Raw genomic sequence first — 72,089 nt, forward strand, 5'->3', positions numbered from 1 at the left:
ACTGTGTTATGATATGATTGATCACAATTACCCCTGGTCCATTTTGAGGGGTGTGACATGTGGTCTATTAAAATGATAAAAATGATTGTTTATGATAAACGAATGAACTCACCAACCTTTTGGTTGACACTTTAAAGCATGTTTATTCTCAGGTATGAAAGAAATCTTTCGCTGTGCATTTGCTCATATTAGAGATATTACTTGGAGTTATTCATGACATATTTCAAAAGATGTTGCATTCGAGTCGTTGAGTTCATCAAGATTATTACTAAGTCAATTATAGTTGGATGTGTTATGGAATGGTATGCATGCTGTCAACTTTCGATGTAAAGAAAGTTTGTCTTTTAAAAAGAATGCAATGTTTGTAAAATGTATCATATAGAGGTCAAATACCTCGCGATGAAATCATATGTTATTGTATTTATTCCTATGGATTAGGACGGGTCATCTCATTCTCAGCCCAAAGATATTTAAAGTATTTAAAAAGGGAGACTATAAACTAACGGTTCAATATTGAGATTCAATATTGTAGGCAAATTGCGTAGAAGTAATGATGGTGGACGATTGTATGGTTGGCCTTGGATTCAAGAACAATACCCCGAATAATACCCAATATTTCCTTAGTTTAAAACGGTTAGAAACCCGAATTAAAACACCCTCGTATATACTTTATTATTATTACTTAAATTAAAATTAAAATTAAAATTATAAATATAAATATATTAAGACAGATTGAGAATGGATTTAGAAAAAGATGTGTTGAATTCGGCAGCAGGCTCGTGCCTTTTATATGTGATGACCCGGAAATTTCCGACCAAATTTAAACTTTAATCTTTATATAATTCCGACACGATAAGCAAGATCTGTAATGTTGAGTCTTGAAAGTTTTGAAATCTATATTCATGTAATCAATTACCCTTTGACTGTGCTCGACAATTCACGAACAATTAATTATAAATAGATAAGTATATAAAAATAAGTAAATATAAATAATTATATATGTAAAAATTATATTAATTATATTAATGAACTATTAAGTAATTTAGTTATTATGAAAAAAAAATAGCTTTAAATAACTAAAGCTTGTTATTTTTAGTACATTGTATATAAATGATTCAAACTTGGTTTGCCAACGTTATCAAAATATTAAATATATAATGATGTACGTTGAGGTTAATTGTTTAATATATATAATTAAGTATATACTAAACATTTAAAACATAATTGAGTATATATATATATATATAGTGTGTGTGTATATATATATATATATATATATATATATATATATATATATATATATATATATATATATATATATATATATATATATGTATAAATATAAATCTCTGTATGAATTTCTAAATCAAGATTATGTTGTAAGCACAACTTAAAAATTTTAATTGTTATAATTATTATTACTTTCATTAATAATATTATTAATATTAAAATTTATAATTGTAACCTTAATATTATGTATATATATATATATATATATATATATATATATATATAAGTTTGATAAGTTTAAGTTGATATAATATTATTGTTAATATTCATAATAATATTTGTGTTAACTATACTATTAGTTCCAATATATAATTTATAGATATATGAAAATTTATATATATATCACTAATATTATTGTTATCATAATTAGTAGTAAAATTACAATTTTAGTTATATCATTGATAGGAAATACATTTAAGTTGTTTATATTATCAAGGGTCATGAATAATATTAATAGCATTATTATTGGTATTGTTATCATTGATATTATTGTTATTATTAACAATATTTTAACATTTTTATAATTAGTATTATTGTTATTAATAATATTATTGATATATATTTTATAGTAAATATTATAATCATCATTAGCAAAAATATTATTATTACCATTAGTAAAAACTTATATTATTATAAATAAGTGTATTATTATTATACTTATATTTATATATATTAATAAGGTTATTTAAAAATAATAATAATAATAATAATAATAATAATAATAATAATAATAATAATAATAATAATAATAATAATAATAATAATAATAATAATAATAATAATAATAATAATAATAATAAATACAGATATATATAAATACAGATATATTGAAGGAAGTTGTATTATTCTATTAATATTAAAAATTATTAATTTAGATTAAATATTACGGATTTAAATAATCACAGGATCAAAAATAGTTGCAAGTTAAAATCATATTGTGTTTAATCTTGTTTTCTATCTCAGAAATCGTACGAATCAATCCCATTAAGATCAAAGTTGTTAACAATCACTTTCACTTTTTATTTTTTATTTAAATTGTGTACTGGGTGAGCTAAAGTTGTCGATAATATCTGTTAATAAGCCATCGATCCTTTTGTACTTATGGAACCAGTTTTCAAACATCAATTATCAAGTATTAATTGTAACTTCATTTTTTTTTACAGAAAAAGAACCGAAACCCAGTTCATATATCTCTGTTCTTGACCATAATTACTCAAATCGCGATTTCGAATTTAATTTCAAAACTAGTAATGCAATGTTGTTAGGAATCCATCACTCAGATTACCTGCAAAATCCCAACTTCCAACTCCTCATAACCACTTCGAATTTTAAGGTCAAAGTTTTGAAAATAAAAGTGAACGAAATTGTTCTTGCAAAAATTTGAGATTGTTGTTGAGAATTACTGCAATTAACGATCCCAATAGTTTCAAAAGATGAATTAAAACTCATTTTGTTTTATAACTTTTGTCTAAAAAGTTGTTAATCTCAAAATCCAATTTTTTCTTCTTCTATTTAAAAACGATGAGCAGCAGCAGTACAAGATTGATATGATTTTTTTTTCTCGTATTCCATAATAAAAATGTCCATTATCTGATTAGTAAGATTTGTTTGAAATTTTAAAATCCACTTCGTTGTTTAGAAGAATGGAGGAATACGATTCCTGTTGGATTGAAGAAGAAGAAGTAGGACAGATTGATATCAGGGTTAAAAGCATTTAAGTGTAAGGATAATCAGAAAAACAAGAGCAGCATGATGGTTGGGTCTTTGATGAGGGAACGAGAGGTGGCGGGTTCAAACCCGGTTCAGGACAGTTTTTTTTTTAAAAGCCTTTGGAAGGTAGTTTTTCCATACCAATATTATTATTATTATTATTATTATTATTATTATTATTATTATTATTATTATTATTATTATTATTATTATTATTATTATTATTATTGTTATTGTTATCATTAATTATTGTTATTAATATTTTCACACAAGTACTATGATTAATATTATTATCATTTTTGTTATTATGAAATATCATTAAGTACTATTATTAGTGTTATTATTGTATTATTATGATCGTCATCATTAATATGATTATGAGCATGTTAAACAATATTCGTGTTACAAAATTATAATAAAAATTATATGATAAAAATTATGAAAAATGGTTATAATTAAATGAATACATGTACAATTATGAATACGACTATGAGCTTAGGTTATAGAATCTGTAGTCATAAGTAAGTATTAGTTATTATTATTCGTAGTATTATTATCATTGTAGTTATTAAGATAAGAATTATTATTATTATTATTATTATTATTATTATTATTATTATTATTATTATTATTAAGATTTTAGTTATTATTACTATTATTAGGAGTATTATCATTATTAGGGTTATAATTATTAATATTATTATTTATCACTTAGTATTATTATTATGATTATAACTACAAATTTGAATATTATTATTATCACTATTATCAATATTGTAGATATTATTATTATTAATATTAGTATCAATTTATTAAAAATGTTATTACTAGTGACATAAGCATTATTATAAATATTATCACTATTATCACTTTTATTAAAAATATTATTATCCTTTTATCATTAAAATTATCAATATTATTATTATTAATATTATCTATATCAACATTTTAAAATAGTTATGATTACTAAAATAAAAGTTTTAATAACGTACTTAAAGTTATGAGTATGAAAATGAAGATTATATATATATAAATGTACTTAATACACATAACTTAACTATATTAACAATTAATAATGAAATTTATAAATTATTAAATATATAAATTACATCACTAATAATGATATATACATTTATTCGATTACGATCATATGTGTTAATGAATATACAAATGATATAGGTTCGTGAATCCGAAGCCAACCCTGCATTGTTCAATGTCGTCATATGTATTTTTACTACAAAATACAGTACAGTGAGTTTCATTAATCCCTTTTTAAATGCTTTTGCAATATATTTATTTTTGGGACTGAGAATACATGCGCTGCTTTTATAACTATTTTACGAAATAGACACAAGTAATCAAAACTGCATTATATGGTTGAATTATCGAAATCGAATATGCCCCTTTTTATTAAGTCTGGTAATCTAAGAATTAGGGAACAGACACCCTAATTGACGCGAACCCTAAAGATAGATCTATCGGGCCCAACAAGCCCCATCCAAAGTACCGGATGCTTTAGTACTTCGAAATTTATATCAGGTCCGAAGGAGGATCCCGGAATGATGGGGATATTCTTATATGCATATTGTGAATGTTGGTTACCAGGTGTTCAATCCATATGAATGATATTTTTGTCTCTATGCATGGGACGTATGTTTATGAGAAATGGAAATACGAAATCTTGTGGTCTATTAAAATTATGAAATGATTATTTATGTTAAACTAATGAACTCACCAACCTTTTAGTTGACACTTGAAAGCATGTTTATCCTCAGGTACGAAAGAAATCTTCCGCTGTGCATTTGCTCATTTTCAAGATATTACTTGGAGTCATTCATGACATATTTCAAAAGACGTTGCATTCGAGTCATTGAGTTCATCAAGATTATTATTTAGTCAATTATAGTTAGATATATTATGAAATGGTATGCATGTCGTTAACGTTCGATGAAATGAAAGATTGTCTTTTCCAAAAACGAATGCAATGTTTGTAAAATGTATCATATAGAGGTCAAGTACCTCGCGATGTAATCAACTGTTGTGAATCGTTTATAATCGATATGGACTTCATCCGGATAGATTAGGACGGGTCTTCACAGTTGGTATCAGAGCGATGGTCTTAGCGAACCATGTCTGCATTAGTGTGTCTAACTGATAAGTCGTTAGGATGCATTAGTGAGTCTGGACTTCGACCGTGTCTGCATGTCAAAAGTTTTGCTTATCATTTTGTGTCAAAAATTACCTGCTTATCATTCTTAGAGAATCACTTGCTTATCATTCTTAGTCTAGACACGTTTTACTGCATTGACTGCATGAATAGTGTATAGACAAAATTCATATCTTAGCGTATCTGTTACTGTAACTTTGCCTGACAACTTCCGTAGATTCTTCCGTAACTTATGGGATTTTAGTATTATATATGCATATGTAAATTATGTATTGCAGGGTACTAATCTACATCCTATAATCTATTTCTTATCGAAAATCCTTCATCTGATCGTACGAGATGAATCCTGCAACCAGTTCGAGTCCCTCAGATTCCGATAGCTATTCCGATAGTTATTCCGACAGCTACTCCGACATAGATGTTCACCTAAGCTCCGAAAACAGCGTCATTGGCATGATTCAACCAATCAGCCATTATCAATTCATCTGATGGGTTCGTAGTCGACTTAATTAATGGAAACGCGCAGAAGGCAATCCCTTCCACCAACCGAATTCACCTCTTGACAATGAACCTGAAGAGTTTACCGGCGAACCTGTTCGAGACACCATTTTCAGTCTCATTTCCAGGGTAACTCGACAAGATTATATTTTATCCACAATTCTGAACCTTATTCATCCGTTCGTTCCGACCGACAATCATCATGAAGTAATAAGTCATCGAACTTCGCGCTCGAATAATCAATTCGGAGAATATGGTGCAAAATGTACCAGCTTCAGCAACATTACCGGCACCAACAGTACCATCAATAACAGCACCAGTACCATCAACAATCCATGCTTCAATATCATCATATGTACTTTGAGTATGATCTTCGTTCTACGTATCGTTCTACCTCATTTATCTTCGTTCGACATGGCGAATATGTAATCTCTAAAGTTTTAGAGATTATTTATTCTAGTTCCAACCAAAAAGCAAATGAGTTTAATATCATATTAACTCATTAAATCCATGATTACATCTGAAGAGAATATATATGTAAGTATATTTTCATAAAGATTGTAATTAAAAATTCTTTCAAACAAACTGTTAATGGTGAAAATATTAGGTAATACCCGAGGAATATTTAGATTTCACATTAATAAGTTAAACTGTACATTCTTCAAATCTGATTCAACAGTTATTTACTATCCTACTTACAACCACCGTTATACGTATCCGTTCATCACAGAATAACCATTTTCATTCAATTTCATATTTGGATTTTGATCTATCAGAATCCGACAAGTGGCATAATGAAGAAAACATTGGACAAAATAAAATTTGTTAGAAACAAACAAATTAACTATGAGAAATTTTGTTAAGAATCCACGCTAACAAAATCCTAGCAAACTGTTCCTAACTAACTGATTACATTTTATTTATCACAATTTATTTTATCGCAATTTACATTCTCGTAATTTTATTTATCGTCATTAAATTTCTGTTATTTACTTTACGCAATTTATTTATCGTTATTTAATTTTCTGTTATTTACTTTACGCACTTTAAATATCGGGACACGTATACAAGGTTTTGACATATCATATCGACGCATCTATATATATTATTTGGAATCACCGTAGACACTCTATATGCAGTAATGCAGGAGTTAGCTATACAGGGTTGAGGTTATTCTACAATAATATATAGTTTGAGTTGTGATCGAGTCTGAGACATGTACACGGGTCACGATATATATTAATTAATTCGAATATTATATATTAAACTATATATGAATTGTTGTACTGCAAATTGTGGACTATGAACTGTGGACTAATGACATTGGACAATTAAAATGAATTAAAATATTGATTATAACATATGAAACTAAACATCTCTTCAAGTTTGCCACTTGATTTCAACTTAAACCTCATTTGTATTTTGACGATTCCAATCTGCGTTCAAACTTTCATGATTCTTGAAAACACCTCAATCGATAGGATGAATCAACCGCACTTCATCTACGGAAGGAAAGATTTATGCATATAGTTATGCACCTGAAAAACACTCGGAACTTGAGTAAACGTTTAAAACGTATCTGTGCTAGCTTCTTTGGCATTGTTATTACCCAAAATAACTTGGTAATCCCTTTCAAAGTAGCAAATTTTGTCACAGCTCCAGCAAGTCAACTTCGACTTTTCATTCGAAGTAGCCTTACTATAATCCTGATATATAAAAATTACCCTTTGATACCGGGGGATTCTTTTATATTCCACCACATTACCAGCAAATGTACCAGCAACCTTGTCTCTCCTTAGTTTAAATCCCTCCGACAAATCACTATGTTTATCTATTGAAGTCTCGTCATGTACTCATCCGCATCTTGTAACGAGAACTGCCATAACAATTACCAGGAATTAGCAATCAGTACTTTGGAAACTCACAGCATATCTACATCAACAGTTATATGCATGACATTTATCTCTTAGAATTATGATCTCTCATTCTGAAATTCTGAAAAGCAATCAGTCACAAATCAATATTCTGAATGTTGAAAAAGTTGAATGAAGCAACAGAAACCATAGAAAAACCGTAAAAGACCTTATTCATCGAAATTTTGATGATAAAGAATAGTATGTTGGAAAAGCTCAGAAAAGTTGGAACTGGAAAACGGATTGAGCTAACCACGAAGGAGACCAAGGACAAATACAAGGACCATACTATATATTCAAAGAATCCAGGTAATTCTGGATCCGATGAAACCTTCAACGAATATCTTGCTCCGTACTCATGTTAAAATCTTGCGGAAAATCTTTTTCATTAACCATCGAACTTAGAAATTCCAAAATATCATCATCAATATCTTCGATATTTCTGAGGATATTTTCATAAATATTCTCGTCCGAGATTATATACCTCTTCGTGCTTCTTGTGTATCATTATATTGGAAACATTCAATAGAAAATTTAGTACCGAAAAGCAGATTATGCGAAACTATGAAGAAAGCCGTGGACAAATCACAAAGAATAAGTTTGACTTCAAAGAATCTAAATGAGTCAATGCCTGCTAAAGTCTTTAGTGAATATCTTGCTCCTTACTCTAAACCCTTGCAGACAATAGTTTCTATCATCCTCTGATCTTAGATATTCAAAGATATTATCTTATCTTTCATTATAAATATCCTTCATATTTTTGAAGATATTTTCATAACTATTCTTATCTGAAATCATTAATCTCTTCATGCTATCAGTGTTACATCATATAGAAACTGTTAGTTTCTATATTCTGTAAACTTTTGAGCTTAAAATATGAATGTTATTGAAGTAATGTTGGGAACTGATGCATGAGTTAGTATAATATAATGACACTTAATCAACGTGATTATATTACAGTAAGTCATGCTGAGTTTCTAATGGGACGTGATGATTCACAGATTATAACGTCATCATGTGCCATGTTACATAACTCTTTCATTCTGCTTAACTTCTGAACATATCAAGAAAATATATTCTTGATAGTTCTATTCTCATTGATTCAGGTAATTTGACTAAACAAATCGTGCTACTACCTTTCCTTCCTACCTTGTATATTATGATAATTCGAAACTCCATACCTATGAATTCTGGACCGTTACTTGCGAAAAGTAAACAAAAGCATGAAGCTCCGAAATAGAAAGGGGGTATAAATCGCAGCAAATAAGAGAGCGCATTAACTGTGGATGACAATAATTATAGGAGACAAAAGTAGGGACATTAAAATATAAGGGAAGATATAAAATCCAACAACAACGCAGAAATTACAAACCATGGATATTAATACGAATATCAATATAAAGACAAGGTATAATTAAGAATAGTATCACCCCAAAGTAATAGTAGAAGTAAACAGATTCTTCTGATGGAAGATTGAAAAGAAGGATGACAGAAATAATAATTAGGAAAATATTAGGGATTAGAACGGGATTAAGCATTTTCACGATCTTTTGGATGTATGAACTAAGAAAGAAGATATAGGAATGGTGATAATGGAACGGAAGAGTTTAATTTATAGTGGAAATATCAGACAGAGTAATCGAGGCAGATCATCGTATTTAATTATAGAAATCTTAATTTTCTTACTCGCCGAAGAATCAAATCTTTTAGATTTCGAAGATTTTCTTTAAATCCCTTGAATTCTGGAATTCAACCAAGATAACGTCAAAAGCTAAAGACGCACCTTATTTTTCTAAATTCAATCTGACTACGTCAAAAGCTAAGACAAGTCTTTACTTCTTTATTTCACTCTTTTGTAATAACTTCACTCGTGCTCTTCAAATAATCGAATTGTTTTATCCAAATTATTCAATGGTGATAAAATTCTATTTATCAACTCATATTCGTCATGAAAACATTTTTATTGTTAGCAATGACGACCTCACTCAAATTTCGGGACGAAATTTCTTTAACGGGTAGGTACTGTGATGACCCGGAAATTTTCGACCAAATTTAAACTTTAATCTTTATATAATTCCGACACGATAAGCAAGATCTGTAATGTTGAGTCTTGAAAGTTTTGAAATCTATATTCATGTAATCAATTAGCCTTTGACTGTGCTCGACGATTCACGAACAATTAATTATAAATAGATAAGTATATAAAAATAAGTAAATATAAATAATTATATATGTAAAAATTATATTAATTATATTAATGAACTATTAAGTAATTTAGTTATTATGAAAAAAAATAAAAAAAATAGCTTTAAATAACTAAAGCTTGTTATTTTTAGCACATTGTATATAAATGATTCAAACTTAGTTTGCCAACGTTATCAAAATATTAAATATATAATGATGTACGTTGAGGTTAATTGTTTAATATATATAATTAAGTATATACTAAACATTTAAAACATAATTGAGTATATATATATATATATAGTGTGTGTATATATATATATATATATATATATATATATATATATATATATATATATATATATATATATATATATATATATATATATATATATATATATATATATATATATATATATATATATCTGTATGAATTTCTAAATCAAGATTATGTTGTAAGCACAAGTTAAAAATTTTAATTGTTATAATTATTATTACTTTCATTAATATTATTATTAATATTAAAATTTATAATTGTAACCTTAATATTATGTATATATATATAAGTTTGATAAGTTTAAGTTGATATAATATTATTGTTAATATTCATATTAATATTTGTGTTAACTATACTATTAGTTCCAATATATAATTTATAGATATATGAAAATTTATATATATATCACTAATATTATTGTTATCATAATTAGTAGTAAAATTACAATTTTAGTTATATCATTGATAGGAAATACATTTAAGTTGTTTATATTATCAAGGGTCATGAATAATATTAATAGCATTATTATTGGTATTGTTATCATTGATATTATTGTTATTATTAACAATATTTTAACATTTTTATAATTAGTATTATTGTTATTAATAATATTATTGATATATATTTTATAGTAAATATTATAATCATCATTAGCAAAAATATTATTATTACCATTAGTAAAAACTTATATTATTATTAATAAGTGTATTATTATTATACTTATATTTATATCCATTAATAAGGTTATTTAATAATAATAATAATAATAATAATAATAATAATAATAATAATAAATAAAGATATATATAAATACAGATATATATAAATACAGATATATTGAAGGAAGTTGTATTATTCTATTAATATTAAAAGTTATTAATTTAGATTAAATATTACGGATTTAAATAATCACAGGATCAAAAATAGTTGCAAGTTAAAATCATACTGTGTTTAATCTTGTTTTCTATCTCAGAAATCGTACGAATCAATCCCATTAAGATCAAAGTTGTTAACAATCACTTTCACTTTTTATTTTTTATTTAAATTGTGTACTGGGTGAGCTAAAGTTGTCGATAATATCTGTTAGTAAGCCATCGATCCTTTTGTACTTATGGAACCAGTTTTCAAACATCAATTATCAAGTATTAATTGTAACTTCATTTTTTTTTACAGAAAAAGAACCGAAACCCAGTTCATATATCTCTGTTCTTGACCATAATTACTCAAATCCCGATTTCGAATTTAATTTCAAAACTAGTAATGCAATATTGTTAGGAATCCATCACTCAGACTACCTGCAAAATCCCAACTTCCAACTCCTCATAACCACTTCAAATTTTAAGGTCAAAGTTTTGAAAATAAAAGTCAACGAAATTGTTCTTGCAAAAATTTGAGATTGTTGTTGAGAATTACCTGCAATTAACGATCCCAATAGTTTCAAAAGATGAATTAAAACTCATTTTGTTTTATAACTTTTGTCTAAAAAGTTGTTAATCTCAAAATCCAATTTTTTCTTCTTCTATTTAAAAACGACGAGCAGCAGCAGTACAAGATTGATATGATTTTTTTTTCTCGTGTTCCATAATAAAAATGTCCATTATCTGATTAGTAAGATTCGTTTGAAATTTTAAAATCCACTTCGTTGTTTAGAAGAATGGAGGAATACGATTCCTGTTGGATTGAAGAAAAAGAAGTAGGACAGATTGATATCAGGGTTAAAAGCATTTAAGTGTAAGGATAATCAGAAAAACAAGAGCAGCGTGATGGTTGGGTCTTTGATGAGGGAACGAGAGGTGGCGGGTTCAAACCCGGTTCAGGACAGTTTTTTTTTAAAAGCCTTTGGAAGGTAGTTTTTCCATACCAATATTATTATTATTATTACCAATATTATTATTATTATTATTATTATTATTATTATTATTATTATTATTATTATTATTGTTATCATTAATTATTGTTATTAATATTTTGACACAAGTACTATGATTAATATTATTATCATTTTTGTTATTATGAAATATCATTAAGTATTATTATTAGTGTTATTATTGTATTATTATGATCATCATCATTAATATGATTATGAGCATGTTAAACAATATTCGTGTTACGAAATTATAATAAAAATGATATGATAAAAATTATGAAAAATGGTTATAATTAAATGAATACATGTACAATTATGAATACGACTATGAGCTTAGGTTATAGAATCTGTAGTCATAAGTAAGTATTAGTTATTATTATTCGTAGTATTATTATCATTGTAGTTATTAAGATAAGAATTATTATTATTATTATTATTATTATTATTATTATTATTATTATTATTATTATTATTATTAAGATTTTAGTTATTATTACTATTATTAGGAGTATTATCATTATTAGGGTTATAATTATTAATATTATTATTTATCACTTAGTATTATTATTATGATTATAACTACAAGTTTGAATATTATTATTATCACTATTATCAATATTGTAGATATTATTATTATTAATATTAGTATCAATTTATTAAAAATGTTATTACTAGTGACATAAGCATTATTATAAATATTATCACTATTATCACTTTTATTAAAAATATTATTATCCTTCTATCATTAAAATTATCAATATTATTATTATTAATATTATCTATATCAACATTTTAAAATAGTTATGATTACTAAAATAAAAGTTTTAATAACGTACTTAAAGTTATGAGTATGAAAATGAAGATTATATATATATAAATGTACTTAATACACATAACTTAACTATATTAACAATTAATGATGAAATTTATAAATTATTAAATATATAAATTACATCACTAATAATGATATATACATTTATTCGATTACGATCATATGTGTTAATGAATATACAAATGATATAGGTTCGTGAATCCGAAGCCAACCCTGCATTGTTCAATGTCGTCATATGTATTTTTACTACAAAATACAGTACAGTGAGTTTCATTAATCCCTTTTAAATGCTTTTGCAATATATATATTTTTGGGACTGAGAATACATGCCCTGCTTTTATAACTATTTTACGAAATAGACACAAGTAATCAAAACTGCATTATATGATTGAATTATCGAAATCGAATATGCCCCTTTTTATTAAGTCTGGTAATCTAAGAATTAGGGAACAGACACCCTAATTGACGCGAACCCTAAAGATAGATCTATCGGGCCCAACAAGCCCCATCCAAAGTACCGGATGCTTTAGTACTTCGAAATTTATATCATGTCCGAAGGAGGATCCCGGAATGATGGGGATATTCTTATATGCATATTGTGAATGTCGGTTACCAGGTGTTCAATCCATATGAATGATATTTTTGTCTCTATGCATGGGACGTATGTTTATGAGAAATGGAAATACGAAATCTTGTGGTCTATTAAAATTATGAAATGATTATTTATGTTAAACTAATGAACTCACCAACCTTTTGGTTGACACTTGAAAGCATGTTTATTCTCAGGTACGAAAGAAATCTTCCGCTGTGCATTTGCTCATTTTCAAGATATTACTTGGAGTCATTCATGACATATTTCAAAAGACGTTGCATTCGAGTTATTGAGTTCATCAAGATTATTATTTAGTCAATTATAGTTAGATATATTATGAAATGGTATGCATGTCGTTAACGTTCGATGAAATGAAAGATTGTCTTTTTCAAAAACGAATGCAATGTTTGTAAAATGTATCATATAGAGGTCAAGTACATCGCGATGTAATCAACTGTTATGAATCGTTTATAATCGATATGGACTTCGTCCGGATGGATTAGGACGGGTCTTCACATTATAGGCATTTTCTGATTTTGGTCCCCATGCGATCGCATGGGCTTTTGGTGTATCTGCCATGCGATCGCATGGCTAGTCTGGCCAGCTCACTTTTTTTTGTTTGCTAGTTCGTCGACATAATATTTACTGTAGCAAATAGTGTTTTACTGTAACAAATAGTGTTTAACGTAGTAAAATAATTTTTACTGTAGCAAATAGTGTTTTACTGTAACAAATAGTGTTCACTGTAGCAAAATGATTTTTACTGTAGCAAATATTGTTTTAATGTAACAAATAGTGTTTACTGTAGCAAAATGCTTTTTACTGTAGTAAATAGTGTTTTATTTGTACATCTTTGATTTATTTGCGTTTCTTCTTATAAATTAAAAAAAAACTTACATTATAAAAATAAAACGATTATATAATTATCACAGGTTATGACGTTCGTGAATCGTCGAAAAAAGTCGAGAGGTACATGAATGTGTAAACTAGTTCAAAAAGTTTTAAGATTCAGCATAATAGGTTCGCTTATCGTGTCGGAAACATTTTATCCTGTAATTAATTTATTAATATGAAATTTTCTGGGTCTTTACATTAAGTCTCGCTCGAACATTCATCATCATTTCATATTCGTCGGGAGGCAAGTCACGTGACACCGGTTTGGAACGTAGCTTTAAATTTTCAACATTGTTCTCGTCTTGCTTTCTTCACAAAGCTTTTCAATGGTTCGATTCGCCGCTAGTTGAGAAGCTTCGGTCGATTGAGCTATCTTTAAACGTACTTCATCGGAAGACATACGGCTCGCGGCATCGGATGAGTACGAATCCCTTTGACTTTTAGCTCTACTTGGAGGACGTCGGATTGGGTCGTGATCCTTAAGTAAATTTTCAAATTGGGTTGGGTCGGGGTTCGAGCTTGTGTTCGGGTGGGAACTTGCCTCGGTTTGAAAATTTATTTGGAGTTTTTTGGAATTCATTTTTTGAGTTTAAGAAGTGTAGAAATGTATATGTGTTTGAGATGTATGTGTTTAAAATGTATATGTGTTTATATATAGAGTTGAGAAAAAAAAAGTAATTTTCAACGGTCAAAAATTTGACCGTTAGACCCCACAACGATTGCTTAGGCGGACCCCTGGGTGGCCTACTGTCATCGGCGTCCAGGTAAGTGGTGGCTTGGGCGGGCTTGTGAACGGGATGGATGGGAGCACTCTAACACTTGAGAGAATTCTGATTATTTAATGAGTACGTCTTATCCTTTTCCCTAAAAAATACTACTACTTAAATATTTGTATTATAATTTATTCATACTTTATTTTTTAAATCTTTTATAGGTCTACCGTCTATGGCTGCCAAACCAGAACACATCACAAACACAACAAACCTACTTCCTCGTAGCTGTCCCTCATTGTTAAACCTCTTCCCTGGCCCCACCACTCCCTTCCTTCCATTGGTTTCTTCTTCTACAGTATTAAACACCGTAGTAAAAAACAAAATTGCAAATAATATATAAATAAAATAAATATTAAATATTGCTCCGTATTTTATAATTTTATAAATAATATAATAATAATAATAAAAATAAATATTATTATTATAATTATAATTATAATAAATAATAATAATATGTACTCCGTATAAAAATATAAAGTATAATTATTGTATTATAAATTATAAATATAAATTATATTATAATTATAAATATAAATATAAATATAAATATTACTCGTTTCATAATATTGCAGTATTTTATCCTGTATATATCATATAATATCACGTTGACACCCACATAGCAATTGTAGTTGTTATCCATCATTTTCAGCTCTCAAAAACTCTATCGGAAAACAAAAAAGATGCCGGCATGGTGGTCGAGAAAATCACCTAAAAACAAAGATCAAAGTCTCAAAGGTAAGCCAGTAATTACTAGTAAAAATGATAAGCAACAAAATAATAAAAATAGAAGCTTTGAAGACGTCGTTTCAGCATCATCAGCACGCTCTTCATCTTCTGTTTTAGTTGGAGGTGGAAATTCGGGTCCTACATCTGGGTTTTCGGGTTTTGATTCGGATCGTATTGGGCATCCGTTACCTCAACCCTCCTCTACTACTTCACCTACAACCACGTCGTTTGCTAATAGTGATATTATTGGGTTTGTTCCCGGATCCGGGTCGGTTTCTTCAAGTGGTGGTGATTCTTCTGTTTCTTCTTGTGGTGGTGATCAGAATCTTGATAATGGCCAATTGAGTTTTTTAAGGTTTGTTCAATTTCCATATATATATATATATATATATTTTTTTTTTTTTTTTAATTTGGGTATTTTGAGAATATTGTTGAGCTCTTTATCTCTGGGTGTATTTAATTGATAGTTAAGATTTACCACTTTATGTATAAGTAATTATGATTTATATAATCTGAATATGAAAATTAAGAAACTTTGTTACATGGGTATATTGTATTGTTTTTAGTGATTAGTGAAGATATTTCAATTTCATTTCTCGAAATTTGTATTATGAGTTGATTATATGTAGGTTGAAGGGAATGAAAGAATTAGTTTATCTTGAGTTGAGTTGAAGAATCAGAGTAAATTTGAAAGTGTATTTTTCGATTCCAAGTAAATTTGTTATCATCAATTATCAATCACATTGATATTAAAATATTTATACTCAGTATATCAGAAGATAATCAAAGGATGCATCTCTCTATAGTAATACTATAATTGAGTAGGGATACGATTAGTCGAATACACATGAGATTGGTTATGCTTGTTTTGTTACAGATTCTAGGCTACAATCGAGTGTCTTTTGGAGTGATGGATGCGTGTTGAAACCGGACTAACTATATATATTTATTCTTCTGTTTGTTTCTAGTAAAATATCTTTTGTGGTAAGGCAAGATATGATTTTTTAAAGTTTGATTTTTAATTTTTACTTGTTGGTTATGACAGAGGAGGATATGGGGAGCCGAAGTTTAGTCCTCAACCTAGAAGCCCGGGACCAGGGTCAAGGGTGCCAACCACAACAACGTCACCTCTTCATCAACGGTTTGTGGGTTCGAGTCTTGATTCACCAAATAAAAGGTCAGATGAAGCTCATCCTTTGCCACTTCCACCCGGTTCACCCACTAGTCCTTCTACTCCGAAGCCTGGCACCATAATTTACGGTTCTCCCACTAGATCTTCGGTTGTGTCGAATGCGAAAAATGTTGGTGTTGGCGAAAACTCTAATTGCCAATTGTCAAAGTGGAAGAAGGGAAGACTATTGGGTAGAGGCACTTTTGGGCATGTTTACCTCGGGTTTAACAGGTGTGAACTAAATTTCTAGATTTGCAATGGTAGTTTCTGTTAATTTTTTTAATTTAGTAGTGACTTGAGTTTAAAAATAGGGATTGATGGTTCTAGTAATGATTATTAACATTCATTGACCAAATTAGAAATAAAGGGACACTACGTTTGTTTTTGTTGCAATGTGCCTATTTGCATTTGCAGAGAGTTTAATTTGTTAATATTCATGTTATTTTTAGTGAATTTGGATATGGATTAGGGAATTTATATCCAGTGTTTGTATTTTTTTCATTTGATAATAGTGAGAGTGGGCAGATGTGCGCGATTAAAGAAGTCAAGGTAGTTTCAGATGATCAATCGTCGAAAGAAAGTTTAAAGCAATTGAACCAGGTATCCATCTTCATCTCTTAGTTGGCAATAAGTGATTTTGAGATTATTGACTTTTGATTTCTATTTCCAACCGTTATTATATTGACTTTTGTTTATCTAAACAGGAGATTACTTTGCTTAGTCAACTTTTACATCCAAACATCGTTCAATATTATGGCAGTGAACTGGTATGCTTTTTTTTAAAGCTAACCTTCATTTTTTATTTTTATTATTATTTTTTTTTATTTTGTCAGAACACAATATGGTCCTACTATAGTCAAACATTGCTCTAAGCACCATGTCGAGTCAAAAGTTTTAAATTAGACTTTCATGTTTTACAGGGTGAAGAAACGCTATCAGTTTACTTGGAATATGTTTCTGGTGGCTCTATTCACAAGTTACTTCAAGAATATGGACCGTTTCGGGAGCCTGTTATTCAAAATTATACTAGACAAGTCTTAAGTGGGCTCGCCTTTTTACACGGAAGAAATACAGTGCACAGGTAAATTACTCTTGGCATGTTTTATTAACTGATTTTCTCTTGGTTATTATACTAGTATACTAACTAGTACTAATACTAATTTATACGGAGTACTTACTAATAAAAATTATTTATTCTTTTACAGGGATATCAAAGGTGCAAACATTTTAGTAGACCCAAATGGTGAAATAAAGCTTGCCGACTTCGGCATGGCGAAACATGTATGTCTCTAGCCATAGTGCTGTAATGAAACTCTTATAATAAGAACTTACAAATCTATATTGAAAGTTTGCAAAATCAAAGTTTTACTGGAAAAGATAAATGTTGCTATTTACTTCAGACTTTTGAATAAGGCTAGGGTTTCATTACTCTCCTGATAGAGGAAATATTTCAGTTTTCTAAAGTTAATTAGTCGTCGTGCGTGTAATTCCGTGTTTTTTCCCCTGTAGATACTAATATATATATACATATATATTGTTACCAGATAACGAATGTTACTTCGATGCTCTCTTTCAAAGGAAGTCCATACTGGATGGCACCAGAGGTAACCAATTATTTCATGTCCAAGTACTACGCACAATAATTTCACGTGCATACACACAATTAACTTACGCTCGTACTTACTTTTTTTTTTTTTTTCTTTCTTTTTATTATCTCAGGTAGTTATGAATACAAGTGGATACAACCTTGCAGTTGATATCTGGAGCTTAGGATGCACAGTTCTTGAAATGGCAACATCAAAACCTCCTTGGGGTCAGTATGAGGGGGTATGTTTATCTTATTTGCTTCTTATCTTATAAATTAATATATATAATATATTAATATTAATATTAATATTAATTAATACTATACTAATAATAATAATAATATAACATATATTGGTCTTTTTTGCTTGAGGAAATTACTTACATGTAGTTTTATAGGTGGCTGCAATATTCAAAATCGGGAACAGCAAAGATATGCCTGATATTCCTGATCATCTTTCAAATGATGCTAAATCTTTCATTAAACAATGCCTGCAACGGGACCCGTGTTTGCGGCCCTCAGCCGCCAAACTATTGGAGCATCCATTTGTACGCGACCAAACTACAACACGAACCGCCAATGTCAACCTAACCAAAGAAGCATTTCCTAGTGCCTTCGATGGAAGTCGCACACCAGTACGTACAAACCCTTCTACGTTACTTGCTTAAGTTGACATTTTATTTTATTTTATACAATACAATTTAAAACAAAAGTTTATGAAATCAACATTTTTGAGAAATTGGTTCTTGTTACTTAATTCTCATTATCTTTTGTAACGTTAAAACAGACGCCTTCTGAAATGCAATCCAACAGAAACACTCGCTCGTTTGAAGTGATGGCATCTAAAGGCATGATTTCAAGTCCAAGGTATCTTTCTAACTTCAATACCGAACTTTTATCATACGTACTCTTTGTCATGAATTTACACAAATACCCTTGCTATACGCAGGCAAAATACAAAAACGATCACTTCTTTGCCTGTTTCTCCGACCTCGAGCCCTTTGCGGCAATACAGATCTGCATACAGAAGTTGCTATCTCTCTCCACCTCACCCATCCTATACCCTAATTGGTCAAACTGGTCGAACTAGTCAAACTTTGACCGACGTTTTGGCAGCTCCAGCGAGACCTAATTCAAAACCCGCACTCGATCCGTGGTACGAAATTCCTCAGTATAGAACGCAAACACCGAACAGATCTCCAAAATCGCAACTCATTTGACCATGAAGTATTCCAAAATGGAAGTTTGCGGTGGCCCGGGGTTATGTGATTGTAGCTCGTGTTCGTTAATTTATGGGCAATGTTGCTGTCGATATCGAATGGTTACTTTTGTTATATGATGTAAATACAAACTGTTACTGTATCTTTTTGGGTGACATATACAAACACATGAAACTCGAGGGTTGAAATTCTTATATACGTAGTTTTGTAATGCGATTAATGTAAGTTCGTGTTGAGAAGCTTTTAATGGGAGTTTTGCAACAAAATCTGAAGATTCATTGATTTGAAATAACTAAAGAAAACACATTTTTTTGGATGTTTTAAACTCATGATCACTCAAGTAAAAAGACATTAGTCATGTTTCAGTGGAATGTCTCAGTTGACTGGTTTTTAGAAGTCAAGATTTGGCAATGTATTGCTTGATCCATACTTTGACTAGATATACTGATGAATTAATTTTTTTTTCCTCTTTTTTCAAAAAGTTATATTCCAACACATTGTAAGCTTATAACCACCTATCACTAAGATATACACATTAACCTCAAAGTGGTGGGTGTATTGATGATGACTGGACTTTCATTAGAGAAATTAGGGTTCGACTCTTATTAACTGCAAAATATTTCCCTTGAGGTTAATCACTCATTTCATGGGCCGGGATATTGCTAACGTTCTGCGTTCGAGCCTCACCCGAGAGGGTTCTATCACACGCGATGCCCGTAAGGATTCGCCGTGGGGCGGTAGGACTGTAATGTTCGTCCATGAAATGATCGGGTGGGTGGGTTCCGACGTCGCGTTCGGACCCCATTAGTGACTAACCGCCGTTAAAAAAAACCCGATGATATACAGATTTGTTCATGTGGCGACTTAAACTCTGAACATCATAGTTGAAAAGACATCAGGATACGATATTGGTAGACTAACGACCTTCTATTACCGATAAGTTGTGGTTGACTAATCTGTTTCAGTTAGGTTTTATCTACAATTTCAATAGTTTTATAATTGTTACTGATAAAAGTGGTTAAAAACCCATGGGTACGTCGCTTTCACATAAAGTTTTTAAAAAGTTGAATTTAGGTGGATGATAATTAGTTAGATTTGTTTGTGTTTATTTAAATGCATGCTTATGTAGGTTCCCTTTCATGGACGCATGTATCATCATAAATGACATAAGATACATCTCCTTTGGACTGCAACCTCAAGGGCGGCTTCTTCATTTTTGTACGCCACACAACTCCATGTCTCCATCCATGGAGATATAATAATATTAATATTAATAATTAATATTAATAATTAATATAATAATATAACATTCCAAGTATAACCTTAAATTTGATAAATATAAATATCACATATCACATCACATCACATAATACAATATATAAGTATATATTGTTATAAAATATCTAGATTGTGTTATAAAATATCTAGATTGGATGTTAATTTTATTATTATTATATTTCTTGCATAGTAATATTTTATACTATAAATAGATATGTATGGTAACCATTTAAGGTGCACCATTTCTCTTGAAATATCAATATCAATATTTCTTCTCTCCTTCTTCTCTCTTTTTCTCTCTTTGTTCTTATAACCATTAAAGGTAGTTATAAGCCTACTGAATTATAATACGTTATCAGCACGAAAAGCTTAGTGTAATTAAAAGATATCTCAAACGATCACGAATCACTAATCAAGGTATGAAATTATTAATAATTTTCAGACTCGAATATATCAAATTTTGGACTACTAACATTTATATTTATGTTATTTAAGTTATATATGGTCGGTTATACCACCTGAATTATATTTCTGTAATCTAACTTTTACTAACTTCACTAACATTTATATTTATGTTATTTAAGTTATATATGGTCGGTTATACCACCTGAATTATATTTTCTGTAATCTAACTCTTATTAACTTCACTAACATTTATATTTATGTTAATAAGACCTCATGATTGTACGCAACACGTCATTTGACAACACGGTACTTTATGTACGCAACACGTCATTTGACAACACGGTACCATGGGTCGAGATTAATTCCGATCAATACGAATACGACGGGGTCTTTATATGTTATCTAACATTTATGATTACTTATGCAATTAATCATTATTTATTTCATGCATACTAATGTTTATTCTTAAATTTATAATTTTAAAAGTTAAAATAAAAAAATAGTTTGTATTTTTATTAAAAGTAAATCTTAAAAGTTAAAATAAGAAAAAGTAGTTTGTACTTTTATTAAAAGTAAATCTTAAAAGTTAAAATACAAAAAGTAGTTTGTATTTTTATTAAAAGTAAATCTTAAAAGTTAAAATAAGAAAAAGTAGTTTGTATTTTTATTAAAAGTATATCTTAAAAGTTAAAGTAAGAAAAAAAGGGGATGGTAAAATGGAATAGTTTTTTGTCAAAAATGAAGTATTGAAAATGAAGTGGTCTCCTTCTATAACTAAAAAAATATATATATACTTTTATCAAATGAATTTTTTTGTGGCCGACAATTTCAAACACGAGTCCGTGTTTAGTTTATCAAGAATATCTCTTGCTTTGGTGAAAGGTCACGATCACGATATCAGGTGTTGTGAAAGAATTAAAAAATTGGTCAAGTGGCCTTTTAAAAACTAGAAAAAAAATTTAAACAAAAAGTTTTTTTTATATATTTATAATTTACGGGTAACGTAAAAAAAAGGAAGTTTTTTAAAAAAAAAACAAAAACAAAGAAAGTGTTTAAATGAGTTTTACAGAAAGGGGGAAAACAAAGTAAAAAAAAAACTTTTTTCCAAACAAAGGTAAATGAAAGTAGGACTTAATACAAGAAAAAAGTAAACATCTCCTAGACGTGATAAAATCTATCAATGATAAGTATTAGACTTGATGAGCTAAATGTGACAAAAATGTTTCAACATGTCTTATGTTAATTTTCTAAAATAAGTTATTATTATTCCGAGTTTAGCACATATACATATGTTAATTAAAAACAACCTTTTTGTTCTTATGTAGTGTTGGGTTGCAATTTTGGTTGTATGCTATAATTCCATCCAGTAGAGTGACAATAGAAAACTTTTGATGATAATCAATAAAAAACTTTTTTCCAAACTTGTCAAATGTTTTGTTAAAAACGTGACCGTTGAAAAAAGGAGGTTGAATAATAAAACTTAAAAAACAAATTATTTTTTTAAGAGTGTGCATCAAAATGACCCGTTTAATAATGGGGAGTAAAAATATAGTCAAATTGTTTCAACGAACAAGGGTTCAATTGGATGTCTCTTAAAAAAAATCCGCGGGTACGGGTGATGGATCCAATGGATCCGCATCCACGACCCGCGGGTGCTATCCCTAATTGTGACAAGTACAAATCAACTAAAAGTCTAAAAAATAAATGCTCTTATAGGGACCAAATGTTCACAATAATTGCCTAAGCTAGATATGAAACAAATAGTTCATAAAAAAAAAAAGGTCGTTGTGCGTTTTCGGGATGATAGCCGAAATACACTTACAAAAGTAGGTCAGCCGTCAATTCTTTATGGCCATATCAACGTAGATCAATAAAATCATTTATGGTTTTGATAAAAGATTAATTAAAAATTAACTGTTTTTTGGTCTTGGATTCTCGGTAACAAAAGCAAAGGTTGTTTTTGGTTGCCACAACAAACAAGACAGAGGTTGTTGACTTTTGTTATTAAACATGGCACAAGTGAACAATAACAATAGATTATTGTTTTTGAAAAGAATAATGATGCGTTAATTTTATTGTATAAAATAAAATTAAAGAAAATGGTTTTCATTGATGACTATGAACAAACGCAAACAAAGTGTTTGTGGTATTTGGTGATTAAAAAAAAAGTGCATCTAAAGCTTCTACTGAAAATAATATGCATCTAAAGCTTCTACTGAAAATTAATGTGCAAGGTACAACGTATAACTATATGGTCAAATTCATTTGAGCCTTCGGAGTCACAAGTATATGATGTATATATATATTACTCAATTAACAAAATAGTAAATCTAAATTAATTCATATGAATAGTAAAACGAAATTAATTAATTTACTATTCACATAAAAAAGCGCATATGATAAAAAGCGCATCGCATATGATAAGCGCATATGATAAAAAGCGAATATGATGAAAAGTACAACGCATATGATGAAAATCGCATATGATTAAAAGCGCATATGGTGAAAAACACAGCGCATATGATTAAAAGCGTATATGGTGAAAAGGATATATGATAAAAAAAAAACACATATGGTGATTTATAAATAAAAAAAAAAAAAAAAAAACACATATGGTGATTAATGGAAAGCACATATGGTGATTAATGAAAAGTATATTGTGAAAAAGAATCACAAATGTTTCTTGAAAGAATTCAAGGTAAGATATATGAACCAATTCATCCATCATGTGAACCATTTTGATATTTCATGGTTCTAATAGACGCATCTAGCGGATGGTCTCATATTTGTATGTTATCAAGCCGTAATATGGCATTTGCAAAGTTTCTTGCACAAATTATTAAATTGAGAACACATTATTCTGATTACACCATTAAAAGGATGAGACTTGATAATGCTGGTGAGTTAACATCTCAAGCATTTAATGATCATTATATATCTACAGGGATTGTTGTTGAACATCCAGTTGCTCATGTGCATACACAAAATTGGTTTAGCTGAATCAATAGATAAACGCTTACAGCTAATAACTAGACAATTGATAATGAGTACAAATCTCTCAATATTTATATGTGGACATGTAAATTTACATGCTGCGACATTAATTCGCATTATACCATGTGGAAGTCGTAAATATTTTCACTTAATACTTGATTTTGGTCAAGAGCCAAATATTTTCTACCTTAAAACATTGGTTGTGCAGTGTATGTTCCAATTGTATCACCACAACACAATAAAATGGTTCTTCAAAGAAAGATGATAATATATTTTGGATATAAAACATCTTCAATCATAAGATATATTGAACCCATGATGGGTGATGTTTTTACAGCACGTTTTGCTGATTGTCATTTTAATAAAACATTGTTCCCTAGATTAGGGGGAGAAATAAAAATAAAAAATAAAATGATGCTTCATGATGTGAACATCAATTAAGGTATATTGAACTCGCACAAAAGAATGTGAAACGAAAGTTCAAAAATAATGCATATGCAAGAACTTGCAAATTAATTACTTTATGCATTTACAGATATAAAAAAGTGACTAAATCATATATACCAGCGATAAATGCTCCAGCTCGAACTGAAATTCCAAAAGCTGGCAATAATGTCACTGTTGAGTCTTTGCCACGCATCAAACGTGAAAGATCAATTGGTTCCGAAGATAAAAATCCTCGAAAAAGAAAATCAGCTGATAATGAAGTAAGAGAAAGTGTTCAAGAAGAACCACAAATCAATATTCCTTCTGCAGAGGATATTGATAAATGTAAATACTAAAATTGCGATAAATTATGCAATATTATGGAACCAAAATGAAACTAAAATCTCTATGAGATATTTTCATATAATGTTACAATGACATCATGAATAAAGATGATGATCTGGAACTAAAATCTGTCATTAAATATACAAAATGGACATGATTGAGCTCAATGGAAAGGAGCAATAAGAGCTGAATTAGAATCGCTCGATAAAAGAAAAGTTTTCGGATCAATCGTTATCACTTTTAAAGATGTGAAACGTATGGGATACAAATGAATTTTTATCCGAAAAGAAATGTGCAAATGAAGTTACAAGGAAAAACTAGACTTGTAACTCAATATTTTCCACAAAGACCAGAAATGAATTAGGAGGAAAAATTATCCTCCTGTAATGGATACAATTACTTATTAGATACTTAATCAACCTGGTAGTTATTTAAATGCATCTCATGAATGTTGTTACTACTTATCTGTATGGATCACTTAATAGTGATATATATGAATATACCTAAAGGGTTAAGGTATCATAAGCATCTAATGTAAAACCCAAGGGAATATATTCCATTAAATCACAAAGATTTCTAAGTGGGTTTATACAAACGGGACGTATGTGGTATAACCGATTAAATGACTACTTGATAAAAAAAAAGGGTATAAATATAAACTTATTTTGCACGTATGTTTTATAAAAACAATGTTCGGGTATGAGATCGCAGTTGTTTATGTCAATGTTCTTAACATCATATGAACAAATAAAGAGATCTATGAAATCATTCAACTTCTAAAGAATTATTTTGAAATGAAAGATCTTGAAAAAACCAAGTATTACCTTGGATTGCAAATTGAGCATATGCCTAATGGTTTACTTGTACATCAAACAACTTATACCGAAAAGATTTTAAAACATTTTTTTTAAAGACAAACTCATTGTTGTTAGATCACTCAATATTGACACTGATCTATTTCATCCCTGCGAAGATCATGAAAATTTTAACAGATCGGAAGTTCTATATTTTAGTGCAATTGAGGTTCTTATGTATCTTATAGATTATACAAGATCTGACATTTTTTTTGCAGTTAATTTGTTGACAAGGTTCAGCTCAGCCCCTACCAAAAGACATTGGAATGGGATCAAACAAATAGTTTGATACCTTCGGGGAACTACTGATTTATAATTATTTTATTCTAACAACTCGAAACAAGATTTGTTTGGTTATACAGATGCAGATTATTTATCCGATCTACATAAAGCTAAATCTCAAACTGGATATGTATTCCTAAATGGAGGCACCGCAATATCATGACGTTCTCAAAACAAACACTTGTTGCAACATCATCAAATCATGCCGAAGTGATTGCATTACATGAAGCTACTCGGGAATGATTTTAGTTAAGATCAATGATACAAATCATTATTGATTCTTGTGGACTAGAACGCTATAAAAGCGTAACAACTATCTATGAAGATAATACAGCTTACATAATACAAATGAAAGAAGAGTATCAAAAATGACAGAACAAAACATAAATGCTGACGAGGCGCTAAAGCTATAAACGGTCTTAACGGTCATAAGTTTGATGGAAAAGAATGGTATATTGGTAAGGCTCAGAAAAAGACTGAAAGGGAATAGGAACTGAAACAACGGTTTGAACAAACCATGAAGGAGACTGTAGACAAATCACGAGGGCCAAACTTGTACATAAAAGATTTAGATGATACAGTTTCAGATGAAAACCTCAGATTTTTCTCATATACTCAAGATATCGTAAAAGACAACCAGATTAAAATGAGATACGTTCAATCAACAACTCTGCTGATCTTTATACCAAAGCACTGCTAACTGCTATTTTCAGAACACACGTTCATAATATTGGCATGAGGCATGTTCAGAAGATGTAACAACTCAGGCGTTGCCTACTTGAGGGGGAGTCAACTTTATGCTGCACTCTTTTTCCCTTAGCTAAAGTTTTATCTCAATGAGTTTTCTTTAGCAAGGTTTTTAACGAGGCAGTACTAGTTATTCTCTAATAAAATTGTCATCCAAGGGGGAGTGTTATAAAATATCTAGATTGTGTTATAAAATATCTAGATTGGATGTTAATTTTATTATTATTATATTTCTTGCATAGTAATATTTTATACTATAAATAGACATGTATGGTAACCATTTAAGGTGCACCATTTCTCTTGAAATATCAATATCAATATTTCTTCTCTCCTTCTTCTCTCTTTTTCTCTCTTTGTTCTTATAACCATTAAAGGTAGTTATAAGCCTACTGAATTATAACATATATAAGTATATTTAATTATATTTGAATTTTGTATTTTATATAAGTATATTTATAATTTTTTTAGCAAAAAAAACTAAAACTCATATTAAAATGAGGTCGTTTCTCAAAAGAAAACACCCTCAATAGAGATTACAAAAGATACGGGGGACATGGAAGTTCGCGCCTAGAAAACAACCATCTAGAACAAAAAATATCTATAAACGAGTCTTCCCTAACAACTCGATTTTTTTAAAAAAAAAACATTCTAAACAATTCGAAACCGATCGAACACAATTGTACATGATCCAAACCAAGCGATCTAAGTAGAAATCAACAAACAAGAAAAAACTAAACAAATGATCACGAGACAAACTCAATTTCTCAACCTCTAGGTCCTAAAGTAGGTAGCTAAAGTAGATTACAAATCAAGTGCGCCTTCGCGCCAAGTTTGGATCTGAAGGCCAACTAATTTCAGGAATATCTAAATATTCAAACATTAACATTAGGCACATAGGATCCTTTAAACATTAACATTTGCTGTTTATCAATTGCAGAATTAAAATTGGTGGGAAAGTTTTTTTTTATTATTTTTTATTTTTATTTTTTGAAAGCTAAATTAGTATTCAAAGGCAAAAGCCAAATCCAGTACAAGTACATATTATATCCAAAAACTGATCTCACCAAATGGCCTTTGGCCTAGCGGTATCGAGGTGTCGGTGTCCCCTCCAACCTTGAGATTGTGCTTAAAGTCTAGTGGTGAACAAAAAATGTATATTTTTGTGGAATTATTCGTGTAGGGGGTGTGAATTTGTCTTTAAATAAACCGATGTCACTTAATTCTTGTCTGTTGAGTATTACTATTCTCAATGTTAATAAAAATACAAGAATCTGCAAAATGTGAAAACTTACGACTGGAAATGAACAAGGAAAGCCAAATGTTTTCCTTCACATATTCTGCATCATAGGTTTCAAGATCTGTCATAATGCGCGAAGGTCTTAAAACATACACCAGAAGAAGATATTTGACAACATTGAAGATGCATACATACTTTGACAAATTCAATTAAAGAAATAAACTAAAATGAGTTTAATGCATTGCGTTACACTCAAGGTTATTTTTCTTTCGGCTTTCTGGAACATGTGGAGACTTATAAATGGCATCATTTTCAAAGACGCAAGATTTCGCTTATCACTTGTGTTTGACGACATTGTGGTTTTTGCATTTAATTGGTTATATTCTAGGTATTATAAGACTAGAATAAATTGGACGACATGACTCCAAAATCCTTTGTGCTCTTTGTAAATTTCTAGCATTTAGCTAAATTGTTTTGATAAAATTTCTACCGTTTAAAAAAAAAAAAAAAAAATATCACAAGAGGCAGACCAACCTCAGTCCACATCTTCCTAACATTTTCATCACCACGTTGCAGAGCGTTGTAACATTAGCTGCAAACTTATATCATTACTGCAGTTAGCAACGACATGAATATGCAATAAAATGAAAACCAAAAAAAAAATGTAATTGACTCTTCTGAAACAAATCAATCCATGAATATGCAAACCATAAATTGCTCACATTGTTCTGATATAGGCACTTACAATGTGGACCTAATGTGAGCACCATCAACTATATTTTTGACTGAATTTTTACATCACTTGATTTTAGATTTATTTTAATTAGCGATCATTCATATATAGAAGGAAGAGAGGTTTGTTCGGTTGTTTAAGTCGATTTGGAACTATTGTGAATGAAGTAACTGAATGTATTCCCACATCGATTAAACAGACTCACAAATCTCTCTCCGTTATCTATATGAACGATCACCGATTCTAACAGAATCTACAAATAAGTTATGCTAAATTATAGTATGAAATTTCTCTCCTCGAAATGAAAGTCGACATGGTTCATATTATTTCCACACTGCTTCCACCGCTAGTTGATAAAGAGGGACAAGCCCCTGGAAAAAATCAATTATGAAAAATAAGAATGTACAAATACAACGGGTATTCCCGAGGGGGTGCTTCCACCGCTAGTTCTTTTACAAACTCAGTGATGTCAACGTTGAGTTAAAATACGATATCAATGTTAACATATATTCATTAGACTAACGCATTTAATACCCAGATGGGTATTTGTGTGTGTGTGTGTGTGCGCGCGCGCGCATGCGTGTGTTTTCAAACTGCTTCATTCATAAAATTTCAAGGAAGCTCTACCAGTGACAGCAGAAGAAGGGTTCCTGAACAATAGCTCGTCAAGAATTCAGAAGGTAGTAGCAGCACCACGCAAAAATCTGTAAGTTCTTGATGTCAAACTGTCTATTTTACGGACATAATTATGAAAAAAGGGAAAATCCGAGTCACAAAATTTCTACAAATGAAAACACTATAAAAGTAAGTTGTTAGTGTTGCAAGGATTAAACGAGATAAACATGATCATATCTTGTTTGAGCTTATGGCCAGTCCATAGTGATATGCACGCCTCATTGTAGCTATGTTTGGCCCTGTATTCACCCATTAAGCGGGTATACCACCCGTATAGGGTTGATATAGGGCCAACAATGGTTTCAATGATGCGGCGGATATCGTTACCGCCTGGAGGTAAGCTCAATCCAACCGAACTCTTTTCTTTATTCAACTCAAAGTTATCTCTCTTATTCCTCGCAATAGTAACCGCCAAATTTATAAGCAACGAAATTAAACGTAGATACACATTTGTAATATATTAACAAAAGAAAGCTGAAGGTATTCTCTCTTGTGCGAATGCAATTTGAATAAGATTGCTTATGAATGAAAATAAGGGGAGTACGATGACAATTCATGGTTTGGTTGTATTCATATGTGCATTAGTTTATGGCATTTTGAACATGTTTGATTGAGAACTGGTTTGGTCGAAGATTATGGTTTGGTTGTATACATATGTGCATTAGTTTATGGAAATGTGCAGGTGTTTGATAGAAACTGGTTTGTCCCTATGGTTTGGTTTAATGCATGTTTGAGACATTTTGATACATGATGGCAATTTACAGCTGAACTTATATGTTTGACACACTTTGAACATATATGTTATTTTGAAGCATGGTTGACAGTTTTCAACCTAAGCAAAAAGGGAGTTATTTTGACCCAATTTGTATCAAATACAATTTTGTAAGGGGTTATTTTGATCCACTTGTATCAACTACAGTTTATATATTAATTCAAAATTCATGGGGTGACACTATACCGGTCAAAAGGGTCGGGCTGGTTCAGGTTGGGTCGAGACCTACTTGTATCATAGATATATAAGGGGTTATTTTGACCCACTTGTATCATAGATAAACATAAGAGGTTATTAATGTAAGATCGCATACCTCAAACACAATGTCCTGCAATATAAGCCCAAGAGTCTATCCTTTTCTAAAACCAATTGGTATTAAAGGGACTTTCCCTTAGACTTATATACATACATTTGTTTTTGTCTCCATCCTATGTGGGATAGGTTTGCACCCCAACAATCCTCCCCTCAAACCGAAGACCACATCACCGAGCCTCCCCTTCAACGATACTCCCGCCATCTTATATCACCGGTCTCTTTTTCTTTCACTTTTCTTTCACTACCGGGACACGTCTCTTATACCGCCGATCTCTTTCTTTCACCATCGGGACACGCCGCACTTCCACGCCTTGGGAAGGAAGACTTTCGATATAAGGCACCATGGCTCCATTATCGTTGGCAAACTGAGGGGTGTGCCATGTCGCACCGTGCGCTTAGGGGTGCGCCACCACTGCGTTATTCACCACATCGGGCTATAGCCTAGCTCTGATACCATTTGTAAGATCGCATAGCCCAAACACAATGTCCTGCAATATAAGCCCAAGAGTCCATCTTTTTCTAAAACCAATTGGTTTTAGAAAAGGATGGACTCTTGGGCTTATATTGCAGGACATTGTGTTTAAGCTATGCGATCTTACAATTAATACTCAAATGAGATACACAAATTGCAGTATACATGGATTATTAAACACGTGTACTACACACGAGATAGTCACTAGCTGACTGAACACGAAAACATAAATTGAAGTAAGGTTTTTTGCATTTGCATAATATTCAAACCATTATAGCTATATTCATAGTAAATACTCCGTTTATCATATCATATCATACTAGCTTAAGGCCCGCAAATTCGCGGGATTGCGTAAGAAAATTTGCCGTAATGGAGCTACATATGTTACATAACTATACGTATCTTTTTTTTATTATTTTATTTACATGATATGGTGCTTAATGAACTTTATATATATGAGAAAGCAAATCAAAATTTTCAGACATTTTTCAAATCGTTACGATTTATCTTTGTCATTTCTTTTCTTTCATTAGCGTTGTCCCCCTTGCGTTCTCTCCTTTCGTGAAGACATTTTCCTTTTTCTCTACTCTTATTTCTTTATTTCTTATTCTCTTGTCAAAAGTACCTAATATGGGTTTTAAAATGTTCCCTTATACGAGATTCTAAGGTCCTTCCCCAACTCCATCAAGTTGTTCATTTGACAACAAAAATTAGGTTTAAAAGTTTTGCAAGGGTTGTCGTGTAACACAAAATAGGTTAAAAAGTAGGCTTATAGATAAAGATGTTACCTTCATGTTTTGGAAATATAATTATTAACGATTTTCAAAAGCCAAAATCCGAATTCAATGGACTTTAATTCAACACTAATTCGAGGTTACAAATAAAATGTTCAATTCAGAAGAACGATTTCATTCAGCTTCTAAGTTTATTGCTTGCATCTAGAGTAGTCATTTATAACGATGGAGTAAATGTAATGTAAGGGTAAATCGGGAAAAAAAAATCAAGGACTCTGAAATATTGGGCAGTAAAAATAATTAAGGATAATTAACTTCCGGATCAATAATTAGTCTTAACACGTTATTGGTGTCATTTTAGATGCTTCAATAAGTAGTTCTTTAACGATGGTTCAACAACATCATTATTGGTGTCATTTTAGAGTTTTAACACATTACTTTATTCACAAAATGTTATACTCTGAATTACTGTTAAAGCATATAAGAAAACTTATTTCGCTCATAGAAAAACCTAAGTAATCTATAATTTAATAGACATTAAGTCACCCAAACAAATGGAGATAACGATAGCAATAAGGAACTACTTACTTAAGAGTAGGGATAGTTTCTGACGGATGCGTAGAAGGATCAACATTGTATACCCACTAACACTAACACCTGATCTACCATTTTTCCCCGTTTTATATACTATCAAGTAAAAAAAAATCTACCATTTTTTCCCGTTTTATATAATATCAACAACTAAACTGTACACCAACATCGGTTACACCAATATACCATAAAATTAGATGTTCTTCTATGTACCTTTACTTAGTTAAAGGTGCATATTCAACAGTCTGATTGATTGTATGTAATAAACAATTTCAATAAAAAAATTTGCTACCTAGAAGAACAATTACAGTAACAGACAAAGATTTAATCAACTATTACTTATAAAATTTAAGACCAATATTGATGTAGGCAAGCATCATTAACAAAATTAATCCCTTATATCATGTATAAACTTTGATTTGATGGCAAGATATTAATGTACCCGAGCATCATTGACACAGTAACGTTAAAGCAACTGCCAGAATAGGGAAAACTTTGCGAAGCAATATCTTTATCAGCAAATCCGATGACAACCAGTTCTACAATTCCAATTCCGACAGCTGCCGCAATTGGAACAATCTCACAAGTCGGCTCAATGTCTAAATCAATTAGCTTAATGCCCCTTCCTCTATATCATCACCAGCTGGCCTCCCCATTTCTAGAGTCGCATCACTACCCTTCCTCTTCCTCCTCCAGTTTTCCTCTTCCTCCACTTCTCAGTTGTGGCTTCGTCACCCATACCTATTACAACCAAATACATGAAAGGTAATCCAAACGAAGTATGTAAGACGTCTTACTCGTGATAATCAAAGATACAAAGGGCGGTGATTATTTTCTTAATTTAAAACAATTCAACAGTCTTTTCTGCCGACCCCACCGTAAAAACCCACTCATTAAGAATGATTAAATGCCAAGCAGCTAACCTAGCATAGAAACCTACTCATTAAAGGATAATCAGTATACACCATTTACATCTAATACAAAATGAATATATAAAGATAAACTAAACTTTTACATCTTTAACTGTTTAACCATTTTTCAGAATTAATTTGATAAACACATATTTTCATGACAAAGAGGTATGTATACACTATTCTTCTCACCCCCAAAAAAGTCCTTTTTGGTCACTCTAGCTGGCTGTCTAGCAACTTCTCCGTAATACAAATTTTTTTCTGCCAAACACTTTGTACAAACCTGCTTCAGCATTGCTCTGTCATCAGCAACATCAGCATCATAATTCCCAGAATCAACTTGAACAGACATTTCATTTTCTACTTCAGTAGTTTCTTGGTTCACTCTAAGCTATAAAATAAAAATAGATTATTAAATACAAAACACATTGCTATTTGACACTTGATATCAAAGAAACTGTAGTCGCATATTAGTTGTCGCATGCATACCTTATTACATCTCTCCTCTAGCTCATAAGGGCGCCAATTATGCCTTAAAGAAGAAGATTGCAATGCATATAACTATATAATCAAGTAACAGATCATCAAATACCCATATAAGCAAAATTATATATGTATAATTCTAACTTCCACAATACTCGTTTTATCCTCTAATCACTTTATTAATTGTTTCATCATGAAGTTTGTTTTAATATATCAATCCATTGACAGACACATGTATATATAGTGAAAGTTACAAACCGAAACCATAAAATGTCCGAGAACTACGAAACTATTGAATTACGTGTTATTTTAAACATCAAAAAATGGCATTCATGCGTAAACATATGAATCAAGTGTGATTTGAAAGGTGTATTTTTGCTTTTTAAAACCTGTTACAAATATTAACACATCATTATATCCATTTACAATGAAGAACATATGGTATTTTTTTATGGCCATTATATACCAAAATAATCATAATAATTAATAACAGTAACCTGATGATCGCAAATTATTAACAGTAATTTATAATTTATAAATCGATTAAATATCATTTGAATTGATTACCTGATGCAAACGAAAAATCATTTAGATTGTTAGCAAGAATCATCGATGGAAATTAAAAGAACCAATTTAACGCCGATTTAGGGTTTGAAACAATAGAATCAACGATCGTAGTGTAGTTATTGATGCTTTGATCAGGAATCTTAGTTTCTCTGGCGGATTTTGACATGAGAGTATTTGGGGAAATCAAGTAGGGTTTTTTTTTTTTTTTTTTCCTGAATGTTGCAACTAAATGATATTTTGTGAACCCCTAATTTAATTATTCTTTCCCGTGTGTTTTATTCATATTAGGGGTAGTTTAGTCTGTATAATTCAAAGTTTAAAGATTATGAGGTCATAAAGGTGAGATGTCATTTTTAATGGCTATGATCTAGTTAAAGTTATAAAATGAAAGTCGCCCCTGGACTATAACATTTAGTTTATGCACTCAGACAATATCTATCAACATCAGTTTATCGATCAATTCCAGATCGAATCATACATCATACATATAGGATAAGACAATGAACAAAATCACTTTCTGTGATATCTTTATAGTAAAGCCTAATCGATGCAGGAGCTTTTTTTGAATTTGCATGGAAACTGATTTAATGAAATTGATTTTGGGTTTACAAGTCCAAATATAACGTATTATGTTAAAGGATTTGGTAATTAGATCTTTTAAAAATGAGTGGATATACACTATAGACGAAATTACATATTTCCTCACCATTTACCGGGCCTAGTTAACATGATTTAGAAATTGGACCAGTATTAAACGTTTTCAAAATCACAGGGATTACCGGTATAACTTTTAAAAGATAAGGACTAGCGGTAAGATTTTTGAGTAAACCACAAGAACCAACAGTATAATTAAGTACTCTTAAAATAATAAAATTATTATTATCACTCAACTACTAATTGTTAGATAATGTAAACCACGTGATTATTATTCAATATTAATGTGATATTTATATTACAATGGAAACTCTAATAAACCTATAAACCCTAGTGGACCTAAGCCCACAATCGGTTTGGGCTAACTTATCATCTAACACTAATCATATTTTACAATACTTTTTCAAAACACTACAAACTCTCATTGAGTAAGAACCCACTCTTAACATCACAAATATACGTATAAAATCTGTATTCTAAAGGTGATGCATTATCTTATGTGCATGTCCCCTAGTTAGACATCAAACCTAAGGTGCAAAGTAATTCATCTAGACATTTACTCACATGTGAAAACAAGGAAATAACGAGAGCCATTTTCAATGACTTCATGCATCATATTCAACCAATCAATGTTATTAAATTATTGGTCTACCGTCTATGGGCCGCCAAATCAGAAATACATGACAAACAAAATTAATAAAAACCTTCTTCCTCGTACCTGTCCCTCGCTCTTACTTCTTTTCCCCTGGCCCCGCACTCCTTCCATTGTTTTCTTCTGGCTATTTTTCTTCCTCGATCAACCCATATTCCAATATAAATATAGTACGATAATATATCACGTCGACACCCATATATTGTACGGAGTAATTGTACGTAGTTATTCATCCTTTTCATCTCTCAAATATATATTCATCGGGAAACAAAAAACATGCCTGCATGGTGGTCAAGAAAATCACCCAAAAACAAAGATCAAAGTCTCAAAGGTAACCCAACCATTACTAAGAATAATAAAAATGAAAAGCAACAAATTAGAAAATCTAAAAGGTTTGATGGAGTCGTTTCATCATCAGCAGCAGCACGCTCTTCATCTTCTGTTTTAGTTGGAGGTGGAAACTTGGGTATTACGTATTGGTTTTCGGGATTTGATTCGGATCGTATTGGGCATCCATTACCTCAACCGTCGTCTATTACTTCACCTACCATCACGTCGTTGGTTCCTATAACCAGCTCGGTTTATTCAAGTCGTGGTGATCAGAATTTTGATCATGGCCAATTGGGGCTTTACAGGTTTGTTCAATTTGTTATCATTCATCACGTTGATATTAAAATATTTATATTTTAGAAGATAAAATCAAGAATTGCATCGATATTAAATACTTAATACTACAATTGAACCAATGCAATGGGCCAACGGCCTAGCAATATCGAGGTACCCTGTAATGCTTGTATTGATAAATATTCTAGGGGACAATGGAGTGTCTCAAAACCGACTAACTTTATATATTTATTCTTCTGTTTGTTTCTAGTGAAATATCTTTTGTGTTACGACAATATATGATTTGTTAAAAATCAACATATTTATATTTACTTGCGACAGAGGATATGGGGAGCCTAAGGTTAATCCTCAACCCAGAAGCCCGGGACCAGGGTCAAGGGTGCCAACCACACAGCGACGTGAAGCTCATCCATTGCCACTTCCACCCGGTTCACCCACTAGTCCTTCTACTCCACAGCATGGCACCAGAATTAGCAGTTCTCCCACTAAACCTTCAGTTGTGTCGAATGTGAAAAATGTTTGTGCTGGCGAAAACTCAAATTGCCAACTGTCAAAGTGGAAGAAGGAAAAACTATTGGGTGTAGGCACTTTTGGGCATGTTTACCTTGGGTTTAACAGGTGTGGAATGAATGCTGGTTCTAGTAATGATTTTAAATGAAGACAGTTTACCTTGTTAATTACATATTATTTTAAATGAATTTGATTTGAATTAGGACATTTATATCCGGTGTTTGTGTTTCTTCATTTGTTAATAGTGAGAGTGGGAAAATGTGCACAATTAAAGAAGCCAAAGTTGTCTCAGATGATCAATCGTCGAAAGAAAGTTTAAAGCTATTGAACCAGGTATATATAATCTTCATCTCTTAGGTGGCAATAAGTGATTTTGAGAATTTTTGATTTTCAATTTCTATTTCCAATGTTATTATCACGTTGACTTTTGTTTATCTAAACAGGAGATTACTATGCTTAGTCGTCTTGTACATCCAAACATCGTTCAATATTATGGATGTGAACTGGTACACATCTGTTTGTGGCTAACCTTCAATTAAATTAGATAGTTTGATAAAACACTATATGGTCGAAGGCTCGAAGCAGTAGTTACATGGTCCAAACACTAATTTATCATCCTTTTACCAAATCAGAAGTTGTAAATTTGACTTTGATGTTTTACAGGGGAAAGAAACGGTATCAATTTACTTGGAATATGTTTCTGGTGGCTCTGTTCACAAGTTACTTCAAGAACATGGACCATTTCGGGAGCCATTAATTCGAAAATATACTAGGCAAATCCTAATTGTGCTTGCCTTTTTACATGGAAAAAATACAGCACACAGGTATATCAACAGATTTTCGCTTGCATATATTATATATAATCTTTAAACTAATAAATTAATGTTTGTTCTTCAACAGGGATATCAAAGGCGCAAACATCTTAGTAGACCCAAATGGTCAAATAAAGCTTGCCAATTTTGGCATGGCGAAACATGTATGTCTCTAGACATAGTGCTGTAATGAAGATCTTTTAATAAGTTGTCATGCGAGTAATTCCATTTTTACCCTATGTAGATACTAATATATACATATATATATATATTGTTACCAGATAGCAAATGATACTACGATGCTCTCTTTCAAAGGAAGACTATACTGGATGGCACCAGAGGTATACAATTATTTCATGTGCAAATTATTGCGCACAATTACTTCACGTGCAAAGTATTACACACAATTAACTTAAGCTTGTTCCTTTTTTATTTATTTATCTATTATTATCTCAGGTAGTTACGAGTACAATTGGTTACAACCTTACGGTTGATATCTGGAGCTTAGGATGCACAGTTATTGAGATGGCAACGTCGAAACCTCCTTGGGGTCAATATGAGGGGGTATGTTATGTTATTTGCTTCTTGTCAATATAAATATAAATATAATATATATTGGTCTTAATTTTTTGCTTGAGGCCTTTACTTACATGTAGTTTTACAGGTGGCTGCAGTATTCAAAATCGGGAACAGCAAAGATATACCTGATATTCCTGATCATCTTTCAACTGATGCTAAATCTTTTATTAAACAATGCCTGCAACGGGATCCATGTTTGCGGCCCTCGGCCGCCAAACTATTAGAGCATCCATTTGTACGCGACCAAACTACAACAGGCACCGCCAGTGTCAACCTAACCAAATAAGCATTTCCTAGTGCCTTAGATGGAAGTGGCGCACCTGTATTTAAACACCATTTAATTTCTACGTTATTTGTTTAAAGTCTGTAAAATCAACATTTAGAATAATTCGTTTAATTGTTTAAGTTGATGTGGAACTACTGTCACAAATCTCTCTCCCTTGAGTTGAAATACAATAACAAAGTTAACATGTATTCATATAACTAACACATTCAATATTCAATTGATGAATACATGACTAACACATTCGATATTCAATTGATATTTCTGTACATTGAAGTAGCAAGCACTGTTTTAATGCTTCGCCATCCTACAATTCACCAAAATATTTATTCACCTTACATACATTTAGTTAGAAGAGAATAAGATGTTTTACCAAATATGTTCTTTACGAGCGATCACAATAATTAAGTGTCCATAATGTTGTGATTTGATGAAGTTGACTCGGTTTAAGAATAATAGAGCCTTTTCCAGGAGTACATTTTGTCTTCTGAATTTATTTTGGTAAATGTTGTTATATTTTGTTCGAGTGTACATGAATGATTTAAATACAGAAAACCCATTTGTGTTTTAGGTGTTTACGTTGATTATTAATTTGATAAGTATCGAAGGACTGAAAAAGCTAAAACGGAGTTTCATCTAACCTGAAAATAGCAAGTCCGGCGATTGTGCTGTGAGGGCTCAACTCATCATTTATTTCTTCTCGTAAAAAAAAAAAAAAAATTTATTCTTGGTCAACACTATAGTGCAAGCTTATCGATGACACCCTTTTAAGTTGTGCATGATGAGATGTTAGATACCAAAATAAAAAAAGTTCAACATAACACGTATGAATCTGTCACAATATCAATAACTAATTGGGCTTTTGAGCCCAATATCAGTAATCGAGTGGGCTCTTAAGCCCAGTCAACGCTGGGCTTGGTGTTTCCAGGAAACATGTTCTTGATAACAAGATATGAGCTTCAAATTGTTATTTTGTTTTAATTTCAATTCTTTGGATTATGTCATTTCTTTTAGGCTCAAAAGCCTCTTGCATTGTAATATATTGATAATCTTCATCGTTACGATGAAGGTTTACTTAATATATTTCATTTTTTCGCCAAAAAAAATGGGACTTGATTGATGGTGTGACACTATCTAATAAAGGTATTTATTACTTTAAATATCTTTCTTTAAAAGGCAAATTATATAAAAAGGTAATTTATTTTTTCCGTTTTTCTTCGAATATAGAAAAAAAACTTTTTTTTAAAGTAAATCAACAAGAGTGGTGTAGTTAACTTTTTCAGTTAAGTGTCACAGTGGCATTCCATGTCATCAAGTTTATCCACATGAACTTCTACATCATTATCTATTTTCTTCATCTTTAACATCATTTTCTATCGCTACTGTTAACTGTTTTCGATTTTGACAGATTACTAGTACCAAGTGAAGACACTTTTCTATTACCTTTACTTTTATCATCATTAATACTATTATTATTCAAATTACTACCACCGATGTTACTAAATTTAAAAAAGCTTTCATGTGGCAACGGTCCATATCTAGCTTTGATTCGATTTAACCCTAACGACGACGCTAAAATTGGGCAAAGCGTCGTCGGACCATCGACCGGAGTTTTTTAAGATCAAATTAAACGATCCTGCGTCCATAACTGAACTCGTGATTTGAGCATTCGTATCAGGATCCTTATTACTCCGGCAGTGGAATTTTGAATTTGAAGGTGAATTTGAGACATCTTTGACTTGAATTTGACGAACTGGCGGTTAACGATCGGTTTCTTTCTTATTATGGAATTTGATCGGCGAATTGGAACTACCGATGGATTTAGGACTATTGGATTTTGATCCATCAAGGCTTGAATTGTCGGTTGATGATTCCCTTTTTTTTTTTTTTTTTTTTTTTTTTTTTTTTTTTTTGGAACAGCGATTAGGATCACCTGAGGGGGACTAAACCACCCGTTGCGATCATCTCCTGTTTCGACTATGCCGATGCAGCGATAATAACCCCGCCCCCATCGCTGCCCGGGAGGAAACCTTGAAACCGATCCAAGGGCACGACCAAGTAAAACCCCCTCCCCTTTACCACCCCCCCCCCCCCCCAAAATCGATATGGGAAAGGTGCCATGGGTGGCTACTTCATGGCAGAGATGAAATTGTGTTTTTAATATGTAGCCAACTCATGACCTCCCCTAAAGGAGGCTGACCACCAACCGCTGGACCACATCACAACTTCGGTTGATGATTTCTTTGAATAGAAGAATTTACCTTTGAACACCGTTGTTATTAATGTGAGTTCTTATTAGGGCTTGAATTTAGTGTTCTTGATTATGATTGTAGATGAAGAAAATAGAAAATGATGTAGAAGTCCACGTGGATAAACTTGATGACATGGAACGTCATCGTGGCACTTAACCGAAAAAGTTAATGACACTCATATTTTTTTATTAACTTTTGAAAAAACACTTTTGCATTATATTCAAATGAAATATATTATTTAAAATTAGATCATTTTTATTATCTTTTGAAGAAACACTCATTTTTTATATTAGAATGGAATAAGAAAAGAGGGAAACTTGGTTACTAATTTGACCTTATTTTAAAATGGATGGATGTAATCTTGTTGGACATAGAGAAGAGCTAAATTCTATTTTTAACAAGTACCAAGTCTGCAAACAAGTAAAAAATGGATGGATGTAACAAACTCAAATTCAGTTCAACTACCACTTTAATCGTCATCTCACACTTTTTTTCAACAAACACCACAAAACCATATCAATGGGTGCTTGTCACCCACCAATTTCACATCTTTCTCTCAACCCCAACAAAACCCTAATTCCTGTTTTCAATAAAAAGCCATTAATCATCATCGTCTCCTCATCATCGTCATCCAAAAAACCACAATTAACAATACAAAGAAGGCAATTACTGTTGCTTTCTATCCCAATTTCTCTAGCAACGAATTTGTGTTCGAATTCAACTGTTTCGGCATCAGTTTTCGATCCGATTACGGATGCAGAGAGATCCGCCAGCTCCCAAGTGACACGGAGAGTAGCGGAAGCAGTTGAGCTTCTTGAAAAAGGGCGGGAGTTTCAAGCACAGGGTGATTATGTTCAAGCTCTTCAATACTTCACACAGGTATATCTATATTGTACTTTGTCTATGTATATATACCTTGATATATGTAGGTTTGTATATTGGATATATTACGTATAAACCATTTAGTTTTTTAGGAGATTGAATTGTTGTTGTGAATTGTGATAATATGGTTCGTTTTATTACCATTGATGTAATAATTAATTATCAAGAATGATTACTTTTTTAGTCTGAAAATGAAAAGTTAGCATTTTTTGACCTGAATTAGGTTGTAAGAGAATACAAAGACTTTGCTCTTTCTGAGTATGCAAGAGTTGGTAGGGCGTTAGCTTTATATGAGGTTGGCGACAAAAACGAAGCGATAGCTGAAATGGAGGATGTTTCCATATCCTTAAAAGGCAGCCCAGGTAATCGATAAACGCTTTTTTTTTTCCCCTCTTTCCATTCTTTCAGTCAGTATCTTGATACACTGAAATCATCTCTGTGCCACATCTGAATGTGAAGTAGAGGTGGTAAAATGGGCATGTTGGGCGGGTTGGTAACAGGTCAATGTAGGTGATTTTCAGCACTACATCAGCGGTCATAATTGTAGTTACACATATATATTTACATTCGGGTTGCACTATATTGTTGATTCATGTACAAATGCATTGCATAACTAAATCTATGTGTTTGTTTGTATTAAATTCAAATATGTGTGTCTGTGGTTGCAGAAGTGCATGCAGCTCTAGCAGCGGCTCTATACTCCGATAAGCATGCATCGGTACTTGCAGAAAACCAATTTACAATAGCAACTCTTCTCGATCCAAATTATTCTGATCTCGGATATGTAAAAGATACAAAGCACTGGCCTCCAAGTTTGGTTCGATCTTTGCAAGATTTTATCACACTTTCCTAAGGTGATCTACTTAGTACAAAATCCGACATTTATATTGTATATTTACTGAATCTTTATTAAAGCAAATGGAGGTTGGTTCTAAGCTGAACTTTATCTATTTGTTACGAAACATGAAGCGCAAGGAAATATATATATGTATACTTTGTATTATCTTGCACTTCCTTTGTTTGTTCAATGTACCCTGTTTTTCTTGTTAAATTGGAGGGTCTTTTTTACAAGGAAATAAGAAACAAAAAAAAAGACACATTTGTATGATAATAAGTACATTTAAACCTTTACAACATTGTACAATTTTTCGAAAGAACTTGTTATTCTCCAGTCTTTTAAAAAAACGTTGTAATTGGGTAATATTAAGATGCTCTTAGCTCACTGTTAGTAGATCATAATAAACTTGTGGCTTCCTGTATTCTGTCTTGCATAAAGCCTGCAACAATCATGCCAACTAGGCATTAAGTTTTCAATACATGAGAATTATATTTTTAATATTTAAAGTGTATGCCGACGTACCTCCATTGCATGAGCAATCTGGATTAACTTAGCTTCAGACCAAGGCTTACCGATAAATTGAATACCAATTGGCAATCCAAGTTTGTCATACCCAACCTGGGACAACATTTAGAGGTCAGTTAGGACTAGTAGAAGTTTGTATTAATGATCCAAAGAACCTCCAAATAGATAAAAATTTCAGTCCTTTTACATATCCTATTAACCGATCAGCATGTAAACTTTGACCCTTTAATGTAAATTTTTTTTTTTTTTTTTTTTTTGAAAGGACCCTTTAATGTAATTTTTGATAACTCAAAATTGTTACAACCTGAATCACTTCTATAAACATCCTATCCCATTTTGACCCTGACCCACCCATATTGCTTTGTCTACGAATAAAAGCATCTAAGCTTGGTGCAACTTACCGGAACAGTCACAGCCGGCAATCCCAGAAAATTTCCAGCTATTGCGTATCGAACAAGTGCAGCTGAGACAAACAGTGATTGCAGTGAAAAATCTAACTAAACAATAAATAAAATAATAATTAAACATAACTTGATACCTCCATTTACGTAGTCTAGTTCACCGGTCTCGTGGACATCATCCTTTATTTCGTATGCTGTTACGCTATCGAGAACAAGAAAAAGAAGTCAAATTGTGATATCGGAAACACAATGATTATGTGCAGCCTATGATTCATAGGCTCACTTGTTCATAATAATTGGTTCATAGTTTCTGGTACATAGACTATAAATAACTATCTAGCATTTGTTTGTGTCAAAAATAGATGGATTCAGAATAAGATTATACCCGACAGTAGGTGTAACGATGACATCCGCCATAGTGAATATCTTTTCATGAATCTTCATTAGGCGGTTCCTTCAACAATGTTATTAAGAAAAACAATTAGAGGCTTTTAGTGGAGGTGGTAATTTTGACCCATTTACTAATGAATAGGTTCTTTTTGTTCGGGTTGATTGATGAAGAACCTGTACCTTATTCGTTGTGCATTCAGGTAATCCCTACTGCTAAAAGCACCATATACAGATACTCCTACTCTTACATCCGACCCCGATTCAGACTTGTTACTGTTACATTTCCCATAATTATCAACATCAACTAAATATTATATTCGAGTATAAATAGTTATTGATGTTGTTTAGTTACGTACTGTTTTTCTAAAAGATGACCAAGAGAAGCAGAACATTCTGCACCTATCGTTACATAATGTGCCAAACGCATCACCTCTATATCTGGTATAGTCACTTCGACAGTCTTATAGAAATGGGTACATAAGAGAACAAATAAGCAATATATATTAATCCCATTTCTTGTACGTTAAACGATGATGGTTTACTAAGAGTCGATTTAAGTACCTGCCATCCGTAGCACTTATAGAGGCTATCTAGAGCTCTTAAGCAACATACTCTGATATCATCACTGCAATCGTTAAACCACTGGTATACGAAAAAGAAAACTTGTGTCAGCATTAAATTACAATATGTGAAAAAACAAAGTATTTCAGGTTTGGTGGGTGATATGAACCTCGTTGTATTTAGCGAGCCTGATACTAGACGTCTGTTTCGAAGGCTTTAGCATTGGAATATATAGTTTAGGCTGCTGATGTTAACATAGAAAAGGAATTACTCAGAATTTTGGATGTCTTAGAATTAAATTTTAACGAAATGAGAGATAAAGAAGTGGAGTAGATACCATATTGAGTTCACTTGTTTCAGCTCCACCGCTCATTGCTGCGTAACTGGTAACAATGGAAGTGGTATGTAAGTTGCCACGGAATTATGTCAGTTCTACAGCTAGAGGTGGTAATTCCTACTCATTTACTTGAAAATGGGTTTATTTGGGCTACGTTATAACTCTAACGGGTCAAATGGGCCCATTTTTAAAGCTTAGCTCAAATCAAGCAAGCAAATTGTTTTGACTCGTGCACATCGATTATACTATTAGTTGGCTGAATTTTGTGTGACGGTTACATTTCTTGTCTTTAACGACCTGTATGATATTCAAATAATTTATGCTAGTAATATAGTTTTCTAATATTATTAAGTACATTAATTATTAGCAAAATAAGAAAATGGACGAAAGTGAGATGGTGGCTCAATTCAATCCAACCGGTTATGAGTTTATGACCCATGTTAAAAATGATATGTTTTAACCCAAACCCATTTTGCCACCTTTAGATGTATGTGGAAAAGTACTGGATCAAGAATACTTACACGATTAGAGAATCCTCAACTGTGCCTGCTAGTATTCCAACCATTCCAACTGTCCAGTTCAACGGTATAACCCTAGAAACAAAGGATTGACATTATTAGTTCTAAAGTTTTATGATACAAAAGATGACATTTAAGATATAATACAGACCCAGAGTGTGATATGCGACCAAATGATGGTTTTAAACCAACGATACCACAAAGAGCAGCAGGCATTCTCACAGATCCTACATAAATATAATAGGATGGTTCAACAGATGAGCTCAATTGTGGCAATTGCATTGTTTGTAAATAATGGTTCCTTTTTTTTTTTTTTTTTTTTTTTTTTTTTTTTTTTTTTTTTCTTTTTTTTTTTTGAAGTCGGTTCGAGTTTTGTTTACCTCCCCCATCAACCCCAAGGGCTACTGGGCATAACCCTGCGCACACGACGGCAGCAGATCCGCTAGACGAGCCACCAGGGATTCGTTTCGGATCGTATGGATTTCTGGATGTCCTGCATCATTGACAACAAAAGATTAATGAGTTTACTTATGAATTCGCATTTTGAGTTATATTTAATCTCTAAAGATTTGATAATTAAGTATTCTGGGTCAACACAACCCGACACATTTCGAATACAAAAGGGGCACTTTTCACACATTACCCAACCCATCTGACCCAATTGGTTTTCCCTTTGCCACCTCTATGTTCAAGATTTGTTATTTGAAATAGCTCAAGATATACAGAGTAACAGCAAGTAATTTTTTTTTACCCGTAATGTGGGTTTATCCCACTAGTTCCTGCGCCGAGCTCATGCATATTTGTTTTTCCGACGAGTATGGCCCCACATGATCTAAGACGGTTAACACAGAAAGCATCTTCTGTACAAGGTCTTTCCTTATGCAGCCACGTTGTACCTCCTGTACCAAACAATCATGTACTCTTGCTACTTAAAAGTTACAATAGACATGACATATACATAGTAGTTACTACTAAGCCTAGGTGGCAAAATGAGCGGGTTGAGCAAATGGTCAACACATGATAGAGTCCAGTCACGTTAACTCTTAAACGGTTTTATGGATACATATCTTTGTTAAATAAGATTACAAAGTGTATGTTATCACAATAATATTTCTTCTGTTCCCGTGTACTAATTTTTTTTTATTTGAGGCGTTAGTGTTGAACCGTAGTCAACCCGTTCATACTTTAATGGGTCAAAGTTGCCCTGTCTGCTAGGTAACACTCACTGTTACATTACCGGTGGTTGCATATGGAACACAATCAATCTCATCCTTGACTGCAATCGGAACTCCATCTAGAACTGAAATCGGTTCTCCTGTATACATCAACGAACAACAGTAAATGTGAGTTACCAAGTGACTCTGCATTCGGTTGTATCTATAATGTGTTTTGGTCAGTTCGAGTATTAACTAGAAACGTTGAAATGTTAACGTTTACCTTTCTCATACCGAAGAGTTGACTCCTTAGCTTGCTTTAGAATATCATGAGATTCATAATTAATGAAGAATGACATATTCAGCCCTAGAGTGGAAGATTGCATGATTGCAGATATTAAACGCTCTGCAACCTTAAAAAGAGAAAAATATAACTAGTTAAAAACAATGAAACCATAAAAGTTTCAACTAAAGTGGCAAAATGGGTGGGTTAGATACAGTTGGTGTTATGTCATCTTGAGCTTAAATACTTTTTATTTTTTATTTTATAATGTTTAATAAAACGTTATAAAAAGTTGGTTTGCCCAAATACAAAGTTGTACTCCGTATCTTATAAATAATTAAATTTGTTGGATAAACTGATTAACGACGTTTTTATGCATTATTAAAACAGTTATCTGACTTCGACCTGCAAGAATTATTCGATTCCTTTTCGTTGTAAAGAATCTTTTTCCTCACCCTAAAACGTGAAACATCACACGAATCGACCTATTTATTTGGAAATGGGCCAAAATTGCCACGTCTAAGTAGAATCCTTTCTGCTTAACAATTAGTCATACGAAATGTTAATATACCTTCAGAGGAGTAATCTTTCCCGATGTATATGCTCTTGAATAATCCATTATCGTCCAACGAAAAAAACCTTTTTCCGAAGTTATGTCGTTAAGTATGGTTTCTGAAGACTGTAAACAGTCCTTGGCTTCTTTAACTATTTCTGCTGGTGATAAACCAGAGTCCAAGCATTTTGATTCTTCATCTTGTTTAGCATCTGCATTATGAAATAGTTGCTCTCTCTTGTCAAATAATATATCTATGTAAGTAACTTATTCTTTAATTTTGTTTTCCTTAAAAGATGTTTTACATGTAAATAAAAGGATCACTTTATCAATTCATACCAGCTGGCCTTATTCAATAATATATCTATATAAATAACTTATTCAATAATATAATATAGGGCAAAATGACCTGAAAGGGAATATAAAAGTCAAAATTTCCCAACAAAGAGAATGTCATTTTTCACTTTGCCCAAAAAGGTAACATGATTTCAATTTGTTGTAGAGAAAGGATTATAATTTGAAAAAAAGTTCAATAAAGGGAATATTCGTCCACGTGTGCATCTACATCCACATAGACGTCACGCCATCGAATTTGATGAGGTGGCGCCAAAAAGGTCACATGATTTCAATTTAGTGTAGAGAAAGGATTATAATTTGAAAAAAAGTTCAATAAAGGGAATATTCGTCCACTTGTGCATCTACATCCACATAGGCGCACGCCATCGAATCTGACGAGGTGACGCCATGTCACTGAATTTTTCGACGCCAGTCATCGAATTTTCCGGCTAAAAAAATTTTCGGCGACTTTTTTTGGCCAGAAAGTAAATTTTTTGGCAACACGTCATCTGAGTAGTTGATGACGTGGCACCACCTCATTAGATTTGATGATTTGGCGTTTATGTGAATTCACATGTTGACAAATATTACCTTTATTGAACTGTTTTTAATTTATAATCCTTTCTCTCCACCAATTTGAAATCACGTTACCTTTTTGGACAAAGTGAAGAGCGACATTACCTTTATAGGGAAATTTTGACTTTTATAGTATCTTTTTGAACAATTTGTCATATAATAATATATCTATATAAAATAACTTATTCTTTATGCCTTTTGAGTTTTCATTGTTATAAGATAGAAATATCTTCAATGATGGACTTTATGGCGACGCTTTGGACTTTATGGCGCTTCAGAAACAGCTCCATCTTTGATCCTTCCAAATTTAAAAAATGTCAAATTATCGATTATATTGTTATTTCTTCTTTCGATTGGCTTTCTTCTCGTTATTTGAAAGCTAATTTAAATTGGAATACTTGGTTGCAAAACCCTCTTTTATCTTTGTAATGCCCTAGCTCCTTGCTAGTTTTTTTATATAATTTAAAGCCGTTTAAAAAAAAATAAGATAGCAATATCTTTTAGTTCTTGATGGTATGAACCATGAAGCTGACCTTCATAAGGGTGTAAAGGAACATATAGAGGTGATTCTTCCAATACTGCAAATGAAACAAGCTGCACAAAACCAAACCGATGCAACTTCGAATCAATAAAAAAAAATAATGTTAAATCGATTTGATTATTCTTTTTCTTGACATAATCTAAAAATGCTTGACTTTTGTAGTTTTATGCAAGCTAATATACCCAAAATGCTGCTGTAATATAATGATTATTACTGGCTGTCACTCCTAAAACAAAGGGATAAGTTTCATACTTAGAATAGAATGACATGGACTTTTTGCAACAAGAAATATTTGACCAAAATCTAAGTTTCTGTCAAATGTTATTGTTATTGGTTTTTCCGTTTTTTAAAAAAAAATGTCTCCTAGTAATCCTTGTTCGATTTAAAATATTTTTGATAAATGTTGATTTAACACTTATATTCAATGTAAATTTGATTGAATTTATATAAAAAATGAATGATGAAAAGTAGTAATGAAGGTATATTGAAAGTCAAATGATATTTACGTTAGTTATGTTTATTTTTCCGAAAGGACAATTATTTTGTGAGATATAAATAGTAAAATTGAAAAACAAACAAATTTGAGACGGATAAGAGTAATTTTGTGAACTAATCCGACACAAAAAAAAAAAAAAAAAAAAAAAAAAAAATTTCATACCTATACATATGTATATATATAAATCTTACTATAACCAATGGACTTGTATGAATCAAATCAGTGTAAACTACACTATTTTATCATGAAAAGGTTAATGAGCGTTTTGAAGTTATTTAATCATAGTGTTGGCTTTTAAAGTTAGAGTAATTCTCTTCTAGTTAAAAAAATGTTTTTTAATTCCATATCATTCCTACGTTTAAATAAATGAGCATTTCGTAAAAATAATCATAGATTTGATCCATTTATATAGTGATATAAAACTCTAAAATGATGATATCATTATTAAGCTAATTATTATTTAATTTTTATAATTATGATGTCATAATTATATATAATTTAATTAAAAAAATAATACGAAATCTTTTATAAAAGAAAATACCGATCTCTCCTAAATTATAATTTTAATTTTCTAAAAAAAAATTAAAAGGAATTTATTATTACTAATAATAGTTATTATTATTAAAAATATAAATACTGACTTTATTATTATTATTTAATTTTAATATAATAATTATAATTATTATATTATTAATATTCAAATATGGATTCTTTTTACAAAATTAATTACTTTACATATGTATGCGAAAATAAATGTCTCTATATATTTGTAAAAACAACGACACGTTTCTTAGTCAAACGGGTCATTAAAATAAATAATATTAGCATTTACATTCACTTAATACTTAAAACATGTCATTAAATTGTTTCGTTTAAAAAAACTGGTGATTTCACGGGTCATTTCACTAGTAAAAAATATATTGTTATTTTTAAACGCATCTTTGAAGCACATAACCATTTTAAACGCATCTTTGAAGAACTGAGTTTCGAAAGACCAAGTCTTGAAAATCTCATCTACCCGTCTCTTACAATAGAGGAAGCCAATACACTTGAAACACCAATCGAAGAAAAAGAAATTCACGATGCTATTCTTGATTGTGGGAGTACAAAGGCCCCTGGGCCCGATGGATTCAATTTGAGATTTTTCAAAAAATTTTGGGATATCATTAAAGGCGATTTAGTAGATGCTATTGTGTGGTTTTGGGAAAAATCGGAATTCTCAAAGGGTTGCAATGCTTCATTTGTCACACTAATCCCCAAGAAGGTAGATGCATTGAGTCTCGGTGACTATCGACCTATTAGTCTCATAGGTAGTTACTACAAAATCATTTCAAAAATTCTCTCAAACCGTCTTAGGAAAACGATTCCTTCTCTTATTGGGCCGGAACAAAGCGCTTTCTTGAAATAAAGATTCATCCTTGATGGTGCTTTAATTGCCAATGAAAGTATCGAGTTTCTCAAATCAACTAAACAGAAGGGTATGATATTCAAAGTAGATTTTGAAAAGGCTTTCGATTGCTTAAATTGGAATTTTCTCATGGGTGTGATGAAGTGTATGGGATTCGGTGAAAAATGGAGGAAGTGGATCTATTCATGCTTAAGTTCCGCATCAATCTCTATTCTTGTCAATGGCTCACCTACTAATGAATTTAATATAAGTCGGGGTGTAAGACAAGGTGACCCTCTTTCTCCGTTTCTCTTCATTATAGCCGCTGAAGGACTTAATATCTTAGCAAAAGCGGCTACGGATAAGGGTCTATTTAAGGGCATAGAAATTGGTGCCGACAAAATTTTAGTTTCTCATCTTCAATATGCCGACGACACAATTTTTATTGGTGATTGGTCCCGTCCAAATGCTTATAGTATTCGAAACCTACTCAAATGCTTTGAATTAGCATCGGGCTTGAAAGTAAACTTCCAAAAAAGTTGTCTATACGGGATTGGTGTGGATTTTAATGAAGTTAACCATGTGGCAAATCGAATTGGTTGTCAAGTTGGTAAATTCCCTTTTACTTATCTTGGGCTACCGATTGGGTCAAAAATGAATAAAGTAATCGATTGGAACCCGGTCATTGATAAATTCAAAGCTAGACTCTCAAATTGGAGAATGCGTTCGATGTCATTTGGTGGCAGAATAGTTCTTATTAAGTCGGTTTTAAATAGTCTCCCATTGTATTTCTTCTCGCTTTACCGTGCTCCTCCTCGAGTGTTAAAAATCCTTGAGAGTATTAGACGTTCTTTTTTTGTGGGGTGGGTCGGATGTGGGGTCAAAAATTTCGTGGGTCAAGTGGGATGGTGTCATAAACTCTTATGAGAATGGGGGGTTAAATTTTGGGTCTTTAAAAAGTAAAAATTTATCACTTTTGGGAAAGTGGTGGTGGAGGTTCAAAATCGAAACCAATTCACCTTGGGTTAAAATTATTCGTAGTTTATATGGTTCGGGTGGTGGCCTGGAGTTGGTGGTTGATTCTCATCGTCCACCCTCTTCAGGTTGTTGGCATAACATTATTCTTCCAGGTTTAAAGATAGACGAATGCAATATCAACTTCAGCAGCTCCTTTATTAAATCCATTGGCGATGGCTCATCAACAGCTTTTTGGGAGGAGCAATGGATTGGCAACTCTAAACTGTGCAACAGATATCCAAGATTGTATCACCTTGAAAAATCAAAACACATTACTATTAATAACCGTATCATATTTGGTGATTCTGGGGTTACTTTTATCTGGGAATGGGCCCGAAACCCTTCTGGCCGAACTGCAGACGAGCTTTCTGACATAATTAATTTCGTATCTGCTTTTAATTTCAATTGCAGCGAACGTGATAAATGGAGATGGTCTCTTGCTTCCTCTGGTCTATTCACTGTAAAGGAGTTATCGTGTATCATCGACGAACATGTTCTGCCTATCTCGAGCAATATCACAGAAACATTGAAAAATAATTTAATCCCTAAAAAATTGGAGGTTTTTGTATGGCGTGCAATTGAAAAGCGACTGCTGGTAAGGATGGAACTTGATAAGAGAGGGATTGATTTGCACTCAGTTAGATGTCCACTATGTGACGATGGCTTAGAAACAGTTGATCACTCTCTTATCTTCTGCAATCATTCGTTGGATCTCTGGAATCGTGTTTTTGGGTGGTGGAACTTGGGTCAGTTTTCTAATCTTAGTATGGGTGAAATATTACGAGGCAATCTTCCGGTTTCATCATCAAGCTTTGGCAAGAAAATTTGGCAAGCCGTTGAATGGGTTTGTGCGTATTTCATTTGGAAAAAAAGGAACAATATGGTCTTTCATGGCAAGTGTTGGACCACTCCAGTGGCGCTGAATGAAATACAAATCAAATCATTCGGGTGGATTTCGCGAAGGGAAAAAAGGAAAAAAATCGATTGGTTTTCTTGGTTGAGTAATCCGAGTATCTACCTTAATATGTAATAGTCAATAGTAGTGTCTATTGAGTTTTCGTGTTTTTGTGATTTGCTCTCTTTGCAAATCATTAGTTTAGTTTCGTGGACTGTATCATGTTGGTGGTTTCAATTGGGGTCTTATGCTCCATTGCACTACTGTACTCTCGGGTTTTTTTAATAAATTTCTCTTGCTTTTCAAAATATATATATATATATATATATATATATATATATATATATATATATATATTTTGTTATTTTTCGGCAAATTATCCAATATTGTTTTTCAAAAAGAAAAATCCAATATAAGTGTCAACGTTGACATCACAAGTTTGTTTAAGAATCAACGAAATATAAATATCGACATTTACATACACCAACATTTGTTAATGAAGATCTTATCTATATATTTATTTTATGTATTTTTGTGAAAAATGACCATTGTTTTCACTCCATGATGATAAAGTATATATTAAATACCTATCAAATTTAGAAACCTAAATGGCTAATATAATCTAAAAATGGAATGATATATCACGAAATTAGTGGGAAAGTGAAAAAATATGAGGTTTGACACCGACCCAACGATGTCATCACATTTTTCTGTTTGTGAAAAATATGGTTTTGAGTTGAGCGTACCACACACACCCACACGTATATTTTTTTTTACATTTTTTGGGGGCCGAAGAAAAAAAAAATGTATACTCCGTATATAATTAGATGCCATATATATATATATATATATATATATATATATATATATATATATATATATATATATATATATATATATATTACGTATTAATTAAAATAGTACTACTAACGAATGACATTTTACAGGCCACAAGCTAGACAAAGGAAAAAATGTATAAGTATTACAATAGGATGTTAACAGCGGCTATTTTGGTGATGGTTATATAAGAGTTATAATTATTTATTTATTTATTTATTTATATTTTATATGTATTTTCAAACACGTGTATAAAAATTACATCTAGATACTTGATGAACAATAGTAAACTTCAATACTTCGCTATTTCAAATACCAAATAAACACTTGATTAAATTGATATGATAATTTGACGTAGATATAAATATTCATTACTATACTTATATATACTCTAGTGATTAGATGCTTTAGAATCTTCAAAAATGATTCAAGTTCAATCCTTAACTAATCACTGGTTATATTTTGAGGTATTTTCTTAGCAAAGTTTGTAGATTTGTCATTTGATAAAAGATAAATAACTTGATACTTTAAAGTATTAAAATACACTCGAACATATTTTATTTTGATAAAATTTAAATTTCAATACAAGTGTTTATGTTTTATAGTGGTCCCTATCCACTCAAATTTAATTGAACTTGTTTTTGTATGTTATCTAAAAAATACTACAGAATACCTTTTTTTTTTTTTTTTTTTGATGTTATCACGGAAGTAATCTCTCTACCCAGTAGTGGAAAGAGGATGACATTCACTTCCGGTGGATGCTGAATTTTTTTTTTTTCTTAGCTCGTGATTAGAGAAGTGACTTCTTTTATATTTTAGAATAGATGAATTATTGTCTAAATCTCACCTTTTTATACTTCGCATTTGCACGATTGATTATTGTTGTTGTATACTTGTATACAAAAAAATCTACTAGCTAGCCAGCTCACTTTGAACATAAAAAATTATCAATTTTTTACAAGGAAAATTACATGTTAACAAATCAATATTTTCGGCTGTCTTAATAATGCTAATTAAATAGTTTCAGCTACAAATATAAATACCATTAAACACAAAATTTAGAAAAATAAAAACACTTGATTTCGTTGCAAATGCTACTAATGTTGCCCTATTAGTACAGATTCAATACACAGCCTCAAGTAAAAAGTAGTAGTACCTCTTGATTTTCTTTCTATATTAGCTGTGTATATCCTTTCTGAAAATACATCCTCTGTATTAGCTATACTGCTATAGCAAAATTATTGTGCGGAGTATATGATTAAAAACGTTATAGTATATTCCTTTTATAAAAATCAAATCACCAATAATTACTAAAAGAGATAAATACATATTCGTATGAATCATGAAAAAAAAAAAAAAAAAAAAAACAATTTCCAAGAGACTCAAATCCATGATAAATTCATAAATAAATCCATGATAGATATATAAGAGCACTAGGAGTTGAGACACCGAAAATGGTGTTTAATTTCAGTGTCTTGGAAGACACTGAAGTCAAAACAAAGGAAATCATTCAAGTAGTAAGACATTGATTCATACCTTTTGAATTCGATTATTCTTCTTCAAAAAATACAACAACACATCGCCGAAGATTTTCAATTCCAAAAACCATGCGAATATCTTCGCAAAAATTCCAGTCATTCGTGGCGCTATAATTACATACATTTAGCATCATCATTTAATCGAAAATCCTTAAAAACATTCATACATTTTTTTATTGATGAAATCAAAAAAAAAAAATAAAAAAAAAAAAGATGAAGTAAATTTACCTTTGACGTCAGCATGGAGATAGACTTTATTACTGTTGGGGCCAAAATCGATTTCGTTAACCGGATTGTAAAAGACACCGTTATCCTTTAAAAGTCCCATTTTTGGTCTCGAGATAGATAAATTGACAGAGATTGTGAAGAAGATGAGTTTGTAGGTTGATGGTTTAAGTAAGAGGTGTATTTATAGTATGTGTATAAATGTTTGTATTCTAATTTCATACGGAGCATTTATATATATTTTTTTTAATAAAACAATATTTTTTGTCTTTGAATGTCGTTAATGAATGGTCAAATATTGTTGCTAATTAACTATTGTTTGCAACGATTATAGTTAACGATTTGTATTTAGCTCGTTGATAACTACACTTAAGTCAATGCTACTTAAGTTGTTGCTTAATAGCAACGAAGATTATAATGAGACATCTAATGTATGAGTTGAATTTGTCGTGACCCGTCCTAATCCATCTGGACGAATACATTACAATTGGTTACATCGCGAGGTACTTGACCTCTATATGATACATTTTACAAACATTGCATTCGTTTTTAAAAGACAAACTTTCATTACAACGAAAGTTGAAGGCATGCATACCATTTCATAGTATATCTAAACTATAAATGACTTGATAATATTCTTGATGAACTCGACGACTCGAATGCAACGTCTTTTAAAATATGTCGTGAATGACTCCAAGTAATATCTCTAATATGAACAAATGCACAGCGGAAGATTTCTTTCGTACCTGAGAATAAACATGCTTTCAAGTGTCAACCAAAAAGGTTGGTGAGTTCATTAGTTTATCATAATCATTCATTTCATAATTTTTAATAGACCACAAGATTTTCATTTCCATTTCTCATAAATATACGTCCCATGCATAGAGACAAAAATAATCATTCATATGGATTGAACATCTGGTAACTGACATTAACAAGATGCATATAAGAATATCCCCTATCATTCCGGGAAATCCTTCGGACATGATAAAAACGAATTCGAAGTACTAAAACATCCGGTACTTTGGATGGGGTTCGTTATGCCCAATTGATCTATCTTTAGGATTCGCGTCAATTAGTAGATCGGTTTACTAATTCTTAGGCTACCAAGCAAAAGGGGCATATTCGGCTTCGATCATTCAACCATATAGTGTAGTTTCGATTACTTGTGTCTATTTCGTAAAATATTTATAAAAGCGCATGTATTCTCAGTCCCAAAAATATATATTGCAAAAGCATTTAAAAAGGGAGTAATGAAACTCACAATACTGTATTTTGTAGTAAAAATACATATGACGACATTGAACAATGCAGGGTTGGCCTCGGATTCACGAACCTATATCATTTGTGTATATATATTAATACATATAATCGTAGTCGAATAAATTTATATATATATAACCTATTAATGATATTATTTTTTATATTAATAATATATTTATATTTCATATATTTCTTTTATATAATAAAATATTGTGTTATGTTATATGTGTTAAATATATATTTATGTATTTCATTTGTTTATCAAATAAGTAGTTCAAATTATACCAAGTTAATATTAGTAAAAATAATGATAATAACATTAATAATATACTTATGTTAATAATAACTCTATTAATGATAATAACAATGAAATTAATAATAATACTTGTAAAAATATTAATTTTACTGTTAATGATATTTATGATATTGATTTTAGTAATTACATAATAATAATATTCGTGATAATAATAATGAAATAATAATAATGAGAGTATTAGTAATAACTACCTCAAAGGAGTAGCCCTTTTAAAAAAAAATGCCTAAGTCCAGGTTTGAACCCGCGACCTCCCGCTAACCCGATAATACTCCAAGACCACTCCTCAAATTTTGTTTTTCTGTTTAAACTCGTAACCCATATATATCGAACTCAACTATAAATTGGTTTTCATTTTCTTTTTCTTCTTAACCATTTTTTAACCGAGGTTAATCACAACCAACTATCATCATCAAATATTATGACATCGTCACCATTCGTTATTATCATCCTATTCATCATCGCATCCTTATCTTAATCATAAGATTATCATTATCATGATGATGTCATCGCCATTTACATAATTTGTGAATCTGTTAACCAGATTTATTAGCACTAGCATCGGATCACTATCTTTTGTATTGGATCATTATTTTTATATTAGCCCGATCTTATAAGGCCCATTTAGCCTACTAATCCACAAGCTTTAGCCTACTAGTCCACTAGCTTATATGTATCTACTTTTTATATTGGTGTACAGCTGTGAGGTTGTTGATCACAACGGTTTAATCTTCTGCTTTCTAACATAATCATAATCACACTATTCGTCAATTTATCCTCATCACAATATCATTGTCACTCCACCTCATCTAACATCATTATCATTAAACCCTATCATCTAATCTTTACGGTATCAACACTGTATCATATTATCACTTATCACTTTTATCATAATCTTGTTACTCGTTATATTTTATCTTCATCAACAATCACTATCATCATTCAATCATCACTTAATCCGTTGTTCATCAAAATCATAGCATCATTATAACATTTCCGCAGTTATTATCGTGAACTCTAATCACCATTTTCATTATACAGGAAGTGGGTTTCAAGTAATAACAAGCGAAACAGTGATTGTGTTTGATGTGGTATTCGGAGAGAAACAAACAGAAACAAACGCCACTGTTGTAAGTGTAGCGACCCCGACAAATCGTCAAGTGACGGCGTCGGCTACGTGGGTCCCATTACCTGATTATAAGTCTTTAAGACAAAGTTTGACCAAATTATGTCGCCTTCATTTCAAAATAAAGATTGTTCCCAAAGTTTACAAGAATTGTTCAACCAATAGTTAAGTTACAACGTTATAATACGAATGAAATCTAGGCGACACGGTTTAAAGTAAAGTCAAAAGACGCTCCATGAAATGCACATATACTCGACATCCAATGCAAGTATCAAATAATGAGCGGAAGCATGTATCATGTATCGTTCAAGGACCTGAGAAAAACATAGAAATCTGTCAACGAAAACGTTGGTGAAATCATAGGTTTAAGTAAGTAAGTACAAGTGAACCACAAGATTTGCATCAATGAAATAATAGTAATACATTCCAAAAGTTTGTTTCACGAGCACCCAATTATCAAAGCTTAACATTCCTTCCATTGTATACCCCATCACTTAGTGCTAGAACAACACTGATTCTCGAAAATATATTTCATCCGTAGACGGTAGCGAACCGTCAAGGATGAGGGTTGTCAACCCATATGGCCATATAACATAAGTTCTCGCTTACACCCGGCAAGTGTAACTAATGATAATCGAATTGAGGATTTTGTTCTAAACTCGTATGTAGAATGTTTGTTTTCCCGTTCTTGTGTTCACTTAGTTCAAAAGAATCGTTTATGTTTTCTCATCCCAAATATAAGTTCAAAAAGAGTAAAAGTGGGACTATGATCTCACCTTTGATCGCAAGTGTAAATAGGTACTTCAACAAGTAATGTGCGCAAAGGACAACGCTAGTCTCGACCTAAACAAAGGTTGTATCAATAACGATAGTCACGAAGGGTCAAAGTTGTTCAATTAGTCATATGGCTCGACACGACTCGATTATGTAGCATGTGAAGCAAATTGTCAAGTTTCATGCAAGATACAAGTATAAAAGCATGTTAGGAAGATTGCATAAAAGTTTGGTTAAGTTTGACTAAAAGTCAAACTTGGTCAAAGTCAACGAAAAAGTCAACACGTTCGGGTCGGGTCTCGGACAAATTTTCTATGCTAGTTATTCATATATAAGCATGTTAAAACAAGTTGCATGTGAATTGGAGGTCTAGAACCTGGCAAACATTTTTGATAAAATGGAAAAGTTGGACAGAATCTGGACAAGGCAAATGTCGCGCCGCGGCAAGGGGTGTCGCGCCGCGACATAACACATGGTCTGGTGTCAGGTCGTTTTCAAGGTTCAAGTCTTGGTCAAAACTTCAAACAAACGCAAAACGCAAACCGCAAACAATTAGAAGACGTATCTTATACCGTTGGAAAGCTCTTTTGACAAGGATCACAACTAAACACAAATCCTCAAACAAAAACATCATTTACAACAATCGAATTCTCGTCATGTGATCAATAAACGTTCATTTCAAAGCCTCAAGTTCATCAATATGCATTTTAAGTTCCGGGAATCCAATTTACACATATGATATGCCGTTTTGAAGGTAATGAAGCATACATTACAACTAATCACTAACAATTAACATTCCATGGCATTCAAGCATCCAAAAATTCATTTCAAGAACTAGCAAACCCTAGTCAAGCAACACCAAAATCAATAATCACGTTTTTGAAGTTTCTTTGATCAATCTATATATCAACATGAAGCTAATGATGCTAGTAACACTTTTAAAACATGAACTTTAACAATCTAACAACCTTTAATCATCCAAATCAAAGATTAAGCATACAATTTTCATTTTCAAGCTAGTTACACTAAAATCAACAAATCAAGCAAACAAATCATATATTCATGTTATACACGAGCCATAGTCACTAACTAACAACATTTCAAGTAATTAAAACGAATTTAGAGAAATTTAGTGTTTTAGAAATGTTACCCAAAATCAATGAGGTTGGTATCAAATCGAAGAGGATGAAACGAGGATTCCAAAAGTACAATTTGTTTTGATGTTTGATTCCTTGCTTGAATTTGGATGATGATTGAAGATGATGAAGAATTTAAGGTTTGAGTTTTTGGTTGAGAGAAAAGAAGAAAGAAAAGAAATTAAAAATGTGGGGAATGGTGGAGAAGTAGTTGACTTAGTCAACTACTAGTGATTAGTTTGGCCATATGGCAAAAATGGTCCCTCGAGTTTGTAGTCGTGTGCGGGAATTAACCAAACGAATATTTTAAAAACGCTCGAGTAAACGGGTGACGTTATATTTAAATAACGAGGATATTATGAACGTTAGTTAATGAAGATACAAATTTAAATCGCGAAAGATATTATTTAAAAAAAAAAAGACGGTGTTAAAATAAATTTAACGGAAAAACGCGGGATGTTACATTATCCACACCTCAAAAGAAATTTCGTCCCGAAATTTAGTTGGAAGTAGTATTTGTTGAATCTTCCTCCAGATCTCGTGTTGCCAATTCTACGAATAAGTGAAGGTACGTCCTTGGACATTTCAGCGAACTTGACGGTCGGGATCATATGTTGTTTTAAGATTTGGTTTCACGATCCCTGGTTTTAACTGGTTTTCTCATGAAGAGAAGTTTGTCATTAATAGTTGGTGTATCTGGCAGGATTGCACGTTCCTGTTCCGCAGGACACGTTTCCAAATTTGTTACACGAAATGTAGGGTAAACGGAAACTTAATTGAGTCGAAAGTTCTAAGCGGTAGGAAGCGGTCCCAATACGCCCCAAGGTTTCAAAAGGTTCGATATTGCGGCTAGCCTTTCTCGATTTCCCCAAAATGAATTACACCTTTCCAAGGTGCGGTTTCTCAACATTATGCGGCTACACACTGGGATTTGTGAGGTTTTCATCTAAGTTTGGTATAACTCTTCTGGCGACCATGGGTTGTCTCGAGCCCTTCTCGGACTTGAAAGATCTCAATTGTTGTTTCTTGATGGAGTTCAGATTCGGTGATTTGCTTTGATTGAATGAACAGGGGTATGACGTTAGCAGTCATATGGGGTTTCGGAAAGTGCGTGCGAACACACATGTGGTAACTACTGTTGTAAGAGTGATCTACTAAAGGTGACAATACGAGTTCGTGACATGTCTTTTCAAGACGTAAATCGTTCGTTTGCTTGGTTCATCGGTTTGTGGGTGGTACGCGGTACTCATGTCTAAGCGGGTCTCCAAGGTTTCTTGTAAAACTAGAAGTGAAACGAGTATTTCGATACGGGATAATTGACAAGGATACACCGTGTTGGAATAGAATCTCTTAAGATATGTTTGAACAAGTCAGTTAGGGTTCGAAAAATGTTCGTTAGGACTATTCACCCTCGTGGCGAATACTAATGTAATATGAGGAGTTTCTCTATCCATGGAGAAATGTTACAAGGAGTTTCCTTAAACGGAAATGTGAGCGATAAAGATAGGAGTGAAATGAGGACTTAGAATAGGATGAGCTTACATCTCGAGGTTGCCATATCGTGCCTCTAGTTGTCAAAAGTTGAAGTCTGAAAGAGAAACGAGATCGTACACGTAGTTGTATAGTTCGGGGTTGAATAATAGTTGGCCGATTATCAGGAACACAATGACATTAAGTCAAAGAAGAGTGAAGTATCGTTGGATTGTGTGTTATCTTAATTTCCAGTAATATCAGACGGTAACGGTGAAATAACAGAGGTATGTAGTGTGGTACGTGATGACAAGAATATTGATCGGATCCACAATTTAGTATTCGAATTCTTCGTGCAAAATAACGAATTTCCGTCCTGTTGATTTCGAGTCGAGGGAGTATGCCTTTCGGCGTCCAAGTAGAAATATTTCCATATTTGAGTCCCATCTGGTGTTGTACGAATTTAGCTAGAAATGTTGGTGTGAAGAATCACGCTCAAGGTTCGATCGCGGAGAGATTAAAGTCGTGTAATACGAGAAAAGTCAGAAATGAATCTTTGGTAACAACCGGTGAGATCTAAGATTTTTACGAATACAAGTCTGAGTTGGGAGAGTTTCCTGATTACATGTGGCTTGATTTCGAGATTGATTGTAACGCTTTGACCATTAACTTCATGGTCTAGAAAATTGGACTTCGTTCAACAGAAATTCTCACTCGGAGAATTTGGTATAAAGTTGCTCTTTTCTCAAAAGTTCGAGCGTAAGATGGTGATGTTGTTCGTTTTCCTTCTTTACTTGAATAAGTTAAGATGTCATCTATAAATGTGATAACAGATTTGTCTAGATAAGTTGCATACGTGGTTTAGGAGGTTCATGAATACGGACGAGCCTTGGATAAATCGAATGGTACTAAGAGGGATTTACAACTAACGTTGCGAGTTCGGAAAAGACTCAGGAGACATCGTCTCACTTAACCCCCAATTGATGATAACCGGAACGGAGGTCGATTTGGAACATACGGGATTCGTGCAAATAATCATGAGGTCATGGATGCGAGGGAGAGGGTATCGGTTTCCAACCGAAAATTACTCAGTTCACGATAATCTATACAAGATGATGGGGAAACTTTTTTTTTTTTTTTTTTTTTTTTTTTTTTTAACGAAAAGGTTCCGAGCTCCCTAGTTCTATAGGTGTCAAGTCAAAAATCTTAACGTATATCCTCCAATAAAATTTATCGATACGCAATGGTTTTCCGTTGGTCACTTGAATGGCGTAAGTAATATCTAGGGGGAGGGGTGGAGTGCAAAGAGTAGGCTCCAAAGCCTTGGATACAAAACATTTATCGATACCCGAATCGGATAAACATGAAACATAAGAGTCGTTGAGAAGAAACGTACCCGTAACTAATTGTCGTTCCGGGAATCCTATGTGTTAAGGTTGAAAGCTCATTCGCGTACATTAGGGTGGGCGTTCTTCTTGGGACATGCATTCTTAAAATGACCCAGTTGTCCACATTCAAAACAAGCACCCCTTCTGCGTGCACTGGGCACCTTTTTAGCGACGGGGGCGACACCCTTACAACTATGGGCCACATGGCCACTTCTTTGACACTTGATGCAAAATGGTCCGCCACATTTTCCATAATGATGTTTGTGGCACGTGTTGCAAAAAGGTCGTGTTCCGGCATAATTTTTCCTGCCGCCGGGGGTGAAAGGCTTCTTGGTGGAGTCGTTGTGGTTGTGGTTGCTTGATGGAGAGGCTTCCTGTTTTCTTTTGTTGTTAACTGGTTGGGCCTCGGCCGTTGGTGCCAGCGCTTCAATTTCATCCACCGTTTTTATAAATCGGCGGGCTATCATCACAGCCTCTTGTAGGTCGGCGGGTCTTAATGGCATTACCCCGTGTGGAATGCTCTTAGGGAGGCCATCCATGTAAAACTCAACTCCTTGGGGCCCGGGAGCCCGGAGGTTTGGACAAATTGAGGTTAGTTCGGCAAACCGTTGATTATAAGCTTCGAGGTCATCTCGGGCTATTTTTAAATTTCTTGGCCCCTGTTCGAGCCTTCGAGTCTCTTCGCGCGGGAAGTATTCGGTGGTCATTCTTTCTCTTAATTCGGTCCAAGAGAGTGTAAGGGCTTCATCGATACCCACCGATTGTACATACGTGTTCCACCATGAGAGAGCAATACCGGTGAGAGTGGGGGTGGAAAACTTGACCTTATCTTGGTCCCGACAACCGCTTATGCTAAAAACGGCTTCTGTTTGTTCGAACCATCGGGTGAGAGCAACCGGTCCTTCGGTTCCATTGAAAGTGGGAGGATTGTACTTCATGAAGTTCTTGTAGGAGCAACCTTCGCTTGAATTACCGGCTCCATGATTGTTGTTGTTAGAAAAGTGATCGGCCACGGCCGTACCCACGGCGGTGGTTATCATTCGTTGAAGAGCTTGTTCAAGAGTTTCGAGAGGAGTGTTGTGTTGACCTTGGTGAGCCATTGTTCCTTCATGACACAAGAATATCGTTGGTTAGTATTTTCAACAATACTAACCACAGTATGGAATAAGGATAGAGAGAAAATTTTTCCTTGACTCGCCTTAAATTCTTTACGTCATAATGTCGGAACGTCCATGTGAATCACCGTAATATAATCCCGGAAATTATATTACCCTGATTCTCATGTGCATTTAACATCACTTCATAAAGTCAAGGTGGCGCATCAACAAAATTTATCAACGTAAGATCAAGATCGAATACGAGTTAGATATGATAGAAGAGTTCGAGTATAAATGCACAATTTGTCAAATAATTCCTACTTCAGTCTATATGCCGGTTGTAGTCTAGATTCACCTATGTACCCTATGACTCGGGGTGGACACAAATGAACTCTAAATCCCTACAACCAAGGCTCTGATACCAACTGTAGCGACCCCGACAAATCGTCAAGTGACGGCGTCGGCTACGTGGGTCCCATTACCTGATTATAAGTCTTTAAGACAAAGTTTGACCAAATTATGTCGCCTTCATTTCAAAATAAAGATTGTTCCCAAAGTTTACAAGAATTGTTCAACCAATAGTTAAGTTACAACGTTATAATACGAATGAAATCTAGGCGACACGGTTTAAAGTAAAGTCAAAAGACGCTCCATGAAATGCACATATACTCGACATCCAATGCAAGTATCAAATAATGAGCGGAAGCATGTATCATGTATCGTTCAAGGACCTGAGAAAAACATAGAAATCTGTCAACGAAAACGTTGGTGAAATCATAGGTTTAAGTAAGTAAGTACAAGTGAACCACAAGATTTGCATCAATGAAATAATAGTAATACATTCCAAAAGTTTGTTTCACGAGCACCCAATTATCAAAGCTTAACATTCCTTCCATTGTATACCCCATCACTTAGTGCTAGAACAACACTGATTCTCGAAAATATATTTCATCCGTAGACGGTAGCGAACCGTCAAGGATGAGGGTTGTCAACCCATATGGCCATATAACATAAGTTCTCGCTTACACCCGGCAAGTGTAACTAATGATAATCGAATTGAGGATTTTGTTCTAAACTCGTATGTAGAATGTTTGTTTTCCCGTTCTTGTGTTCACTTAGTTCAAAAGAATCGTTTATGTTTTCTCATCCCAAATATAAGTTCAAAAAGAGTAAAAGTGGGACTATGATCTCACCTTTGATCGCAAGTGTAAATAGGTACTTCAACAAGTAATGTGCGCAAAGGACAACGCTAGTCTCGACCTAAACAAAGGTTGTATCAATAACGATAGTCACGAAGGGTCAAAGTTGTTCAATTAGTCATATGGCTCGACACGACTCGATTATGTAGCATGTGAAGCAAATTGTCAAGTTTCATGCAAGATACAAGTATAAAAGCATGTTAGGAAGATTGCATAAAAGTTTGGTTAAGTTTGACTAAAAGTCAAACTTGGTCAAAGTCAACGAAAAAGTCAACACGTTCGGGTCGGGTCTCGGACAAATTTTCTATGCTAGTTATTCATATATAAGCATGTTAAAACAAGTTGCATGTGAATTGGAGGTCTAGAACCTGGCAAACATTTTTGATAAAATGGAAAAGTTGGACAGAATCTGGACAAGGCAAATGTCGCGCCGCGGCAAGGGGTGTCGCGCCGCGACATAACACATGGTCTGGTGTCAGGTCGTTTTCAAGGTTCAAGTCTTGGTCAAAACTTCAAACAAACGCAAAACGCAAACCGCAAACAATTAGAAGACGTATCTTATACCGTTGGAAAGCTCTTTTGACAAGGATCACAACTAAACACAAATCCTCAAACAAAAACATCATTTACAACAATCGAATTCTCGTCATGTGATCAATAAACGTTCATTTCAAAGCCTCAAGTTCATCAATATGCATTTTAAGTTCCGGGAATCCAATTTACACATATGATATGCCGTTTTGAAGGTAATGAAGCATACATTACAACTAATCACTAACAATTAACATTCCATGGCATTCAAGCATCCAAAAATTCATTTCAAGAACTAGCAAACCCTAGTCAAGCAACACCAAAATCAATAATCACGTTTTTGAAGTTTCTTTGATCAATCTATATATCAACATGAAGCTAATGATGCTAGTAACACTTTTAAAACATGAACTTTAACAATCTAACAACCTTTAATCATCCAAATCAAAGATTAAGCATACAATTTTCATTTTCAAGCTAGTTACACTAAAATCAACAAATCAAGCAAACAAATCATATATTCATGTTATACACGAGCCATAGTCACTAACTAACAACATTTCAAGTAATTAAAACGAATTTAGAGAAATTTAGTGTTTTAGAAATGTTACCCAAAATCAATGAGGTTGGTATCAAATCGAAGAGGATGAAACGAGGATTCCAAAAGTACAATTTGTTTTGATGTTTGATTCCTTGCTTGAATTTGGATGATGATTGAAGATGATGAAGAATTTAAGGTTTGAGTTTTTGGTTGAGAGAAAAGAAGAAAGAAAAGAAATTAAAAATGTGGGGAATGGTGGAGAAGTAGTTGACTTAGTCAACTACTAGTGATTAGTTTGGCCATATGGCAAAAATGGTCCCTCGAGTTTGTAGTCGGGTGCGGGAATTAACCAAACGAATATTTTAAAAACGCTCGAGTAAACGGGTGACGTTATATTTAAATAACGAGGATATTATGAACGTTAGTTAATGAAGATACAAATTTAAATCGCGAAAGATATTATTTAAAAAAAAAAGACGGTGTTAAAATAAATTTAACGGAAAAACGCGGGATGTTACAGTAAGGGTAATTGGTGGTTTGATGGTTGCAGCTTTAAAACAACGAATAGCAGCAGTGTAGCAGTGAAGAAAGTGGTTATTTCCAGGCGGTTTGATCAGCGAACAAGAAGAAAAGAGAAAGAAAAAAATGTATAGTACCAGCAAAAGTTTCGATGATGGTGATGGATTGTGTTTACAGCTCGTAATAGGAATTTAAATGGGTTTGACGGTTGTAAATGTTGACGTGTATTTTGGTTTAGTGTTTTAAGATAATGACGATTTCAAGTGGTGGAGACAGCGGTGGCCACCGGTAGTGGTGGTGATGAGGGTGGCGTTTGGCTATGGTGATGATGAAGAAGTAATATATATATAAGTTTGTGTGTGTGGTGATGCAACAGAAAAAAAAATATAGTAAAAGGAAACAGAAGGAAACCCACTTGCAAAAGCTAGATGGCCATGGTGACGGATTAGGGTGATCCTTGTTTTGTTTCGGGTCTGATCAAGCTAGAAAGTCCAGCAGATAACGAGAAAAAGCAACGAACAGTAAGGTAGTAAGGTAGTGGTGATATGGGTGTATCGAGCGTGTAAGTGGTGATTCAAGTAGAAACGGTTAAATGATATGGTTGGTGATTACTCCGGTTGAAGATGGTTTGAAGTGAACCGAAAATAGAACTAAGATAGTTCGAAGTAGATGAACACGAACAGTCTAGCAGATGATTAAAGAGTTTGATGTTGGTGGTTCATGTAAGGAACAAGAAGTAGAGAGAAATGGTGATGGATGTATATTCTATATGCAATCACTTTATGTATATATCATATGAGATTAAGATTAAGTGGAGAGAATTAAAACAAACACAGTACCCTCATTTAACATCTCGTGAATTTATTTATTGGTATGTTACCGACAGATTTATCGGGCGAAAATCAGTGGCGGATAAAAGTGTTCAGAAAAATTCCATATTTTTAAATTAAGTGTATTTATTTATTTTGGTCATTATGGTATAAAATTCGATCATTAATTATTAAATAAAAATTACATCAACTGTCCCTCTCATTTAAGGGTAAAATATAAAAAGTGTTAAAACTTAACAAATAGTTCCTAAATACATTTATAATAAGCCTAAAATTTATAGAACTCATTTTCGGACCACCGTTTATTTTAAAATAATATAAGTTCCTTTTTAATTCGTTTACTATCAATTGAATGACAAATGAGCGTTTCCGTCGTTTACTAAATAACTTCGAAATTTCTTATATATATATAACATACTTTATATATTCACTTTTATAATAAATTTTAATATATCTTATATTAATTTACATATTTATTTATAACAAATTGTATATTGTATATAATAGTTTATTAATATTCTTATGCATAATTATTTATATTTACTTATTTATATATATTTATCTATTTACAATTAATGGTTCGTGAATCGTCGGAAATGGTCGAAGTCAAATGACTTCATAAAACAAATTCAAAATTTTGAGACTCAATAGTACAGACTTTGCTTATCGTGTCAAAATTAAATAAGAATTAAGTTTAAATTTAGTCGGAAATCTCCGGGTCGTCACAGAATTTTGATTATTACCATTGTGTGTATTCTAAGATTAAAAAAGTATTGATTGATTGTGTTTAGATGACGAGATTATATTAACTTACGAGAGATTAATTTCTTTCTTATAAATTACAACCTTAAACTAGTAGTATTGTTTGAATAATGAAAATGATATGCTTAAAGAATTTTTTTATAACGGCAACTCACAAATAATGTCGTGAACATGATTTGAACCCATGACTTTCAGGTCAAAAGGGCTCCTCAATACCGAAGCGTCATTTGGTAGAGCTTAAAGAAAATTACTTCGAGAAATTAATGGCAATACATATCACTTTTTGATATGATGTATCGTGTCGGTATCGGTTAATTTTTTTTTCTTCTTTTCTTTTTTTTTTTTTTTGCGATACATTCATCTCACTTTTTAATAAATATACTATCTACATACATTAACGGTTAGTACTGATGGATCATCATTAATCAAAATAAATTAATGTTTTTATAAAATAAAAATAAAAACAAGGCAACATAATGAAATATTTAATAAATTAAACAATGCAATATATACCTCTAACAAATTAAACAACTTCATAGGGCACCTTCAAGTTGATGATATGCATGTTATGTGTTGCAAAATCTTAATACAACGCATCAACTTCTGTAACACCCTCAAAGCGGGCCTAGCTGTTAGATTACTATTTTGCCCTCAGGTTGTGTGGTGTTATTATATGTCTTTATTTTAATTTTATATTTATTATTATTTAATGTTGTGGATAGGACCAGTTTGTGACAAGGGTCACAGAACAGGTTTGTTTATTTAAATTGAACTTCGTTTGGGTCACCAAATGACATACGAAAGATATCAGATAACTGATAAATACCCGTGTGTTAAGGGGTATGGGTTTATAACCCATTTAGATATATGTTTCTGGATTATTCTTCTACCTTCCCTAATTTTGACAACACACACATACGCTTCTAGTCTTGTTCTTATGCTCAAACCCTAATTGAATTCAAGCTTGGAAATTGGATTGTTTATGCTTAGAGACTGATTCCTATCTTCCTTTAGAGAGATTATCCAGGTTTGTCTTGTTGAATCCATGCTTTAATTCATGTTTATGTGGGTTTTTGGGTTTTTGTATAAAAGTGCATTTTTGGTGCTTGAATCTTGATCTTAAGTGTTTGTTATGCTCAATTGTTGTTAGAAATATATTTTATATAGTTTATATGATGTTTTGAAAGTGGTTTTGGTGTTAGATCTTGCAAAAATCGAGTTTTTGGGCCAAAATGGCAAAAATCAGCGAGCTGAAATGTTCTAATAGCTCCCACACTTCTGACAGGTCACCCGTACGTGTGACCACGCATTTGAGGCTCAACCGCGCGGTTGAGGACTCACTCGCACGAGTGATGTCTCGTCTGCGCGAGTGAGCACTGGTCAGTTTTTGGTAAAATTGAAAAGGCTGTAACTTTCAAACCGTAACTCCGTTTTCGATGAATAAACTATCGTTGGAATTGTATTGAAGTTTAATATCTAATGATAATGTTTTAAGAAGCTAGATCAAACTTTATATTGGTCAGAATTAGGGATTTTTAAGTGTATGTCTTGTTGTGCACTAGTTTAGTGTCGTTATTGATTGAGTTTATGATGTAGGCTTATCATATAGTAAATATATGATGATATGTGATAACTTACTGTATGAATTGATGTTTATGTTGTACATTTGGAGTTGAAACCCGATTAAACAGCTGCTGTTACTGTTCTTCATCACTCGCACGAGTGAGCCTTCACTCGTACGGTTGGGGGGTCAATCGCGTTATGAACCGTGCGAGTGAGTGGTTATGGAGACCTATTGTTTTGGTTAAGGTAATACGTACGGTTGAGATGTGACTCGTATGAGTCACTTGTCACTCGTGTGTTGAACCGTACAGATCATTGGATTCACTGATGGGCGTTCAGTCATAGACCAAACGTACGAGTAAGTTGTCAACCGCACGGTTGAGTGTTCTCAAACGTGCGAGTGAGAGTGTTACTCGTACGGTTGATAGATTTATCATTAAGTGCTTAAGTGTTGGTTTATATATACTGTGATTGTGATATAGTTAGTATTGGAATACGATTACTAACTTATTCAGTAATTGTTCTCGGGTGATAGGGACGAGGAGAAGACTCGGTGACATTAGACTACCGAGTGCTACTGGTATTGGTAAGTGGGAATAACTGGAGAATATAGTATATAGTAGCATGTTATATTATGATTTCCATGCTTGTTAGATATAGTTATTGTTGTGGTTAGTTAGTATGCTGTGATAACTGCATGTTAGTTGATGCTTGTCTGCTGGAGCCCAGTGCGTCCCTATCTTGTGGTAGCCTAATTCGATAAGAGAGATCAACCTGCGGGTTGGGTTCCTCATGTGGTAGCCTAATTTCATCCGTGTGGTATATGTTTGAATGACACGTTCGTCGCGTGTGGATGATTTATGCAGCACGGTATGTAGGAGGAACTTCCGGTAAACCCAGCTCGAACAACTGGTGGTTAATGGTTTGGCCGAGCCGCCGGAGTCTCTGTAGACTGCACTACTGGGTGATGTTTATGTGTTAGACTATGTGACATGATTAGTATAATACTTCTGTATGCTATGGCCTGTAGTTAGTCGTACTCACTTAGCTTTGTGCTAATTCCCCTCCATCTCCTCCCTGCAGGTTATGGAATTGTTGTATGCTAGTTATCAGGGTGAAGATGGGATGTTGGAAGATATGTTTGACAAAGCTGGAAACTCTGATGTCGTGTCCATTATATTAAAAGATGTTTTAATGTTTAATATATAACACCCGGACTTTTAAATGTTAACGTGTATATTTTATTCAAATGGATTTTACATTATATATAAGAATAACAGGTCTTCCGCTGTGTATTAAAAAAAAGGGTGTTAAAAGTTGGTATTAGAGCGTAGGTTTGGCAGCATGTGCACGGAAGTGACATGTTCCCAAACCGTGTGTTGAGTCAAACATATCTTAGGGTGGGTTAAGTGAGTGAAGTAGGTATTGACGAGTTAGTTGGATGTAACATTGATATCGCGTATTTTATACACATTTTCATTAGCGATATCGGTTACATTTTGGTCCATTCGGATACGATTTGGCGTTTATATTGATAATATTGCGAAGGTTCGAGTTTGAAAAGCTAATTGTTGGAAAGTGGTGATTTATGAAATTTTTGAGGCACTTTGTTAATTATTTGTTTCTAAAGGTGCACCGAGGAGGAAAACGTTTAGTATTTATTGGGAAGTTTGGTTTTAAGTTAGTTTTAAAGCTGAAAAAGAGAAAAATAAACGAAGGAGTCAATTCCAGTACATCTCCGCGGCGCGATAATGGGCCTCGCGGCGCGGCTATTCACTTGTTTCCAGATCAGAACTTGAGATAAGAAGGTCATTATTTTATGAGCAATGTCGCGGCGTGACAATTAGGGTCGCGGCGCGGAGACTCTGTCGGTTCAGTTTATTTGGCAAGTATAAAAGGCCCGAATTTTACCCTAATCAATCATTATCGTATCCAGACGAATTCCAGCCACTTTTTGACGAACTTAGGTGATTTTTGGGGATCTTCAAGGTCATTCTAAGGTACCAATCATTCCGGGAACAAGTCTCGATTCGTTTATCTTTCAGGATTCAATCTTTGATTAGTTTTATCTCTTTGTTATCAACAATGAATTTCTCTATTTCTTTGATTGTTATTTTGGTTTTAGCCATGATTGTAGGCTAAACTCTTAATGTTTGTCTAGATTGAATATTTGCAAGTGTTTGGATGTTACTTTGATGTTTTATTAATTGATGCATAATAATTATGAGTTTTGATTAAGAACCATTCTTGTGGGTGTTGATTATTGTTACTAGGTTGATTAGTGAATCTTGTTTGAACAAAGGGAACCCTGTTTCAATTTAGTGATCTAATTCCCAATTGATTTGTCTTAACCGATTGGGTGCTTATTGGACCAAGGGGGTAAACCGGGTAACGTAATTGA

At 32.4% G+C, this 72,089-nt stretch overlaps 4 protein-coding genes and 1 pseudogene across 5 annotated transcripts; 3 read left to right on the plus strand and 2 right to left on the minus strand.

Moving 5' to 3' along the window:
- Positions 1 to 15,605: 15,605 nt before the first annotated feature.
- LOC139855453 (mitogen-activated protein kinase kinase kinase 3-like) lies at positions 15,606 to 19,946 on the plus strand. The gene is made up of 11 exons (XM_071844677.1): positions 15,606 to 16,078; positions 16,769 to 17,125; positions 17,407 to 17,494; positions 17,599 to 17,661; positions 17,815 to 17,975; positions 18,100 to 18,175; positions 18,439 to 18,498; positions 18,614 to 18,721; positions 18,878 to 19,114; positions 19,267 to 19,346; positions 19,429 to 19,946. Exons 1-11 carry the CDS (start codon positions 15,678 to 15,680, stop codon positions 19,697 to 19,699), a joined length of 1,902 nt encoding a protein of 633 aa, XP_071700778.1. The 5' UTR covers positions 15,606 to 15,677; the 3' UTR covers positions 19,700 to 19,946.
- A 12,990-nt stretch (positions 19,947 to 32,936) lies between these two features.
- On the minus strand, positions 32,937 to 34,755 carry LOC139855519 (uncharacterized). Of its 2 annotated transcripts, none has more exons than XM_071844753.1 (4): positions 34,521 to 34,755; positions 33,960 to 34,031; positions 33,754 to 33,861; positions 32,937 to 33,300 (listed from the first exon to the last, which is right to left on the minus strand). In XM_071844753.1, exons 1-4 carry the CDS (start codon positions 34,539 to 34,541, stop codon positions 33,232 to 33,234), a joined length of 270 nt encoding a protein of 89 aa, XP_071700854.1. In that variant the 5' UTR covers positions 34,542 to 34,755; the 3' UTR covers positions 32,937 to 33,231. The 2 variants fall into 2 exon arrangements, with proteins under 2 accessions (XP_071700854.1, XP_071700853.1); XM_071844752.1 differs by having other exon boundaries at positions 33,663 to 33,861.
- Positions 34,756 to 36,102: 1,347 nt separating this feature from the next.
- LOC139855125 (mitogen-activated protein kinase kinase kinase 3-like) lies at positions 36,103 to 40,581 on the plus strand (annotated as a pseudogene).
- Positions 40,582 to 41,315: 734 nt separating this feature from the next.
- Positions 41,316 to 42,771, plus strand: LOC139855819 (uncharacterized). Its single transcript, XM_071845063.1, has 3 exons — positions 41,316 to 41,765; positions 41,992 to 42,130; positions 42,437 to 42,771. The coding sequence occupies exons 1-3, from the start codon at positions 41,406 to 41,408 to the stop codon at positions 42,619 to 42,621; spliced, it is 684 nt and encodes a 227-aa protein (XP_071701164.1). The 5' UTR covers positions 41,316 to 41,405; the 3' UTR covers positions 42,622 to 42,771.
- Positions 42,772 to 42,961: 190 nt separating this feature from the next.
- LOC139855550 (fatty acid amide hydrolase-like) lies at positions 42,962 to 55,279 on the minus strand. Its single transcript, XM_071844783.1, has 20 exons — positions 55,180 to 55,279; positions 54,950 to 55,059; positions 48,774 to 48,834; positions 47,347 to 47,540; positions 46,776 to 46,905; positions 46,576 to 46,653; positions 46,090 to 46,237; positions 45,719 to 45,831; positions 45,490 to 45,565; positions 45,342 to 45,413; positions 44,821 to 44,866; positions 44,653 to 44,727; positions 44,484 to 44,564; positions 44,279 to 44,382; positions 44,103 to 44,195; positions 43,918 to 43,986; positions 43,670 to 43,734; positions 43,533 to 43,594; positions 43,129 to 43,224; positions 42,962 to 43,045 (listed from the first exon to the last, which is right to left on the minus strand). The coding sequence occupies exons 1-20, from the start codon at positions 55,277 to 55,279 to the stop codon at positions 42,983 to 42,985; spliced, it is 1,836 nt and encodes a 611-aa protein (XP_071700884.1). The 3' UTR covers positions 42,962 to 42,982.
- Positions 55,280 to 72,089: the final 16,810 nt, after the last annotated feature.

The sequence above is a fragment of the Rutidosis leptorrhynchoides genome, chromosome 6 (assembly GCF_046630445.1).
Source record: "Rutidosis leptorrhynchoides isolate AG116_Rl617_1_P2 chromosome 6, CSIRO_AGI_Rlap_v1, whole genome shotgun sequence".
NCBI lineage: Eukaryota > Viridiplantae > Streptophyta > Magnoliopsida > Asterales > Asteraceae > Rutidosis > Rutidosis leptorrhynchoides.

What these genes read in the sequence shown, in the direction of transcription:
- LOC139855453 (XM_071844677.1), top strand. Translation starts at nt 15,678, where the DNA reads ATGCCGGCATGGTGGTCGAGAAAATCACCTAAAAACAAAGATCAAAGT. An exon ending in GGCCAATTGAGTTTTTTAAG is followed by an intron (nt 16,079 to 16,768) that starts GTTTGTTCAATT and finishes TGGTTATGACAG; the next exon opens with AGGAGGATATGGGGAGCCGA. An exon ending in AATATTATGGCAGTGAACTG is followed by an intron (nt 17,662 to 17,814) that starts GTATGCTTTTTT and finishes CATGTTTTACAG; the next exon opens with GGTGAAGAAACGCTATCAGT.
- LOC139855519 (XM_071844752.1), bottom strand. Translation starts at nt 34,541, where the DNA reads ATGATTTTTCGTTTGCATCAG. An exon ending in TAGAGGAGAGATGTAATAAG is followed by an intron (nt 33,862 to 33,959) that starts GTATGCATGCGA and finishes TTTATTTTATAG; the next exon opens with CTTAGAGTGAACCAAGAAAC. An exon ending in CAAAAAGGACTTTTTTGGGG is followed by an intron (nt 33,301 to 33,662) that starts GTGAGAAGAATA and finishes TGGTTGTAATAG; the next exon opens with GTATGGGTGACGAAGCCACA.
- LOC139855819 (XM_071845063.1), top strand. Translation starts at nt 41,406, where the DNA reads ATGGGTGCTTGTCACCCACCAATTTCACATCTTTCTCTCAACCCCAAC. An exon ending in CTCTTCAATACTTCACACAG is followed by an intron (nt 41,766 to 41,991) that starts GTATATCTATAT and finishes GACCTGAATTAG; the next exon opens with GTTGTAAGAGAATACAAAGA. An exon ending in ATCCTTAAAAGGCAGCCCAG is followed by an intron (nt 42,131 to 42,436) that starts GTAATCGATAAA and finishes CTGTGGTTGCAG; the next exon opens with AAGTGCATGCAGCTCTAGCA.
- LOC139855550 (XM_071844783.1), bottom strand. Translation starts at nt 55,279, where the DNA reads ATGGGACTTTTAAAGGATAACGGTGTCTTTTACAATCCGGTTAACGAA. An exon ending in AACTCTTCGGTATGAGAAAG is followed by an intron (nt 46,654 to 46,775) that starts GTAAACGTTAAC and finishes TGATGTATACAG; the next exon opens with GAGAACCGATTTCAGTTCTA. An exon ending in GGTCATCTTTTAGAAAAACA is followed by an intron (nt 44,196 to 44,278) that starts GTACGTAACTAA and finishes GAAATGTAACAG; the next exon opens with TAACAAGTCTGAATCGGGGT.